Source organism: Centropristis striata, chromosome 8 (assembly GCF_030273125.1).
Source record: "Centropristis striata isolate RG_2023a ecotype Rhode Island chromosome 8, C.striata_1.0, whole genome shotgun sequence".
Taxonomy (NCBI): Eukaryota; Metazoa; Chordata; class Actinopteri; order Perciformes; family Serranidae; genus Centropristis; species Centropristis striata.
This window is the reverse complement of record NC_081524.1, coordinates 7213876-7280731: the sequence shown is the minus strand read 5'-3', so window position 1 is coordinate 7280731 and position 66856 is coordinate 7213876. Positions and strand designations below refer to the sequence as shown.

Sequence of the window (66856 nt, the reverse complement as noted above, 5' to 3'; positions counted from 1 at the left end):
TAATATTCATAATCCATTTATGTTGTGTTATTGCAAAAACTTTGCAATAAATTGATAGCTGACTTTGTATTGAAATGCTGCTTTTAGTACACAGGGTTCATACGGATGCCTGAATTCCTTGAAAATGCCTACATTTTAATGTTGTATTTTCAAGGTTTGAAAAGTGATTTTGGAAAAAGTGCTTCAAAATGCTTGAAATTCTTACTGTATTTCTCTTGCAATCTGAATATAGATAATCACATGTTCAATGAAAAAAAATTGGATATTGAGATTAGCAAACTGTACTTTTGGTTGTTAAAAGTGTAAAACCATCGCTGTCGGTATGGTTGAGTGAAATTACCCCTTTTAGCATGTGAGTACTCATCTAAAACATGCAACTTACAACCGTTGTTGATTCTGGAAAAGCTTGATAATGGACCTTGAAAGTGCTTGAAAAGTGCTTGAATTTGACAACTGAAAAAGTGTATGAACCTTGAGTACACTTTGTGCAGGCCAGCTGACAGTCTTGCCTGGGCCCAGGACGAGATTATCTTAGATGGGCCCCCCGCGCCCAGATCTCTCCTTTTCTCTTGTTGTTCCTCTCCTCTCCTCTCCTCTTTCTTTATAAACCATGACTAAATGTGCAGCTATTTACCCTGCAGATTATGAGTGTATATTTTGAAATAAGGGGCTAATTCCCATCTTTCAAGTATAATATCCCTGATTTACAAAAAGGTTTTTGCAGATAGCCTATTTGTGCAATGAGCTTTATGTATCTATTTTATTCTTTAAAATAAATTAAATATTAATTAAAACATTGCAAGCAAAAACATTCTCTCCTGTTCCTCTCCTCTGCTCTTCCTCTCCTCTCCTTTCCTCTCCTCACATCTCTCTTTGACAAGAGACAATAATGGTTAAGATTAACAAACTACACATGCGCTGTTGCTAAATACACTCTTCATATGTATTGGAATTCTGACACTAGCAGGAAAATAACTGACTAAATAAATAAATAAACTATAAATGACTCTCTCTCTCTCTCCCTCCTCTCCTCCCGCATCACTCTCTCTGTCACCTGACAGCTGCTGGATCTCTCTCCTCTCTGTCTCATCCTCTCTGACGGAGCTACCAAACTTTGTTTCTGTCAAAGATAACGTGTTGTGTCAGGCTTTCATACAAGCTAATGGACGTTAACATTAGAGCGAGCTTGTTAGGTTACGTTACAAGGCTGTAAACATTGGCTGCGCTGTTTCTTACCTTGCTCTACGTTCACTTTACTAGTCCCAGCTTCACCGTCACCACCTTTTTTTTTTTTAATATTTGTTCATAAAATAAGGCCTCCATTTTCTTCTTCTCGTCTTCTCTTTTCTTTCCGTTTCTGAGCACCGGACTTGTGTTTACCGGACATTTTGAGCGAACTTCAAATCAAACGGCAACATCAAAGTTTGATCAGTGGCCAAACCATTTTTGTGTTGGGGGTGGGGGGGTTCTTGCCCACTAGTTCAAGGACAATTAGGAAGAAAATAAATAAAAAGCTTTTAACTCAAATAAATATTACATTTTTTTCCACAAATAGGCCTATTTCATTTTATTTTTTTAATCATTCCATAATTTAATAAGGGCCCAGTTCTGGGCCCCCCCCTACCCTGGGCCCGGGACAGCAGACCCGTTTGTCCCCCCCTATCGGCGGGCGTGCTTTGTGTTAGTTTTAAATGACTATGACAGGCCTTTTGGACTGAAAATCGTGTTCAGTTCAGGTCATGTGTTTAAAAATCAGTCAAATTAGTTACATCTGCAGTCATTTACTGAACATTTTCTTGCTCCCATTTCAACAGCCAAGAAGATGTTCCCAGCGGCTGGCAGTGGTAAGCTCCTTAGAAACGCAATTAATCAATTCGGTATAAAGAGCTGTTTTTATTCCTGTCCTTCCTCTAGAAATTGGTTCCCTTACAGCAGCTTCCTCTGAAGGATTAGCTTTAACCTTGACATTTAAATTAGCATAAACCACAGTCTGCTTTACACTATCAAAATACAATTTCCTTTCTATGATCTTTTGCAATGTTAGCAACAGCATAGATTATTTTTAGAGATATTCTGTGTCACCATCCATTGTATTCCTGTCTGTAATCTGTTCTCACATACCGTTTACATTTCTTGTTTAGCAGGGCAAATTGGGGAAAGTGGCCAAGAAAAAAGATCCACCAAAGGTATAGAACTGCTCTCTCTGTATGTCACATGTGAAACGTATTCATGGCCTTCGGCTGCTGAAGAGAAATTAAGTGTGACCCACTTCTATGGAAAAGACCTTTTGAGCAACAATTGAGATGTTTTGGTACACTTGGTTTTCCCTCATTATTCTGCAACATGTGTTAAGTGCATACAACAAGCAGAAGAGCTCTAAACTGCTATTAATCAATTGTCATGTCCTTTTGTAGAAGGTGGTCAAAGCAGCAAAGAAGGCCAAGCCAGCTGAGAATGGGAACAACAAGACTGAGGTTTGTTTCCTTTTATGAGAACGATCACAAACAGTTTATATATATATATATATTTGTGTGTGTGTGTGTGTGTGTGTGTGTGTGTGTGTGTGTATGTATATATATATATATATATACATATATATAATGTGTGTGTGTGTGTGTCTCTGTGTGTGTGTATATATATATATAAACACACACACACACATGAGTTGTGGCATTCAACTAATAAATTATTCATCTGAGCATATTAATAAAACTTGTGTTAAATGTAACATTATGGATTTCTGAAAAATATTCTCAGTATTTTAAAGTAAAAGTAGAAATACCACAATATAAAAGATAATACTCAAGTATATGTACATACATTACATGTAGAAGCCCTGGATTTAAAATATAAGTTAATTAAAGTACAACATTTTTAAAAGAAAAAGTAGTCACTATGCTCCTATGAGCGTTATAAAATTACATTTCATGTATTATATACATGAGTTGAGCCATTCAGCTAATAAATTCTGAGCAAATGAATAAAACTTGTGTTAAATGTAACATTATGGATTTCTGAACAATTAATGTTTTTACAAGCTTTTCAAGTGTCAAACGGACCAGATTAAATCTGATAAATGTGAAAAGCAAACATTATTAATATGAAGGAATGAATTAAGTATTTGTAGACGTCCCAATACCAAATCACAGCTGCTGTAGTCTATCACAAAACATTCAAGTTTAATTAGTTATTTAATTTGGTGAGCTCAAATGACAAATTCAAGCACTTTTAAGTAATAGTTTCGGGGCACAGAAGTAAAAATAAATAAATAAATCCTAATGTTGAAGTGCAGACATTTTTTAATAATATGCATCTTCAAAGGAGCAAAACCTATAATTGCAAAATCAAAAAAAGCAACTGTCAATCAAAGTAAAGTTTGGGGAAAATCAATCTAACCCTATCTTAAATCTTAACCCTACTGTAAATTTACCTCTAAAGTTCTGGCTGTAAACTCCATGAGGCCAGTTTCAGTTTGATGATGATATACCAAGTAAAACTGGAGACAAGGTCCTTTGTTCACATTTGCAACATTTAAAATTCTTTATTGAGCATTATAGTGTTTTGAAAGTAAAAAAAAGGACTAAAAATGACACAAAATGACCAAAAAAAGACACAAAATGACTAAAAAAAGACACAAAATGACTAAAAAGACACATAATGACCAAAAAAGACACAAAACTACTAAAAAGAAGACACAAAATGACCAAAAAAGACACAAAATGAGAAGACAGAATGACCAAAAACACACACAAAAAGACACAAAATAACTAAAAAAAAAAACACAACAGACACAAAATGACCAAAATCAATCTGAAGTTCTGAAATTTCAAGTCTTCAGACAGATTCGGATTATTATTATGATCAATAAAGTTTTACGAGTCCACAGTTGTGGTTTCTTGGTGCGTGTATGACCTGTCAATCCATCTTTAAAATCAGTTTTATTTGGTATTAAAAGGATCTGAAGTGTGTGTGTGTCTTGATGAAGCCTGCAGGCACCATGCCATATATTAGAATCAGATAAAATGGAGGAGATGGTAACAGAACGGTCCCAGACGGGTGTGTGCTGTCTTAGAGCCAAATCAAGCCGTGCCCATAACGCTCTGCTGTTATCTTGTGTCCCCAGGAGCCAAAGGCCGAAGCCACTGAAGCCAAATGAAGGATCGACGTGCTCACTCTGTGTACTTGGTGATTGTACAGTTTTAAATAAGTATTTTTTACCAAGTTTTATATTACAAATGTCATTTATAGGTTTGTTTTCGGGCTTGCACTTGATGTAACAAAAGTTTGTCGTCACATTCATATCCATTTTATATCCATTTAAAAAAACGATTACCGTCCATATCTTGTAGAAGTGACATTTGTCTAATCTTTTTATTTTATTTAAACTGCTGAGTAATAGATATTTTCCAACAAGTTGGAATTTAAATCTTTAAATTTAAAAACATTATAAGGCAGCTAAAGCATATTGTTAAAATTTGAGGGAGATGGGGAATTTTGCCTTTTATCTCCTTGTATTTTAATGTTAAACTAATAAGAAATTGCTTACCAAATGTTTTTATGATTTTATTTTTTTTTGAAACACTGTATGTTGACACAAGTTCCAGACAGTGAAAATACCACACACGAAAAGAAAAAAAAATACTGTTATTAGTTTAAAAAAAAATTGATACATCCCAAAAACATGTTTGATGTGAACCTGGTCATCTGACGGTCAGTGCTGTGAAGTTATGTTTCTCTTCTGACTGAAGCTTTTCTGACTGAAATGGTTGATTTAAATGTTCTTGAATAAAAATTGTCAAACTGTCTTCTTGGTCTTACTTTGTTGTGACATAAAAAAAATATTTACAGGTTCCTCCATCTTGACAAGGCATCCATTTTAAAATCATTCTCATTCAAGATTTTTTTTTTTTTTTCAATTCTTAATTATCACCATTTAGGGGTAGAGGTTTATTTTGGATATTATATTTTTATATATATATTCATGGTATAAATCAACCAAATAAATGCAAAACCATGTAACACTCCTAAAAAATCAGTATTTTAAACATTGCTTTAATAAAGCCACTGTAGAACAGTAATGAAGCAACAAATTATTTATGGTATTTTTAACTACAAAATTACTGTTAAATCAAGATTTTTATATCTATATATATGCTGTTGTGTAAATTATCTCAATTTATTAATAATTACCTCAAAAGATGACGTGTCGCTGAAGTATAGTGTGGAATAGTGGACTTGATTTACACAAATATACAGTCATGGAAAAAATGATTTGACCACCTTAGTTTTCTTCATGTCCTTGTTCATTTTAATGCCTGGTACAACTAAAGGTACATTTGTTTGGACAAATATAGTGATAACAACAAAAATAGCTAATAAGAGTTTAATATAAGAGCTGATATCTAGACTTTTTCCATGGTGATTTTGGTTATCAAGAAAACCATGGAAAAAGTCTAAAATCTTATCAGCTATTTTTGTTATCATATTTGTCCAAACAAATTAGGTCTTAAAATGATAAAGAAACTAGAGAAAACAAGGGTGGTCGGATAAATGTTTCCGTGGCTGTAAAAGGTATGGAAGGATATAAAATGTTATGTTTTTTTAAATAAATTATACTCAGGTGTAAACTTAACATAAATCAGTACTTGAGTTAACTTTCACCCTATTTACATATTCAACATACCAGAACTATCAACTAGGTAATCCAAAGAATCATCTGTAAGAAATAACTGTCTGGCAAAATCATATGTATGTCTGTTCTAAACATTAATTGTTATGCAATTAATGTAATTTGAATTTAAAAAATATCTAATTCAATTTTAAGAAAGTTACAGATTTGCATATTGTACATGATAAAATTTGTATCTGCTACATTTTTTTCTTTTAAAACAACTGAGCAAGTTCCCATCCCATAGTGTGTGATATTTTAAATCAGAACCCATTGAAAGAAAATTGTATCTGTTTAGTTTTTATCTATTAAAAACTCTGTAGGCTGCAAGTGGGTGTTATTCACTAGGAAACTCCAGTATATTAGCCTATTATATATTTTAAAAGCATTCATTTAAACAGAATAATAATAATAATATTAAATCTTAACCCTACTGTAAATTTACCTCTAAAGTTCTGGCTGTAAACTCCATGAGGCCAGTTTCAGTTTGATGATGATATACCAAGTAAAACTGGAGACAAGCTCAAATATATTTAGTATAAAATGATAGAACTGGATGGAACCCTCTTAGGTGTTATATTTGCAACCTTTGTTCACATTTGCAACATTTAAAATTCTTTATTGAGCATGATAGAGTTTTGAAAGTAAAATAAAAAAGATTCAAAATCACATTTTATGTTGGACTAAAGGGCTAAAAAAAGACACAAAATGACCAAAAAAAGACACAACAACAGAAACAAAATGACAAAAAAAGACACAACAGACACAAAATGACTATAAAAAAGACACAAAATGACTAAAAAATACACAAAATTACAAAAAAGGCACAAATGACAAAAAAAGACACAAAATGAGAAGACAGAATGGCCAAAAAAGACACAAAATGAGAAGACAGGATGACCAAAGACCCCCCACAAAGACACAAAATGACAAAAAAAAAAGACACAAAATAACTTAAAAAGACACAGCAACAGACACAAAATGACAAAAAAAAAGACACAAAATAACTTAAAAAGACACAGCAACAGACACAAAATGACTAAGAAAGACACAAAAAGACATGAAAAGGATTCCAAAATGGACAAAATAGCCCAAGACTCGATAGAGTTAAGAACCAAATTGAATGATAGAAAAAAGTGTATTTGCTCTGTGTCGCCAGTAGAGGGCGCCGTCGCATCGCTGCACACAGGTGGGGCAGCTGTCTCTCCTCCAGCAGGGGGCGCCCTCTGCTTCAACATCTGCCGCCTGCAGAAAGCGGTCAAATATGACGCGCTTTGTTTTGAAAGCTGTCATCTCCACTGTTTGCTGCCATCATGGAGAGTGCTGCTGTTTTATAGTCTAAATGTGTATTCATCAACATGTGAGCAGCCATAAAGATTCAACAGTGGCAGTAATGTTCAAATATGGGACAAATGTAGCTTTTGACAAAAAGACAGCAACACAAAGTACAATGAAAAAAATAAATAAAAACAAGGTTATTGTTTAATTTGGACTTGACCTTCATATCACAAACTATTTGATAAAACATAAAGCTTTTGTAAGAATCTTTCAGAAGTCCTGAAATATTTTATAAAGATTGTCTGAAATATGAAAATTGTAACAAATGGCATGTAAGTCATTTAAAAAAGTATCAGACCACCACTTTTCTTAAATGTCTTAATTATTTATTAGACAGTGTGTTATATTTGATATATTGGCTAGAAATATGTTAAAGTGACGTTACGATCTACGAGTTAGTAGGTGATCAGTAAAGAGGCTGAAGACCCGCCTCTTTGAATGAGAGTACTCATAAAAGGAAAATGGAAATATGAACACAGAGTCCATCTGCTAAAGAAAGACTGTGTGTCACAACCAAAATCTCCAAAAGACTCAGAGTATTTTAACAGGAAACATGTAAATACCAAAGAGAACATGTCAAGGAGACTGTAGCAACACCCTCCATCCTGTTGGGGTCGTTGGGTTCATATGCTCTCCCTCTGCCTCTGTCTAAACCAGGGGTCAAATTACCTGGGGGCCGCTGGAGCCAGTATCAAAATGACCACAAAAAAAAAGACACAAATTACTTTAAAAAGACACAGAATTACCAAAAAGACACAAAATTATTGAAAATGACCAAAAAAGACACAGAATTATTAAAAAAGACACAAAATTACCAAAAAAGACACAGAATTACCAAAAAGACACAACATAATTTAAAAAAGACCAAAAATTATAAAAAAGACAAAAAGTTATTAAAAAGACACAAAATTACTAAGAAAAGACACAAAATTACAAAAAAAAGACATAAAATTATTTAAAAAAGACACAAAATTATTAAAAAGACACAGAATTATCAAAAAAGACACACAATTACCAAAAAAGACATAAAATTATTAAAGAAGACACAGAATTACCAAAAAGACACAAAATTATTGAAAATGACCAAAAAAGACACAGAATTATTAAAAAAGGACACAAAATTACCAAAAAAGACACAGAATTACCAAAAAGACACAACATAATTAAAAAAATTCCAAAAATGTATTAAAAAAAAAGACACAAAGTTATTAAAAAGACACAAAATTACTAAGAAAAGACACAAAATTACAAAAAAAGACATAAAATTATTTAAAAAAGACACAAAATTATTAAAAAGACACAGAATTACCAAAAAAGACACACAATTACCAAAAAAGACATAAAATTATTAAAAAAGACACACAATTACCCAATAAAAGGCACAAAATTACCAAACCTGCGGGTCGCGAGTTTGGGACCCATGGTCTAAGGAGAAAAAGTATGATGCCCAGCACACATGGTGGAGTAAACACTTTTAAATGAATCACCTGTTATGTCAGTGCACACGTAGTAAAGCCAGGAGGGAAGAAGACACCAGGAGAAGCATGCAGGGTGCAGCAGCAGGGACGGCTCCGCTGCAGGTCTGCTGGGTTTATTTATATACAGTCTATGGTTTGCACGTGCTGCACGGTTTTAAAGGTAAAAAATGATTAAGACATCCATCCATAACAATCTCACCAAAAGGTGCATTCAGTAGTTAATGACATCTAACTACTATTTTTCTCAAAAGACTTTTAGCTGTCATGGACAAGAAGTCCTCCTCGAGGTGTGACCTTTCCCCCAGACTCTCCCTCACTGAGGTGTTTACTCTACACGTTGTGTAGTGTCAGTGTTGAGGACACCATCTTTTTTTCCTCCAGGTGAGAAATGCATAAAAGTCCGAAGACCACCAATCAAAACACAAAAACATTTTTTCCCTGTCTGGTTCAAGTTTTATATCAAGAGCTCCAAAGTTTCACTGGTCAATCAATTAGTTAACAACTTATCCCCAAATTGATAATTTAAGAAAATGAAAGATTTAAGATTAAGGTTAATTGATAAGGACAATAATTTTTAAAGTTGATCTGATTCCAGTAAAAGTGATAATAGTTTCTCATCCGTAGTCTTTACATGTCATTAGAAGCTGATCTACAGTATGGGACGCCATTTTCAAAGTGTTAAGTTGAGGCTCCCCATTTTTAGGAAGAAGAGTGTGGATCAACTGCATTCAAACAGTTTTTTTTAATCCAAAATGCTTTTCCTGTTGTCGTTTATTCACACATACAGACTCACACTGATGCAAGGTTCTGGTCTGACCATCTGGAGACATTTGAGGGTTCAGCTGGGGAACCGAACCTGCAACCGAAGTAAATGCTGAGACGCAACCACCCCAGAGTTTTTCACTCATATGTGATTTATCTGTCTGTCTCTCTCTGGAGGATTAATATTAATGTGTGGGTTTTTTTTGCCATCATGGATGAAAAGTCCTGCAAAAAAAAAGGGAAATCTGAGCATCTTTATTCTCATGACATGATGACTTTTTTGTTAAGTTCTCGTCCGACTTGAAAACTGGGGTCAGAATGAATTGTTTTTAAGCCAACATAAACTTAAAGTCCTTAAAGTGCTCAGAGAGAATGGAAGTTTCATTATGCTATTATAATGCTTACTTTCCTTAAAGTTTGAATTTTTAGTCCGGCAGCATATCATAATGAAAAACCAAGCAATGTCAAGCCTGAATGTTTTTATACATGTTTTTTACACCTACTTTGTTGACAAAGTGTAATTTGTCAACTTAATGACAAAAAAAATGAATTTTTAACCATTTTATCTTTACCACAGTGCACACATGACATGCACTATTTGCTGTCATTTAACACTATGAACTGTCAAAGGGGAAAAGACAGACCTTAATGTTTTATACATGTCTTTTTACACCTACTTTGACTATTTAAAGTGTAATTTGTCAACTTAATGACTAAAAAAATGAATTTTTAACCATTTTATCTTTACACACAGTGCACACATGACATGCACTATTTGCTGTCATTTAACACTTTAAACTTGCAGAAGGAAAAGACAAAATGTACCGGCATGCAATTGCACGTGAGTACAAAACGTGGACGAGTCCATCTCTGAGCAGACGTGGGGGTTCATGTGTTCTACATGCACACAGACATGCCTTGTGTGTGCTGCAGGACTCCGGCGGCCCCACCCCCCTCTCCATATAGAACATGTCCCGGCCTCCTATAAAAACTTTACATCACGAACACCCTGTACTACTCACCCCAACGCCTCCTGAACCACACCAAAACCGTCCTAAAACAGCTGCAGCTGCAGGTAAGCACTTTTACAATTTTCACTTTTACACAATTACATTTTAAAATTTAAATAAAGAAGTAAAATAGGTGAAGAAAGCAACCAAAGCCGGTTCTGCCATAGTGGAAAAAAGGAAAAACCTCCCATTGTCTCTTTGTTTTAAGCTATATGTTGCTGTGGTTTGTTTGTTAGCTTTTTTAAATTTTATTTAAAAACTGAAATATGTTTCGTTTTGCAGAGATTAAACCGGTCAAAACTGTTTTATGAGCTGTTTCTGCTTATTAAATAAAAAAGTAAATTGCCGGCTCATGTGGCTCTGTTGAAACTATAGAATTTAAAGGGCTAAACACACCTAAAATTAGCAGCCGCGTTATTCAGAAAACGACATTTTTAATAGTAAAGTGAGTTTATTTTTGCTTTAATTTGAAGCTGACTTGGACCAAATGTACGTTCATGTTGTACTGGATGTGTTTTCTTGGACAAATTGTACTTTTTCTTGTCTTTTGTCACTGGCAGTGTAGTTGGTCCCATTTGGTACCAATATTATGATTTATTTATTTTAAAAATATCCAGTTGACAAAATTGTAATTGTGTGAGTTAATTTTAAGCATCAATGCAGATTTTCATAGTGATTATAGCAAGTGAGAGCTGAACACTTAAAGGAATCTTGCATCTTGTTGCTTTTTGCATCTACAAATCCTGCAAAATATTAAAACTTGGTTAATCTTAAAATGATTTATTTGCATCCAGTGTGTCTATATAGTCAGTTAGTGCTTATCTGACCTTTATGCAGAGTCTTGTACGTGTGGCAAGTCATCTGTACATTTTGTACCTTGGCAGTATAGAGACTAGGGAACACAATGCTCCGCTCATTCTTTTTTTTTTTTAGTGTTTCCTTGGATGTGCAGCCAGATTAAGATTTGAGTGTAGAAATTAAGATTGCATTTTGATTTATAATTGATTTGGATGAAAATGTTTGACTATTTATCAGTTAATATGAAGGAATGCCAAACCTTCAGTAAGATAAATGTTTTTTTGGGTTGTTTTTTTGTTTTTTTTGCAGCTGTTTGCTCATTTGGTACCATCTGCATACCACAGCTTCAGGGATTAACAAACTTATGTTATGTTATATTTTTCCTGCCAGCCACTGTTGCTAGTTGTTTTCCAAAGTTACTGGCCAGTCAGCATTTTTACTTGCCACAATTTTGTTGTTGGGGAAGGTGCGTTTTATTTGATTTAAAGCTGCCTCAATTCTCCTAAACTGGTTTTACAACCCCCTTTAAATGTAAATTACCAATGTAAATGCCCAAATCAACACTACATGGGCTGTATAAGACTACAGTCCTCAATGCATAGCTCTGGTAGGGCCAATCACTCTCCCTTCATGATTACATTTACACTCCTGTGTCAGCCTTTAACAGGGAGGTGTGCAAACAGTTGAGCTTAATGCTAATTCACAAGCTTGAGATCTGCCTCATTTGGCTGACAAAAGCTTTATTCTTCAATCTGGCCACCTCCCAGACTCAACTTTTTTTTTGTTTCTGTGACTCAGCCATGTTTGCTTCACAGCTGGGGCCCAAAATGGAGGCACAGTGTCTCCGGTTTCACCTTGAACAACTCAGCAAGTAAGGGATAAGAAAAGTGAACTCTGACCTCCTGCCCCCAAACTAAATAGAAAAACAATCTGTACACCAACCACCATGTGTTTTTGTTCCAGCCACACTGCTGAAGCTTGTAATTAACTAAATACTTCTTACTGGCTGCATCATAATGGAAACTAGAGCTGCAACAATTATTCGATTAATCGGATGATACTGGATAACTAAATTAATCGTCAACTATTTTGATAATTGAATAGTTGGTTTGAGTTGGTTTTAACGACAATAAGTCCAAATTCTCTGATTTCAGCTTCTTCAATGTGAATATTTCTAGTTTCTTTGTTTTATGACAATAAACTAAATATCTCTTTGGTTTGTGGACAAAACAAGAGATTTGAGGACGTCATCTTGTGGTTTGCGAAACACTGATATTTTTCAACATTTTATTGACCAAACAAATAAGTGATTAATCTTTTAAATAATCAACAGATTAATCAATAATGAAAAGAATCGTTAGTTGCAGCCCAATTGGAAACATGCCCTCTGAATTATTATAGGAGCTGAAATTGATCAAAATAAAGCTATTTTCATGATCCATATAATTCAGGCATGCAGTCAGATGTCACATGAGCTTGAAGTTGCGACCACCGGTCTTTACTATTTTCTGACATTTTATGGCTTGAACAATTAATCGCTAAAATAATCAATTGTTAATACAATGCTTTGCTGCAGAACCTACTTGTCAAGATCTATCAAGTATTAAAGTGTGGATGTGAAAGGTGTGTAGTGACACTGTGGGTGTGTTTATACCCCTTTGACCATATTTGGTATGCCAGGAAAAAAAAATTTGGTATGTCCCAATAGTATGCCAAAATACCAGGATGTGCTGCTGTAAGTGGCTGCATTTTTCGGTACGCAAGGCATAATGACTTTCTGGCTATTCTGTCCCACAATGCCCTGCATGGCTTATGAGTAGGCGGGTCAAAGTTCAAGGCGGACCGTTTTGATGTGAAGTTGTATGTCCCAATTGTAACAGTGCATACGTTGTTAGGGCGTCTGTAAAAAGTGACTTGGAATGCGGTGTAAAGTTGTTGTTTTTTTTTTTTTTTTTCAATGGACTCACGGGCACAATAAGTCTCCACTTGGTTGTTGCCAATGACAGCATTCACCTCACAAGCTTGTGCACATTAGCGCAGCAAAACCAACCCGGTGACCCAGGGAAACCATGGTAACAGCCATGTACATGCCTCAGACATGAATGTGGCGGATGCCCAGACGGTGAAGCAGAGCGATTGCACAACTAGACAGGTTGCTGATGATGTAATCCGGAGCTGCTGTTGCCCTGCAGAAGATTTTATATATTTTTGACGATCGTTGAGCAGCAGCGACTGTTGTCTCTGTGTCTCACACGCTGTCGTCCACACACTCGCAGGAGATCCCCTGCTGCAGGCGGCAGGGCTGCAGAGTGACTATAAGAGACAAGTGAAGGCGGGACTAAGAGGAAGGACAGAGTGCTGCTCGTATCTCATTGGCTCTTTGGTTTTGTACACAATGTACCCAGTTAATGTTTCTGGGCTTGGGGCAGGCTGATTGACATGCTTTTTTTATATATATTTTTTATTTTTAACAATCTCCATGGGAGAGATGGTAGGAAATGAATTCACCTGTCCTCGGTCAGCCTCTCCTGATGGAAAGAGACATTTTTCTGCCATTACAGCATCTTTCCACTTCTGTTTCACTAAAAACTAAGAATCTCTTCCATTTCCAAACAATGATGTCATTTTGAAAGAAAGCAAAAGTCCTAGCTATCCAGGCTGACAGACAATCGCTGCATCCAAAATCACATCTTCTGCACTAAATACCACTGTTCAACACACGTGTGCATACACAGTAGTATGTTTCTTTTCGGTCGCATTCAGCTGTAATTATTACGTCACTTCCTTGCTGCTCGGCGGCGCATAACCTGTGCTAACCTCGGCTCTACCAGCATTTGCAAGACCTGTATGCAAGCATGAAGAACCTCTTGAGTATAATAATGTCTATGTAGGTTTGTTAAAGACTAATGCCATATACAATACATAAAGGACAAAACAAATGTAAAAGACGTATTTTCCGTCAAGTGCACCAAAGAAAATATCCTGAAAAAACAAAATTATATCTTTCACTTAAATGAAAGCATTATTGTTGTTGCAGAGCTGCCCGCCATTGCCTGTGTGGATGTTGTTGTTAGTACCGTGTTGCATTGTGGGATATTCGTGCTGCCGTAGGTTCCAGTGATAGCATTCTGTAATGTTTCACCCAAATAGTTTGCAATTCGACTGTTATAGGTTTCATACTTTTGGACCCTCCCTGACGTGGCCCATGTGTTACTCATTGAGTGTGTCTGCAGCTGGTATTTTGAAATGTGGTCGCAAGTGATGCACATGTGGGAAGGAAACGCCCTGTCGCTTTTATGAATGTCCTCAGGTAAACCTGCATTGTACACAGGTGATTCACCTGGACTCCTGCCGAAGCATGTAGAGAACCACTCCTAAACACGAAGCGACTGAATCAGCTGCCCGTCAGAATTTCCTCAACAGAAGATTAACGTCTTCTTAGTGTGATATGATACAAACATTTGAGAGTCGATGAGTGAGTGGAAATCATGCATAGTTTTACCTTGACCAACCCAGTTTCAGAATCTATGACAAAAGATCCAAGATTTTTACAATAATGACTCTTCAAAATGTATGGAAGGGTTTACGTTTGGTAGGAACCAAGCTTTCGACTTGATCTCAATCATAGTGCTCTGACTTCCAAAAATGATCTAACCTTGTGGTTTATGTAGCTTATTTAATCAGATCAGTCAGATGCCAATCAGTGGATCAGATGCCAACTTGATGCCAAAGTGTGTTGAGTTTGAGCCAAATTCTTGAGAAGAGTTTGTTCAAGGGGTGGCCAAGCCTTCACTGGATAAAGCCCTAGTGTCTTGATGACTTGTTGTGCCAAGCTGTATTTATTTTTTCTTCTTCAGTTGCAGCACTTGAACAAGGAACCAATTGGAGTTGATGCAAGTGAAAACTCTGAAAACTGAAATTGCATGATGTAAACATTGTCTCAGTCGTTCAAGGATCCATGGGGACTGACTGCAACTTTTTGTTCAGTGAAATGGAAACAAATTATGTAACACAGACAGCCACAGTAGCAACTGAAATGCACAAACAAAAATGCATTTTAATAGCAGAACTTATTGTCCCAGGTTTCTAATCTGCAGGTTTATAGTTCCTCATGGGCAGTCCTGAGGTCTGTGACATTTAATTTCTGCTCCAGTTTGAGATTAAATGGACACATGAGGCTGGTTATGTAACCCTACACTTCAACATGCATGCTGCTTAAAGAGCGCACTGTCACGCTGTATTGTTTTTTTTTTTTTTTTTTGCATTATTCTTATTTTACCTCATGTTGGCTGACTGAGCAAATCATATCCGACAGCTCACAAAGGGTTTTTCCTGTTTTGGAAGGGGTGTGTTTGAGGAAAGCGACTCACTGAGAGTAATGCATCTCGACAGTGTGTATGTGTCTGAAAGTGGGCGTGTGCAGCAGGCGAGCCCGCAGATCTCGTTGGGTGAGAGCGGGGCTGTATAAAAAGGCGGAGCACAGCGCAGAAGCTCTCAGTAGTTTGAGTTCGTCACTGTTTGGCATCTGTTGGGATTTTCAGCGTGGCTGCAAAGTAGAAGTTCCCACTGGTGGGTTTCTGTCTTTTATTACCATCAGAGGGTGTCTGGAAGGCGAGGAGTCCCAGCCCTGTTTGGTTTTCACGAATAAGACCAACTTCCCACACAAGGAGCAACTCTAAAAGATTGGATTTCTTTTTCTCGAGGGGTGTAACTCCAACCAGGTTGGCACATTAATGCTTCACATGTTTTACCTGATCCTCACTCCTCCGCCTCACCTTCCCTTGAACCGTTACCACAAATGCAAACCCAAACTTTTCTTAAGACCTTTGGGTTAATGTCTTGTAATCCCAAACCTCTTCATGTAGTCTTCCTGGGATGCCTTTTGAGACGCCTGTATCTCCATCCACTCTCTGGTAGACGATCCAGTTTGCACAGCTTGAAAACGTTAAGTGTTGGCCTCTCACTGTTGGGTACTTTTTGTTCTTTAAGTCATGTTTGGATGAACCTCCATCCCTCCATATGCTTCTCTTTGTCCTCTTCCTCATCAATTAGTGTCCAACAAATTATCAGACACATCGCTTTCTTCATCAATTATACATGGGCTTCTTCATGTATGAATGAATGAAATTGTTCTGTTCTTTGCTGCGTCAGTTTATGGCGCAGCATGAATAAACGCTCTGTTGCTTTGGTTCAAACACGATAATTTAATAACAGAGGGGATTTAAGGGCATTCCAGATGGAAGCGGTTCCGCGTAGAGCAGATCTTAAACAACTTATAAAAGCACTTATATGTTGGGTTTCTCCTCATGGCGATCTCATCGGGTCGCTTCGTGTCATGGCTGCAGGCGGTGGATGTTCTGCCTGCATGGATCAGATGGTTTTCATTTATTTGCAAGTCAATGGCAATGCCAATGGCAATTCTGTTCCTCTTTTGGCAGCAGTACTCCAAAACCCCATTAAAAGTTTGGGACTGTAAGTCAATGCTCTTAGTCATGGAAAAAAATGATTAAAGCACCATTGTTTTCTTCAATTTCTTGTTCATTTTAATGCCTGGTACAACTAAAGGTACATTTGTTTGGACAAATATAATTATAACAAAAATGGCTCATAAGGGTTTCATTTAAGAGCTGATATATTATATTTTTCTATGGTTTTCTTGACTATGATTTTGGTTATTATCAAGAAAACCATGGAAAATGGCTAAATTACTCTTATGAGCTATTTTTGTTATCATTATATTTATCCAAACAAATGTACCTTTAGTTGTCCCAGGCACTAAAATGAACAGGAAACTGTAGAAAACAAGAGTGGTCTAATATATTTTTTTTCTGTGACTGTATGTGATTCTCGTATACAAGTTGAGTAATGTCTGCATGATAGATTTAATTTTGTCAAATGTTTTGGGGACACAACTCCCACTCAGCGTATATTCAAATCTTCTGACTGTATTTGAGTGAGTTGGTCATTTTGATCCTTCGCTACTGTTTTTTCTGTCACATTGTTGCGCAGTTACTTTAATGAATTCTCCATTTTCTCCGCAGGTCTCTAGAGCCGCCCCAGCTCTTCCCTCCACTCCGACCCACCACACACAACAACAGACATGATCATCAGACTGGGCAGACTGACACCTGGATACTTTCGCCTCCTCCAGGTATTTACATCTTTATCATAGAGTTAAAATGATGGCTAAGTTGTGCTTTACATACTCTTATTTGATGCGTTTCTGATGGTTCATGCTGGCATGTAATCTCCACAAAGTAATGTAGAGTAAAATAAATCTTGCTGAAGAGCTTCAAATACTTCATTTTCACTTTTTTTTTTTTTTTGCCGTTTGTATCAACATGTCATGGTCATTACTTTTTCTTATATCGGCTTTAACGCTGGTTCTAATCTGAACTGGGGCGTCATGCTGTTCTGTGACCCACAATCCTTTTATAATTGGGGTTGACACTAATCATTATGATATCATTTCCTCTCCATTCCTTTTGTTCATCCCGCCATCATCATAATCCACTCATCAGTAGTGACCCTCCATATGTCTTGGCCGCTGTGTAAAGTCTTTGTTCGCTTATTTACACTAATTCAGAAACAAAAGCTGTCCCCTCGTATGGCTGTACATGAACTCAAAAGCTCAACAGACCAGAGAAAAGTGACTGGCTCTTACATAAGATTTGACACATTGGCGGGACGGTATTTTCTTCTAGTAACAAAAGCAACTTTACAGTGAATGTTAACGACTAAAGACGGATATCTCTTTAGTTCACAGCAACATTTCCTCTCTCAGTTGAAGTTACACAAATTGGGGATAACTTGCTGTTGACTTAAAATTTTGCATAAAGAGGAAAGGTAGCTGATTTCAACACCCCAGTACGACGTTGTATGTTATAATAATAGTAATACATTTTATTTGTAAAGCACTTTTCATGAAGAAATCTCAAAGTCCTACAGAAACCAGAAACAAAATAGACAAAAGACTAGGAGAAAACTCAGACACATTAAAATCAGCAGTAGATAAAAAAAGACACAGTACATTATTAAGAGATCAAGGTGCAGAGACGATAATAAAAACATCTAGGGAAAACCTTAAAATGCCTTCCTGAACAAAAAAGTTTTAAGCCAATGTTATTGTAAATTTGTGTTTCACATCGTGCTGTTCAGTTCAACAGAGGTGCTTAGTGTAAGAATATGCGTGTTTAAAAAATGTATGAATAAATTTGCTGGACAAAAGTGTCCTTGTTGATGTTATAAAAGAAAACAAATTATAGATATAATCATACTGTTTTTAATTGTTTACAACGCTGCCATTAGCTCTGAAAACATTACTTACTAGCAGTTTGCTAACTGGAGTGTATGTATACATTCTTTAAATGACTGGAGGTGTATTTTGTAGCAGTGGCAAATGTCTCAGATGCCGGAGATTTTAAAACGCTGACATTCTCACCATGGTGCTCCGGCTCTACAGGGGTCATCGGGTGCAAGAAGGAGCTGTACTTTTAGAAACGACACACAGTTGCGCGTTATCCATTGCTGCTGTCTTTCTATACAACACAAGCTGTTTGATTCTGGGAGCATAAATTGTTCTTTGCACTCTGTTTTGTGCACAGAACATTGTGTTCCCCCTCATAAATGTTTAATAGCTGTTGCCAAAGGTTTGCTCACATGGCATAGGGCCGTGTACCTAAAGTTTCAGATGTTTGGTATCTTCAGGGAGAAGCTTCTGAGGACAAAATATGTGGTGAATGTTTGCTTTTCTACTGGTTTGTAACACATCTTGAATGGCTCATTGTTCCCACTGCTGGCTGACCTCTGACCTCTATCCTGTTTGTTTTTTGTCTCTGCAGAGGCAAGTTGCCGGCGAGGTGCAGACGCAGCCACAGGACCGCCACGTCAACCAGATCGCCATGATGCTGGCCATCATGGGCCTGAGTTTGTCCTACTACAGCGCCAAACAGATGACGGAGAAGGTGGCGGCCCGGCCGGCGCCCTGAAGAGACTTGACTACTCTTGATGAACGGAGATAATGGACGAGCCAATGAGAAGTGAAGGAGGCGGAGCGAGGGGGGGCAGACGCAGAGACACAGCAGTGTCTTCCGGGACCGCACTTTTCTCACCTCACAGTCATAGTCACACTCAGACACTGAATCTTTAAGACCCCTCATGCAGAGACTTCAGGGCTGCTGCAAATCGTTTTCCATACTTACCGTTGTCGGGATCCTGACGGGGTTTAAGGGGATGGCTCACTGGGGGTGGTGGAGCAGCCTGGTCTTATGGACTGGTTTGGGCGGGTGGTTAAAACCGGCCGACTGCCAACTGGGTCTGACCATTAGTCGTTAACAAGGTACATGCTTGCAAGATGCTGTCAATACTGTTCTGAGCTAAAAGGGAGAAGAAGCTCCAATATAACTGTGAATTTTGCTTAAATGCTGGACAGTAATGTCTATTTAAGGGAAAGGCGTTCTGTGCTTGAGATGTACCTTGTAACGAAGGGATGGCAGGCCCAGAACTCGGTAAAGGGGATTAAAAGTTGGCTTAAAAGATTTTTGTATTTTTTTTTTTTTTTTCCCCATCATGAGAGAACCTTTCAGAGCCTTGTGAACAGTTTGAGAGCTGTATTCACAAACTGTCAATATATATTCTTGTGAAATGTGTCTGTCAGGTGTCAGATTCAGTAAATATTTGCGCAAAAGTGCAGAAACTTTTTTTTTTTTAAATGCTACAATTGTCTGCAAAGGGACTTTAAACTACTCACTACCTTTTCTTTTTTTTTTATGGTGTTTTTTTCCTGTGAATTCACACTGTTTTAACAAATATATGAAGTCCTGTTAATAAGATGTGTGACTATGTTAATGAGCACCCTGGTTAAGATACCCTTCCTGCAGTATCTACTACATGTTGATGCAGACATTTACTGAACATTGCATGGGTGTGCAGACTTTTAATCCAAGCAAAATTAATGAATCTGTCTTGTTTTTATTGATGAATGAATGTATTACTTTATTTTGTAATGATTTAATAAAGCTGTGAATATTTTCAATGACATGTACAGTGGATATTTAGTGATTTTAACGCTAACTCCCAATTAATCAAAAGCTCAGTTGCTCTACAATCTGAAACAGTCGCTGAGTTGAGTTTGAGCAGTTTCCTGCAGAGAGACCGTATTTTCTGTATCAGAGAATCTGTATTGTGGCGGCTGTACGCAACAGAAAGCGGTCCGGCTGCTTGTGTCTCAGTGAAGTAGCAGTATATGCCCTCTGCACACGCAAGCCCAAATTTATAGTGAATTTGCAAAAATGTGATGGTGTAGGGAAGGCTTTGAGTTTAGGAGTCGGAAGGCCGTGCAATAAAGACGAGAAGAATGAAGATCAAGCTGTCAGGAGAATGTTCTCCGAGTCTTTTTAGTTCTAAGTAGACCTTAAATGTCAAGTTTTCTCTGGAGCTTGGATTACTGCTGGTGTGCTTGGGAGAAGATTTGATCAAGGAGACAATTGATAACCATTTATCGGAGCAATCAAAATGCTCAACACAAACTTTTTAAGAAAGTAATGAAGATGAGATGTTTTGAAACTAGTTTTCTAGGAAGTTTGATGAGGTAAGGGATTCTTTTTGTTGTCTAGCTTGTGATTATGCCTTAATGTGATGCCTTTGGATGGCAAATTAAAGGACAAATGGATCTCTGGTGAGATCCTCAACATGAAGAGTTGATTAGTGGCAGCCTTTTTCGTCACTTGCATAGGAGTTATGTAACGTTAAGGTTTTATAGATTTATTTTCTTAGCAACAGGGTATAAAAACCCCCCTGCGATACAGACAGGTTTGAGGCAGATTGGTGGCTGCTTTTCTGCACGTCCTCCTAACTCTTGCAGGGTGTGGAGTCTAGAAAGTGCGCATGCCTGTTCCCGGTCTGATGTGATGCCCTATGACAGGCTGAGACCTCGTTGGGCGCCACGTGCCCCTCTGCCCACGCCGCAAGCTCCTCCCCGTCCCCTCCCCCCTCGCACATCACTGGGCAAAAAAACCTCAGTTTGCCGTCTGGGTGATGCGAGGCTCAGGATACAACCCCTGACGAAGGGCGCCCATTGGCTGACCGGTGATGCGTCACCAAAATCGGCCTGGTTCTGAGCGACGGAGACAAAAGGATTGGTGGGGAATGTGGGTGAGATGGATCGTTATTAGGGATGGAAGTGGGGGCTGCATTCCCTTTGTTTTATTTAATGTTAACATCTGACCAATTCCCACAAAGAAGGAGCATTAAATTGAATTCAAAGAGGTGGCGGCTTCAACCGTCAAGTGACGTTTCAGTTCTGTAGATGTTTGTGAAGGCCTTTAGAAAGCTTTTGTGAAAAACGATTATTGAAGAATGGCTGGAATTTGGAGCTGCAGGTGTGAACAAGAGACAAACAGGACTGTGAGGCTCATTCTCAGATGACTGACAACTTTGATTTCCTTCAGAAGAGCAATTACCATAAACATGCTCAACTTGTGTGTGCATGATGAATCTGTACAGCAATGGGAGAGTTTGTTGCTCCTGAATGTATCATCTTGTATATTAAATATGAACTTATTATGGAAAGGCTATATAACAATGAAGTTTTTAGATATTTGAACGGACTCAACTTAGCACTTTAGCTTTATTTTTTTGTCAGAAAGTACTGTATGTACCCCTTTTCATTGGGGATAAAGAGTCTGTTTATTTCCCTCCCTCCTGTTAGTGCATTTCATGTTTTGCTGCTGCTTTGATCAATAAAGATATTAAGATATAATATTCGCTCTGTGTATTTTTTAACTGTTGTCTTATCATAAGCATGCTGCTGGGAATTCATAAGAATTAGTCACATTCATTGTATATACAGTCGTGGAAAGAATTATTAGACCACGCTTTTTCTTTAATTTATTGCTCATTTTAATGCCTGGTACAACTAATGGTACATTTGATTGGACAAATATAATGATAACAACAAAAATAGCTCATAAGAGTTTAATTTAAGGGCTGATATCTAGACATTTTCCATGGTTTTTGGTTATTATCAAGAAAACCATGGAAAATGTCTAGATATCATGCTAATGCTACTATTGTGGCATTAGCACTAGCATGGAATCTAATTTTGCTAGTTGCACCTCTGTCTCACCACAGGCAGCTTCAATGGTGTTTTCCTCATCAGTTATCTTGAAATATGTTGCAAATGTGTCTGCCTTCTTGAGTATTTGCTCACTGTTGGCTTTCTTCAGCAGCTGTTTCTTCTACTTCCCCGCCACACTTGTGGGTTTAGCTGCCATAATCTTCATGGCAAGTGTCAACTGTGAGACCCAACAACAAAATCGTGGGAATTAGTCATAAATAGGTGTCTTATACAGGCTTAAAAGAATTTGTCTGTATGATGTGTTGCAGTTTATATATGTGATTAATGGTGCACCTTTTCAAATGTCTCTCCTGGATGGTATTCATAGTGTTGAAAAGGGACAGCAATAGTTGTGTGAAGGACAAAAAAAAAGAGCTAAGAGAAGTTTAAACCTCTGCTCTTTTCTCATCCTTTTTACAAAAATGGTCAATTTCTGTTACTGAAACTGTTCAACCATCTGATAAGCAGCTCAGATGATGGATACTGGCCCTTTAACACAGCCCTGTACACTGTAGATATTGAATGGCAAGCAGACTCCATCTCACCTTCCTATATTATCAACTGTTCAAGGGGTTAAACCTGATATGGTTACATCTTACAAATACCTTGGCATTCCAATGCCTACATACTTGTATTTACACATGTGTACAAACCTCAGCCACTATAGCCTGGTTCCCTGGTTCTCAGGACTTCATACAGATGCAGGTCCCTAGAGTCAGAACTGAGCCTGACAACAAGGCTTTTAAATGTTCTGCCCCGTCTACCTGGAACGATGTGCAGAAGGACTTGAAATTGACACATCTTGTATCTCTGGTGGAATTCAAGTCAATTCTAAAAGACAGAGAAATAAGATCAGTTGGATCTTGTGATTGCTCTGTGTAATCATGTAATCCAAGTCTTGTTTTTCTTGTAGTGTGTGACTGTTTTTTTTATTTGTGTCATGTGTGTTTAGTCTAACAATTTTGCTTTTGTGCTGCCTTCTTGGCCAGGTCACTCATGGAAAAGAGGGTTTTAATCTCAATGAGTTTTTCACCTGGTTAAATAAAGGATATTGATTGATTGATTGATTGAATGTATGACGTGATCTTGGTGGACCTGATGCACAGACAGTTGATGCCCATAAAAAGTGTCCTGGAGTCATAAAGAGGCACACATGAAGAATTGTAGATCACAGTCCTGCAGATAACAGTCCTCAGCCAGCATCCCTGGCAGAGTCAGGCTGAGGAGTCGGCAGTGTGCACGTGCCCGACTGGTGCATGTGCTGGATGGAGGTTCACTCAGGGAAGGCCTCTGCCCGGGGAGTCGCTGTTGTGACTGGCATCCAACGTGCCGACTACAGAGAACACAGTGTCTCTCAGGTCACAGACTCCCCCGACATGCAGCACAATCAGCAGCATCTGCTTTTATCTGCTGCCACAATCAAACAAAACAAAAAGACTTTAAAAGCCCTTTTAAACCCCTGAAGTCCAGGAGATTTTGGTTCAAATTTGTCAACTTCCTATGTATTCATTTCTGTCTCTGTTTAGCATCTTTCAGTCTGTCCTTACATCACATGCATGGCTCCTTTTTCTCCACACAAACTTGGCTATCAGTCAGATTTTTCATTTTATTTTAATTAAAGTATAAAGCTGCTGAAAATACAAACAAAAGACACAGGTGTCTATGGAAATGTACTATTTTTATTTTTTTTATTTTTACCATTTATACACAAAAACAGCAGAAAAAATAATAAATAATAAAACTACAAAACAGTCTATTTGCATGTAAATTAAAAATAGTAAGTTTTCATTGTAGAAAGAAAATTCACATTTTAAAAATTGTCTAGAAACATAAATGGCACACTGTGAAAGCTCCTATGATTGCACTTTCAACTGGCTTTCTCAGCTTGTCTACGTATCACATATAAATAAAGTTATTACTGTAAATAAAAGGTGTATTTTCAATAAATAGATGGACTCCAGAGGGTTAATAACTAAAAGTCTATTTTTCATAGATCAAGAGAACTGTTTTGTTTCTGATAAACTTTTACGGGCCATAGGAAACCTGCCATGCCCCAAATACAAACAAGTGCTATAATATAAGTTAACCTGACAACTGTAAAGTTTTAGTTTATAGGTCTGCTGTAGCTGTTAGTGCGGCTGTATCTCTGCCCTTTAACTTTGCCAGGTCAGAGATGTAGGCCGCCATGTTCTGCTTCCTAATCTCACTCTGATTTTTTTCCTCCCTATCTCCCTACGGCTCCCTTTTCATTAGGATTTACTGAAAAGCAGCTTATCTCATCTGGACTCGAAGGGCTGTTTGTTTCTCTATTTATGGGCTCAAAGGTTTTTTTCCCACTGGGTTTATGATCATTTTGCTTCGTGAGTGTTGTTAATTGATGTCATCCATTCACAGTAAAAGGAAAAAGGAAAGTGCATGGCAATATACAGTCATGGAAAAAAATTGTTGGACCACCCTTGTTTTTTTCAATGTCTTGTTCATTTGTTTGGTAAAATATAATGATAACAACAAAAACAGCTCATGAGAGTTTAATTTAAGAGTTGATATCTAGACATTATCCATGGTTTTCTTGATAATAACCAAAATCATTATCAAGAAAACCATGGAAAATGGCTAGATATAGCTATATTTATGCAAACAAATGTAACTTTTGTTGTGACAGGTATTAAAATGAACAGGAAATTGAAGAAAAAGGGTGGTCTAATTATTTTTTCCATGACTGTACATTAGAAAAAAACGGCCAAAATATGTTGTAATATGTCGATTTTTACACTTTGACTATTTGTCTCAAGTATTTAATACGTAAAAATACAAAACAAAACAAAAAATAGTTTCTGGGAAAAAATAAAATATAGATAAAGGTCACAATATTACGACTACACCACAGTTATCAACAAAATTACATTTCAACAAGTTGACACGAATACTTTAAGATAAATTTGACACAGTACAGTACAGTAGCGAGCAGTGAACGCAACCCCCCATGTATAACTCTCCTCCTCTCTCAACTGTAATCCAAAATTGCAAGTTTTAGTTGCCTTTCCACGGCCTGCTCACATATAGAGTCCAATAACGCTTTTTTGCACTTAAAATTATTTATGATTCTAGTGTATTTCAAGTAGCCATAGGATGTGGGGATGGAAATGTTGGTAAAAGACGAAGTTAACTATTTTCCAGCTGTGTGAAGTGCTACTAAGTAAGTGTTAGCAACAAGCTAAACCGTTAGCATGCTGGAATTAGCATTTAGCTCCACAGAGCCTCCTGCATGGCTGTAGACTGCTGTATCTTAATTTGTATGCTTTTGTATACTTGTGTACTTCATGTAGTGAACATTTGTTTCTTGTGTGCCAAATGATTTGCCAGCTTGTTTGCTTACTTGACAGTTGTATTAAAGCTGTATAAAAATGAATATTGTGGCATTTTGCCATAATTGTCAGTGTTAATTGACTTGTACACACAAATGCAAGGACAGAAAGAATTGAGACACAGCATTAGTCTTGTTTAAACCCTCAGGCCTGTTCAAATTTGATGCACACTTGTACTGCTTAGCGCATAAAATGTGCTCCTAAAAAGCAAAAATATTATACATTATTATATTCTACTTTCATTGTACTGATTTTTTCCCCCGCCTACATCTGACCTAATTTTTTATATCAAACACTAAATTCATTTTTGAATACTTTAACCCTTTATCTGTAGGTTTGTGTCATGATGCCACCATTTTTATAGACCTGGCTGCAGTCACAGCTGTGTAAATAATCGTTTTTTGTCACGAGTTTGTCATTTCTCTTTAGATGGATTCATTTTCGATTTTCGATTCATGCTTTTGTGTATGGATTGTGTGTATAAATCGCTTTTTTCCCCTCTATATGCTGAATCAAAATGACACAATCTGGTGGAAAGTAGTAACAATGATCAACTCCAAGGCCAAAGCCCAGCTTGACACCAAGATTTAATCAAATGCATGTATTATGCTTTTACGTTTTTGAATGGGTTTCAATGGCTCAACCTGAAGAGTGTAACTATTGTTTGTACACAGTGTATTTTAGCTTTACTGCAGGAGCTGAGCTGGAAATAACAAGATCAAATATATTGAATATACAAATATACAAATACACAATCTTGCCAAAATTCATGCCAAATGCATGAACACATCCAAAACTATTAACAAATGAAGAATGAAAAGTGTGTAAAATGTCCTCAACCTGCCCTGAGGATTTAAACAGAGAGTTTATTTTAAAGTGTTATAACTCTTTATGCTCTGTCACACCAACTAAAACTACCATCTGTCCGTCTTCCCCCATGTCATCAGGAAACACATTGAGGGAACCATTCGCACACAACATGTTGCAAAACTTAAATGTAAATCAGCAGAGGAGGAAGTCGTGAGATGGTAAACCACAAATATTTGGCACCGTCACGCAAGTTTGTGCCTGCAGTGTCAATAGAAAATATGATGCAACAATGCAGATGTTGAGTATTTTAAATGTTTGATGTCATCCTTCCGCCTTGCTGACTCAGGATGAAACATTTTTTTTTCCTACAAGTTGACAAACTTGATTTCTTATGACAGTTCTTATGAATAGATTTTTTTTTTCTTATTTGAAGAATGTGCATATGGCTCAATGACGTGATCTAATCCAGTGTCAGTTGGTGTAACCAAGTACTTTTTTTCCCATACAAATGTGATTATATACAGGAAAATAAATGTGAACTAAAATGAGAAAAAAAAAATACAATCCACGTTTACTTTGCAACATTTTGGTATATAACAAATTTTACATAATTTGTCAAAACTTTAGAAAAAAATGTTTTAGAATATGTTCTGCTCAATATTGACGAAATGTGTAAATGTAGAAATACTAAATAAAAAAAATGTATAAGTCCACTTAAATACACTGTAGGTGGATAAAGTATTTAATATTTATCATTCTTTTGTGGTTACACCATTTGACATCTTGCCAACCCTTATTTGTCACTGACCCATTATATCAAGTGAGGACTTTGGCTGTTTTAGTGGTACAGCAGTAGAAACATGAGTCAAAACTGTCTCAGTATTTCCAGTCTTCAGTTATCTCTTTTTAAAATCACTCAACCAGTTCAGACCAGTCTTTATTTCTAATGAAAGCCTGAGACTGTTGTTTCAACACCCCACATGGTTTTCATGGGCACATTGTTTTGCTGAGCTGCTGCATGAGAGGAGCAGCGACAGTAAGCTGCTGATTTCCTGTCTCTATTGGAGGGGAATGTTTGTAAGAATACCGGCGGCTGTGAGAGCCAGAGCTGGGAATAGACGGTGGTTTGGAAATTATAGACTCTCAGTCTTATTTTTGTCATGAGCAGATACAGAGACTGTTCTGTAATAAGAATGTTTTCTACTACTTTTTCGCTCCTCAAACACTTGGCCTCGTTCTCCACAGCAGTTCAGTACACTGCAAATTATTTGTTTCTTACCAAGATAAAAAAAACTTTAGATTTAGAAGTGTTTGATAATTTATCTTGTTTTAAGAGTTAATTTCTTATTTTAAGTGCTTATTTAACATGCTTATTTCTAGATTTAATAATCTTAATTCAAGAAATCTTGTCAAGTGAAATTATCTGTCCATGCAGCAAGATAATTTCCCTCAGATTTAGTGTTTTTATCTTTTTTTGCAGTGTACTTAGACGAGATAATTTCCAAAGAAAGTTTGAGTGTACTTGACTCTGGCCTGTGACTCCCACCAATACATTATTGACTGTCTGTCTGTGTCTCTCTGTCTGTGAGAGAGAATGATAAAATGGCTGACATTCAAACTGTATTATTGACAGTCATTGTTCTTATACAAGGAGTTCAATAAAGTTTGACTCCACTGAGAGAAAGAGAAGAACAGCTGAAAGTGCACCTCGAACTGAAAGCATTTTTAGCCAAACCATAGCTCCTATCATTGAACCGACTTCACTTTGAGCATCCTGAGGTCTTCCTGAACGTCTACATATGTGTTTTGTGTAGAAAAATGAAGAAATTGTTTTTTTAGAGCTATCGTAAGAAACTGGTACCTCTGCTTTTCCTTCAGAAATTTTCCCGCCTTTTTAACATGGCGGTCTATGAGGCTGTGGGTGCGTGTTGCTGGCGCATCTGTGCGTCCTACGCCCAAACTATAACTCTGACAGCTTTACCAGACCAATGTGAGTGAGAAGACAAATTTTCCTACGTTTCTATGTATTAATTATTACTGTAGAGTGGCATCTGCGGCCTCGAGCTCAGTTTCCAAATTAATTTTTTGACACATTTTTCTCTCTCTCTCACCTCTCCATAGGGTAACATTGGGGGGATTTTTGGTGTGTTTTTGCCGAATAATTTGATACATTTTTAGGGTTTGTGCGACCAAAACTCGGGGAGCAGTAGTTGACAAAAAAAACACAGGGAAGAATAATAAAATTAAGCCCGGTGGATAGTATATACAGTGCTCTTTAAAGCACACTCACTCATTAGCTCAGTTAGAAGATGTCTGCCCCAAATGTCTGTCATTCTGAGGAAACAAGTTGCTTTCTAGAAATAGATCACCTTTCCAAGCATCATGTTATCATCAGGCATTGACATACATATCACTTGACGTATAGCTTCGGGCCTCTTGACCTACTATTCAAGTAAAAACAGGATCCTATAGAAGTTGTGACTTGCACTTAACTGTGTAAGCACTTTCCATTACAACCCTGACTCCTAATAAAATGTTCCCATACAATCAAACTGCATCTTTAGAAGACCAGGGTTCCATTATGTATTATTTGACTTAAAATAACTCAGTCTGTATTCAATATTTATGAAATGAACATCTTATTTTAGAAAAATAAGTAAGTCAAAGTGCCCTGACCAGGTCATGTTTCTTGGGTGAAAACTAGAACGAACTAAGATATCTTATCAACACACTCCCTGGTGGTTAAGATACACTAACACCTGGCCCTTGTCTGTAGTGAGAGACGTTACAATCTGCAATCATTTCTGGGACAAATGGTGTGATTGGCAGTGGTGGAAGCATGACTCTCAAGCTAGTTATCAACTCTTTTCCAGGGCAATGTCGACTGTGAAAACCCAGATAAAGGCATAGTTGTATCCTGGTAACAGGAACGGAGTCTATTGCGTATTTTTATGTTACTTGCTGTGATCTTTGATAAGTTTTAGTGCTTCATACTTCATATCGATTTTCACTGATTTCTTAGAGTCCCACTGCTGGGCTTGTACCAGGTGAAAACTCAGGACTCACTTTTCCCTGTGTCAGCATGTTGGCCTGCTTATACCTGCATCTTTATGGGTGTTTTTTAATCTGTTTGCATGCTTGAGTGTTTATTTAGTGTTAATAGTAAATTCAAAAAGGTGTTGTAACTGGGCTTACATTAAACAGATGTCTTGTTTGCTCATCACACCTCGCTCATGTCCGAATGAAACACCCACTGCTCTTTTTAACTGCTCCTCCTATCTAAACCCCTTTCTCCGTTTCCTCTTCTGTCACTGCTGTATCTGTAACTCATCTGGCACTTGGTAAAGTTACACTCAAACCAGTAGCTGTTCCAGAGCTTCATACCAAAGGCTGCTATAAAGGGCGTGCAGAGCTGAATGATAGCTGTTACTTTCTAATCTTCTCATTTTGTCCCTCCGTCCCACTGAATCCCTCCATCTAATCTATATAAACAAGTTTCCATGTCCAATTTAGTGTGTCAACTCTTTTTCAGCAAAAGTTAAAATCACCACAACCAAGTGTAACATGATATTACTTTTTTTTGCAGAGATTTTTCAGATTTTGCAGTGTGCGTTTCAACATTTTCATGCAATATTTTTTGTTTACTGTTTTTTTTTTTTTGTGATTTTGGGCTATTTTTTGTGTGTTTATATCTGTGTTTTTTGTGTGTGTTCTGTTTTTTTTTTTGTGTGTGTGTTTTTGTGTTTTTCTTGTGTGTCTTTTGTTAAAAACATTTTTTGTGTTTTTTGTAATTTTGTGTGCGTTTTTGCTTTTTTGTGTGTGTTTTTGTATTTTTTTTGTGTTTTTCAAAATGTTGATCCAGTAAGTCAAAATGACAAAATAATAATGAGGTGAGGTGTGCTGAAAAAGATGATACCAGCATGGAATGATGATCATTATTTAAGTTGCATATACAGGCAGAATGAAAAAGAGTCAAAAACCAACAAAATTGCCCCAAACTCCAGAGGGTTAATGCATAGGAAGTTGACAAATTTGAACTGAAATCTTCTGGACTTCAGAGGTTTAATTTCAGAGGGAGGTGTGCATAGATATCTGAGAGACTTGTGGCATGAGGGACAGATTGGAAACTGTGTGACTGCATCCAGCTGGAACCACCAGGATATTTACAGCCACTCTCGTAAACTTTGTTTTGCACCATGTGGCACCTCATTGGTTAAAAGAACTGCCCGTTAATTTATCTATTAGGCTGAAAGCTCGAGGATTGGTAAGGATGAGAGGAGTGAATTGAACCTGCTCCATCATGGCAGCAACACTTGATGCTATAAAGTTTGATGGGTGGTTGTGATTGGGTGCCACTGAGGTCATTTCGCTCTGTTGCATAACAGGGTCACAGGTCTGTCATGCACCCTTGTATGCTAACATGCTCACGTATGCATGCACACAAGTACAGATACAGTACATATACATGTCTCACACCACCACACAGAGTGTTGAAGCAGCACTTCACATGCAAAATGATTATTTGTATATCAGTTACTCATCCCGTGTGACTTAAATTTCATAGAGATTCTTTTTGCAGAACTCAGAAACAGAAAAATTTGATGAAATTTTAAATTAAAAACTCTCATGAGACCGTCCTCCCTCCAGAAAAAACCACCACATACAGTCATGGAAGAAATTATTAGACCATTGTTTTCTTCAATTTCTTGTTCATTGTACATTTGTTTGGACAAATGACACAACAAAAATAGCTCATAAGAGTTTAATTTAAGAGCTGATATCTAGACATTTTCTATGGTTTTCTTGATAGTAACCAAAATCATTATCAAGAAAACCATGGAAAATGTCCAGATATCAATCCACAATATTGATTAAACTGACGAATCAACGGTTCGAGAGGGACGCACCTTCTGGAGAGATTCTACCGAGATTATCAGTAAACATTGTTAGGTTATAAAAAAGCGTTTCAGGGACAGAAGGGTGGTCCAACCTCCATGACCTGACCAGCCTAATCTGATGTCAGGGACGTGTAGATTGACCCCAGAGACTCTGTAACTGCACATTCCTTGACGTATTGTAATGAAATGTAAAAAATAAGAACTTGGACATTTCCTGCTCATCATTCCCCATCAAACGGATCAGAGAAAATGGTGAGAGGTTACTGTTGGAGTCAGACAATTTAATTTTTAAGTTTTCCTCAATGCATTTCTCTAAGTTAGGCTTTGTAAGGCAGAGTGGGTCTTTAGAAAGTCAGAGTCAAAGTCAACTTATAAACTTCTTGTGTTGTGTATGAAATAAACAACCTACAGGTTGTTTGGTTATTTTTCTGTAAAGTAGTCGATCAGTGGTAATGTGTTCTGCTCTGGTAACTTTTTAGTGCATATACAATGAAATGTAATTGTTTGCAGACTGGGTTTCTGTGTGCTCTTCTCAATTATTTAATGATCGGTGTATATGTGAATGCTTGAGTCCATCACATCTGTACATTTAAAGGTCTTCACTGTGAGCGTGTATGTGTGTTTTCTTCCTAGTCGTGAACTTTAAAATTCCTGTTGAGCGAAACAGCAGGACTCCTGTTGAAGAACTGCCTCCAGCGGCCTCCAGTAAAAACCTGCTTGTAACCATCTCACAGCCGGTTTGAACAGGTTAAATCCTGACAGAAAGAAAAAATCCTTAAGAGTGCACAGAGCAGCAAACATGCTCAGGGGGTGGGGGTTGGGATCTGAAGGGGCGCCTCCTTCAAAAGAGCTCCTGGAGTGTCCTCAGGGTGCTCTGCCACTGTGTCTACAAACCCAAGACATTCAAACACACATGAGCACACAAACAAACATGTTAATGCAAAGTTTTATGTTTACCTGTAAACCTGTGTGACCCCTAATCCTCCTTACCAAAAGTTCTGTGTCATGTTAGATAGATAGATAGATAGATAGATAGATAGATAGATAGATAGATAGATAGATAGATAGATAGATAGATAGATAGATAGATAGATAGATAGATAGATTTTTTTTTCATCCTGACTTACTGGATCAACAGTTTGAACCTAAAAGAAACAAAGAAAAAACAACATAAAATCCACTTTGAGTGGTCGCAAAGTGACTAGAAAAGCAATATATAAGTGCAGGTCCATCCATCCATTTATCATAAGAGGGTTACATCCATTTCTATCATTTTATAGAAAATATATTTGAGCTTGTCTTGTGTCTTCTGTGGGGGCATTTTTGGTCATTCTGTTTTCTCATTTTGTGTCTTTTTGTGTCTATTTTGGTAATTTTGTGTCTTTTTTTGGTAATTTTGTGTCTTTTTTGGGTCATTTTGTGTCTATTTTGGTAATTTTGTGTCTTTTTTGGCCATTTTGTGTATTTTTTAGTCCTTTAGTCAAACAGAAAATGTGATTTTAAATCTTTTTCTTACTTTCAAAACACTATCATGCTCAATAAAACATTTTAAATGTTGCAAATGTGAACAAAGGTGTCAAATATAATATATAAGAGGGTTACATCCAGTTCTATCATTTTATAGAAAATATATTTGAGCTTGTCTCCAGTTTTACTTGGTATATCATCATCAAACTGAAACTGGCCTCATGGAGTTTACAGCCAGAACTTTAGAGGTAAAGGGCGCTTTTGGAGACTCCACAGGGTTAAATATGGTAGCAATGTTTAACCGGAGAGCTTCATCTCTCATACAGAAAGTCATCTGAGTTCACCAGCTCACAATAACAGCAGGTCTGTATATATTTATACCACCCTCACCCTATATCACCCTGTGTAAACCACCGGTTCACCTGCTGTGCCCTGAGACCCGACAAACTTCTTGTGTTTTACTTTATTTCACTTAATTCACATATCAAGTTATTATGATGTAAATGTTTTTTCAGTTAGTTTGAGTTTTCCATCTCTTATGAAGAGCAGCTGCTTCCCTAAGCTTAGTCTCATCCAGAGACTCCTAAACGTGGTTTTATGTCAGTCACACAATCTAAATAGCGACATGCACAGCAGATGTGCATATGTAGTCATGGAAAAAAATTATTAAGTCACCTTTGTTTTCTTCAGTTTCTTGTTCAGTTTTATGTCTGGTATAACTAAAGGTACATTTGTTCGGACAAATATAATGAAAACAATGAAAATAGCTCATGGGAGTTTAATTTAAGAGCTGATATCTAGACATTTTCAATGGTTTTCTTGAAAAAGATTTTGGTTATTATCAAGAAAACCATGGAAAATGTCCCAAAATGACCAAAAAAAAAGACACAAAATGACCAAAAAAGATGACAGAATGACCAAAAAAACCCCACAGAAGACAAAGAAATGACAAAAAAGACACAACAACACACACAAAATGACCAAAAAACACACACAAAAAGACACGAAAAGACATGAAAAGGATTAAAAAATGGACAAAATAGCCCAAGACTCCATGGAGTTAAGAAAGGTTAGACATTTCTGCAGCAAAACTACATTGGTGTGCTCATTGGTAGGAATGTGTAAAAACTGTAATATCAACAGTAATCAAGAAAGAAATCTTGCATTAATCAATTTTTACTTTCCTGGGCAGGTTTTCGGTTAGTTGATGCTGATAAGTTAAAATGCCATCGAGGGAGAGGAGTTGGCAGCTGCTCTGAGGCGGCAGATTTCATTCCTTTGGTGATGTTTTGCTTCAGGCTAATGCAGCTTTATTAAATTTCTCTGTTTCCATTTTTGGCCTTAGTTTCAGTACAATGTTTTAGAAGATTCATGCTAATAAAATGCCACTTTTTTTGCATCTTCTTCTGCTAATCGGTTCTTCAACATCCCTTTAAAAAAAAAAAAAGTTATCCAGTGCCAAACAACCTCATGTTCATTTTATACACTCCTGAACGAAATATTAAGACTGATGGAAAAATTACAAGTATTCGCATTGGTGGAACATAACCAGGTTGTAAGCAGAGCTTCGAAATGCTTGATTGTGCAGCTCAACAATCCTGCCACGTTCAAAGAATAAAAGTAATTTTGCCTTTGCTATCAGGGAGTCATGACAGCATGAATGTCTGATAGAAAAAATGACGTGAAAGCCAGATTTTTGCACAGATTTAGACTTTTTAAGGCTATGGTCCTAAACTTTTGATCAGCTAATGAACAGCCTGTTTGAGTTTAAATGCAGTTTTCAATAAATTGCCTACTCTATTTTTTCTGTCTCTTGCTCCTGTTTATTATTTTTGCATTTCAAAGCTCTACTTCTGGTTATGTTTTACCAACGCCGAATGCAAATACTTCCAATTTTTCCCACGGCCTTAAAAAATTTTGACAGCTGTGTGTTTTCTGTTCAGAATGCTCATAAATAGTCTCCAAAGAGAATCAATAAAAGAAGAATGCTACCTGTAAAAAAAATAAAATCTTGTTCTACTGTCAACATTGACTAACACAAGCGAGATTGTTGAATAAATTCCAGGGTTTAATCATGTGATCTAATCACAACAGGTTTGCTTAACCCTCTATTATTCGTAGAGCATGATTGTGTTTTTAAAGAATAATTTTAAAAAAAGTATTTCAAGTTTTTTATACTCAAAATCCTATTGTATGGTTCAAAATGTTGATCCAGTAAGGCAGAATGAAAAGTATTTTTTAATAAACGAACTCCAGAAGGTCAGATTAACTCAGATTTTTTTCATTTTTAGATTTCAGCCCCATTTTACCCTCACTCAAATAACATTACATCGTGAATTTAGACAATTTATCAGACTGTGCAGCTCCTTCTGGAGACACACAAGACTTTAGAGACTTAAGCTGATTGGAACTGGTAGGTGCACTCGCCCATCATTTCTCTGCAGGTAAAAGGCTGATTTATTATTTGTTTTAGCCCCCGGGGTCTCCAGTCAGTCACTGGAATGCTTCGTTCTTCAACCTTTGCTGTGTTTAGAAGGATAACACGTGTGTGAGGAGAGGTTTTGTTTGTGTGTGTTTGCAAAGAAAGCACAGAGGTCGGGACTTAAGAAACTCTGTGAACCCGAGGCTCCTATCAAAGACCTGAGGCTGATGGATGGGCTGTGTTGATCTTGTGCTTCATAGTAAATGTTTGCATGTAGCAGTGAAATGACAGCTTGGTTTGTTTACTGTCATGGGGCAGGAACACTCCCAGCTGTGGGTACATAGGACTAACCTTGAGAATTCTTTTGTAAAACCAGATTCTGAAGCCAAGATGCTGACGGAAACATAACGACAATCCTGTAAAATCCTGTTTTGGGAGTTGAGACCAGCTCTAAATGGGCATTTTATTGAGCGTTATGCAACAGTTGGCACAACTGACGAAACTCACACGTCTGCAGGGCCTCGTAAAACTTGACAAGAACACAGAAGGATGCGTGCAAGTATAGTTATGTTTGTGCAACGTGCACGGCCTTGCATTGTCTAATGTTTGCTTTTTAACATGCATGTGTGCTACTATTATCTGTTAAAGTTGGTGCAGATCACCACACCCACACAACAACCCATGTGACATGTTACATTTACATTGCAGGACTTGTTTTTATTTGCATATACAAATTGCACATGGTTGAAGTTCCCCCTGCCTCCTCATGAGATAATGTACACTTGGTTATGTCTCTTATATAGACCTTTAATTTGAAAGTAGAAGACAAAAAGTTGGAGTTGCTCTGAAAGAAAAAAAACAAAAAAACCTCACTGGGTGCAGCGTTTTCTTTCTAGACGGATTAAAGGAACAATTGAAGAAGATGCTTGTGCTTAATATAAAACTCTAAATGGACATTTAGCCCAAGGTTAAGTGTTTTGCACTTCATCAACAACAAGTAAAACTTATTGTTAAGTATTGTTACGTATTGTTCTGTAACACTACTTGTCTTTGCACTTCTTTTACGCCCTTTTTACCAGTTTTCATCTTGTGAGTCTGTGTGTGTGTGTGTGTGTACTTGTACTTCGCACGAGAGTGCGTTTTTATCCAACAGAGTGAGGACATTTTTGGGGAAGTGAGGACATTTCAGCCGGTCCTCACTTCGTCAAAGGCCTGTTTGAGGGTTAAGACTTGGTTTTAAAGGTAGAAGTTAGAAAGGTTAAGGGTTGGGGTGAGGCATTTAGAAATGATAGTTAAGGTTAAGTAAAGGGAAAGGGGTTAATGTATTACTGTATGTCAATGAAGGGTCCTCACAAAGATAGAAGTACAGGAATGTGTGTGTGTGTGTGTGTGTGTGTGTGTGTGTGTAAGAAATTAATTTTGGAGACACGTACTGTAGCGGGAACTATCACAGAAGTGGTTTTTGGACTAGTTTTTGGTGTTTCTTTTCCAGGTGTTTCTCTGTGGATAGATTTTGTCGATTATCACAACCGTGCAAGATGAAACTTTACAGGCGTGTAGTTAAGATAAGAGTGAATGCATAGTTAGAAGATAGGTGTGGTCCAAGCAAGTAGGCGTATAGAAAGTATTGTTGTTATTCTCATTGTGTAAACTAAGCTGTTTCTCCCTGTTTCCAGTCTTTATGCTAAGCTACGGTAACTGGATTCTGGCTGTAGTTTTACATTTAGTGTACAGATATCTCATTAAACTCTTGGCAAGAACTTGCATCAGTGTATTTCTTAAAATGTCAATCTTTTACTCGTCCGTGTTGCATAAGACATAAACATGTTGAGCAGCTGTCCTGCATGTGGCCTACTGACCTGCTTACTGACATTCCAGCCCGTCAACAAACTGATCATCCCAGTTTTAGCTGAAAGTAGATGTCAGATGTTTCTAACCTGAAATGAGTCACATTCCCTTTGACCTTCAACACTACAATATTTCACTCAGGGTTTTTTTCTGCCACAACGCAGAGCAGAATAAATGGAGCAAAGTTCAGCAGGCCCTGTACTAACTCAACACATGGCTCCATACTGAGACCAGCCAGTTTTCTTCTGTCCATGGCTCCGTCTTTACATTCAGGTCTATTTAAGGGAGGTAACATTCTGTCCGCTGAGCATTAACCCCTGTATCAGCTTTATAGAGTCCAGGCACACACACACACACACACACACACACACAAGCATATGCACACACACACACCGGTGGAATTTCTCTGTCCAATCCAAGTCACTGCGGGAGTTCATAAAAACAGGTTCTGGCTGGGTGGTCGGAGGGTGACCAGATACTGGAAAGAGAAGAAGGACGAGCACAGATGTGACTTAGTCCTCAACTCCAAATTAGCAGAGTGTGACGTGTTGGATCGCCTGGTTCACCTGCACTGACCTCTCACTGTTTAGAGCTCCTGTAATGCACTTTACAGTTTACACTTTACACTTTACAGGTAAGAAAGTTTTAAGTTACGCCGCCCCTTTATCATGGAACAATTTGCAAAAGCAATTGAAATTGTCTGAGTTGATCACAATCGGTGAATGGTCAGTGTGACTGCTCCATATAAGTCTCTACTGAGACTCCTTCAGTGTTGTTGTGATAGCTGTATTTGTATTTAATTGTTATGATAACTGTGTTTAAATGTTGTAACTGTAATGTTGACTCTTTTTATGCTGCTTTCTTCATCATGCCAGCAATTCATCACAACAGGCCAGAGACAGCTGACATGAAGGATAAACACTTTACTATCATTCTTGGTGTGTTGTGATGAGTTGCTGGTGTGGTTAGCACTTCAGGGCCACCGTACCAAAGGGTTTCGTTTGAGGAAAAAAAACTGCTGATGTCATCCCAAATCTCAGCTCAATGAATGATAACTTGTCTGTTTAACTTGTGTAATAATGGGTTTGTCTGATGACATTCCTCTGGTTACATTCCTGCTGCTGGTCTAGATTTATTGGACCTCCACCCTCTCCCCTCCATGCATAACCTCCCCCAACGTCCTGCACCCCTCGGCGCTGTGCTCCTACAAAAGAATTGATTTTCTCCAGCTGCCTTTTCTTTTGTCGACAGGATTAGTTTTCCCTAAACCTTCATCTTCATTATTTGTGTCAGGAGAGATCTCACGCAGCTCATGCTCCTTTACATCCAAATAAATAACCTTATATAGTGTGAGAGGTAACGCTGCTGCTCCTCAGCAGTTGTTGGTCTCATAGGTGACTTTGAGCAGGCCTGTGTGTTGACACTGTGACACGTGTTTGCATGTATATGATAAACACGATGCATCTGCACACTATGTTCTGTACATCATGTTCCATTTCTCTGGAGCAGAGGACTGTTTCATCCCTGTCACCCCCTAGTGGGCAGAAACGGGACGCAAGGCTAATAAAACAACTCCAAAAAAGGATGCAGCGCGTGCATATACAGTACACATGTCATGTAGATATGGAGCCTGGCAAACAGGCTGAGGCATGAACTCTGCATGGCTCATAGTCATGTTGGAAAGAACAAGTGTTTGTTCAGCTGCACAAGCACCAAATCCCTCTTAGGGGTCATGAAATCATCCCCAATATTATAATAATAATAATTATTATTATTATCATTAATAGAAGTATATTGATAATTATTATTATTGTAATAATAATTATTATTATCATTGTTATTATTTTTATTATTAATTTTATTATTATGATTAATAGTAATAATAATAATAATAATAATAATAATGATAATAATATTATAATTGTTATCATTATACTGCTACTTGTATTATTACTATTATTATTATTATTATTATTATTATTATTATTATCATATTAGCATTATCATTATTGTTACTACTATTAATATTAATAATAATAATAATAATAATAATAGTAGTAGAAATATATTGATAGTTGTATTATTATTATTATTATTATTGTTATTATTATTATCATCATCATCATCATCATCATCATCATTATTATTATTATTATTATTATTATCAGCATTATTATATTTTTTATTATTTTGTGTCACTTTGGTGCCCTGTGGAGGAAATAAAAGAAAAATATGGCATTGCTTAAGGCAATATTAAACTATAAATAATTTTCTCATGAGCTGCTGTTAGAAACAAAAATATTGATTTCATTATTATTAATAATATTAATATTAATAAAACTAAACTAAAACAGATGCCTGACAGAAAACAGCACATTAATCACAATGAAAATATGTATAATTAGCTTTGATAAACAGGAAACATCAAATTAAATCCAACTTAAAATACTTGTATGAAATATGTTTTCAAACTTCAATGAAATTAGTTTATATTCTCAGTAAAACACTAAAAGCCTGCTGTTTTTTTTTTCTTCCTTTAAAGATATGTTTGTCCCATTAATAAGTTGAATTCTGAGCTGCTTTATATCAGTATCAGCAGATTGTTACACGATAATAAAGTCATGTGAATAATCACAAGACTTTAGAAATATGAGAAGCTGTTGCCTCCTCCCAACGATCATAAACCAGATGTTCAACAGTGTAACGGACTCTTGCGGCCCCTGGTGGTCATCTAACGCTATCACATCTAACTGTCAATGTGGTGTGTTTCTCTTTAGTATTTGCTGTTTATCTGGAAAAACAATAAATAAAAAAATAATGCATTGGAATAGATCAAATTATCTAAGTATATATATATATATATATATATATATATATATATATATATGCATTACGTCAGTAATAATGATATAAATAAAAACAATGACAACAATAAAATAATACTAAAGCAATAAAACAATAAAATAGTAATAAATACTCAATTTAAAAACAGAGTTAGAGGTAAAAAGGAAATAAAAGTATAAAAATGCAATTGTAATATATCAAATTATCTAACTTACTTATATATATAAAGTAAAAAATTAGCTCCACTTTATCTAGTAAAAGCATGTTCCAGACATGCATTATGTCAATCATAATAAAATAATAATGCAAAATATGCATTAATACAGCACTCTTAAAGAAGACATTCTGCTGTAGTTCATCTGATGACTACTTCCAGCATTGTTTCTAAATTGACTTGTGCCCTCTGTAGTGAAAGGTGTGATCTTAATATGCAAATACATCAATGCACTTTCCATACAGAGTCAGTGTGACCATGTAATGTATTGTCTTTCCATGCAAAAGTCCTGCTTTTGTGCTCTGAACCTTCATGTTACCTTCAGTCCTCACTGGTGTCCATCTTCTATTATTTACCAGCTGTATTATATAATAATCCTTTTTGTATTTATAACAACACATACAGTATGTAGGTCAGCCCCGTGACAATCCCTCTGGTGTGTTAACTCGGCTAAATTCTTTGGGTGTGTCCTTTCCACTCTGAAACATGAGCTGCTGCAGGGCCACAACCGACCTGGCTGCTCTTCAGATAACAGACATCCATCAGTCTGTGTGCTTAGACGCGTCGTCCATAGAGCTGCATTCATAATTCACGTCAAGCTTATGGATCTGCTTCACCTTATAGCTCTGTTACTGCCTGACTGTATGGTAATCAAACCCAGGAGCTGGAGAGCTATAGGACAAGTTAGTTATCACATTTCTCTGCTTAATCAAGATTAGCATCAACGCTGCTCTGGATAGCTTTACATAAATGCACCACAAGTGCTATATTACTGTTGTTATAGCCAGTATAGAGACTTTTGCAATGCTTCAATCATTACTGCAGTAAAGTGATGATTAACCCTCCGGAGTCCATCTATTTATTGAAAATACACGTTTTAATTACTGTAATAACTTTATTTATATATGATATGTAGACAAGCTGAAAAAGCCAGTTGGAAGTTCAATCAGAGGAGCTTTCACAGTGTGCCATTTATGTTTCAAGATCATTTTTAAAATGTGAATTTTCTTTCTACAATGAAAACTATTACTATTTTTTAATTTACATGCAAATAGACATTTGCATTTGCAATTTTATTATTTATAATTTTTTCTGCTGTTTTTGTGTGTATAAATGGTAAAAAATGCAATAAAAAAAGGTACATTTCCATAGAAACCCATGTCTTTTGTTTGTATTTTGGGTTCCTGGCAGCTTTATACTTTGTTAATTAAAATAAAATGAAAAATCTGACTGATAGCCAAGTTTGTGTGGAGAAAAAGGAGCCATGCATGTGATGTAAGGACAGACTGAAAGATGCTAAACAGAGACAGAAATTAATGCATAGGAAGTTGACAAATTTGAACCAAAATCTCCTGGACTTCAGAGGTTTAAGATGTGCCAAATTAACATTCAATTTTGTTGTTTCTTATGCAAAACTAAGCATACAAGAGGGAAAAAAAAGTGTATTTCTGCACCGTCTATTGTTTTGAGCTGCTGCTGGTGAAACCTAATCAGTCATCAAAGCTTTATACATCTCTCTTTATCTACACGACACTCGCCGGCCCTCTCAGGTTGCCAAGCAAGAAAAAAACCCTGTGGTGTACCTGAAACTGATTGGTGAGCTGCTCATGTGCTGCAGCGACCAATGAGAGCAGAGGAAGAGGACGACATGCAAGGAAGTGGCTTGCAGATAGCAGCGAGGCTGTGTGGTGAGGTGAGATGGTATAAAACTTGAACTTATGAACTTGAATGTGTCGAATGAGACGAGAAGCAATCAGTGCATGTGTCTAAAAAGGGCTTAATGCTTTGAAATGGTGGAATATAACAAAGTACATTTCCTTCATTTTAAGGCAAATGTTGAACTTTTTACTCCACTACATTTAGCTGCCAACTTTAGTTACATTTCAGGTTGAGATTTAACATGAAAAAATGCGATCAAGTTACACATGTTTATAAATTCAACCACATGAAAGTATATTAAGTTATTAACCTTTACTTAACCCTCGATGGTATCCATTTTTGGCCTGTCAAATTTGTACAATGCATGTTTTTGAGTGATGTGACACTTTAAAAAAGAGGGAAGACCATAGGGAACCAATAGCAATGCTTTAATTAGTCACATGACCTCCAGGAGGCCATATTGAAACCCTGTTTTACAGACTTTTCCAAAAGAAAACAGTTTTGCCAATTTGTGCCACAAAAAAAACCCACTCAAAATGTCTTTTCCTGGCCCTTTTCCATCTGGAAAAAAATAAATTCCTACATATAGGTGAGTAAATCTTCATTTTTTATAGTTTCATTAACTTCCAGACATTCATTTCAATGGGTCGTTGGTTCAATGGTACAATGTTTCCTACAGGCAACATTCAGACAAGAAACCGGTTTAAAAAGTTCCTTTTACGATGTTTTTAAATTTAAAATGTTATGTATTGTACCCTGTTGAAGCTACTGAATGTTTTACACATGTTTATTAAATAAATGATGTTAAAATTAATTTAAAAAACGTTCTTTTCACTTGTGCATCGTTATGGTACAATGTTGCTACGGGCAACAAACCCCAAAAACTTCCAAAAAAAATAAAAAATTCTTCAGATTATGTTTATTTAGTCTATTTTAAGACAAAAAACACTCCAAACATTTTTTAGAGGGTTAAGTAAGTTTTCATTGCAGCAACTAAGGGATCTGAATACTTCTGCCCCCACTGAGGTTTTATCTTAAAATTTGAGAATAAAATTAACTTTCTAAAGCCACAGGGCTGCTGTAGCATAAAAATCACCCTTTTTTATCTGAGCATAAACGTGTCAATAATGTGCATTTGTGTGCATCAGGGTTACAGGAGCCAGTCTCCCAACACTGGCTGACAATGGACCTCTGGCTCTGGGAAAGAGACCCTCTGAAATATGCATGAGGAAATCCACACCTGTTTCCAGGTAACCAAGGCAGGGATTCTGAACCGTGACGCTGAATTTACTGTGTGTGTGTGTGTGTGTGTGTGCACCTGCATGCACGAAGAACAGCACAGCTTCCTCGCTTTTTACCTGTTCAGACACTCTGGGGGGACGAAAGCAGCTGTCAACTCCATCGGTTTTGACGAGACGAGACATAATCTGAGCAGGAGGAACGTTATGAACCAGTGCAGGCCTCGGTGCTGAACTCGTCCCCCTACTGAGCTGCAGAGAACCTTCTAACGCATGGAAACCAGGCTAAGTTGGTCCAAGTGAGTCGAGCTGAAGCTGGGAGCGGAGAGACTTGGTGGAGGCATTAAGAGGTCTTCACAGGTCTTTGCCCTGAGTGTTGAGCATCTATTTGTGCAAGCATGAATCCCGTGTGGAAAGTTTATAAGAGCAAAGTGCTGAAGACTCTGAACCCTGAGTATGAGGAGGACGCTGCGGAAGAGGTACAGAATTTTCTCTCAAAATCTTCATATTCAAATGGTTAGACAGTTGACGTACTGGTTGACATCCGAGTCAGAAAGTCACCAGGTTTTTGTTTGCTCATCATTTTTTATTCATCACAGGGTTCGAATGAGCTTTCCAGGCTGTTTTTTGTTTTCTGTGCAAAGAGAACTTTGGTGCAGAAGTTCGGCCTGCAAGACTCTTCCTCTTGTGTGTTTCTGGTGAATTATTAACTGATTAAACTGTTAATGCTGGCATGCAGATCTTCTTTCCCAGTGTCAAAGGTGAAATCCAATACCAGATACAATCACAGGACCAATAAACCAGCTTTTAACTGCAATACTGTACATGAAGGCAACATTACAAGGCCCATATCCAGTGGTGGAAAGTAATAAACTATTGCATTTATGATACAGTTTTAAGGAAGCATTTCCATTTAATGCCACCATATATTCCTGCGTGACTGCATTTTAGAGGCACCTATTGCACTTTTTACTCAGTTACTTTTATTTAAACACAAAAAACCACTAGATTTTATGTTGAGAAGCTTATAAAACACAATGCATTATTGATTTATCACAATCTTTTTGGCTAGGTACCCCTAATTCACATTTCCTCTTCTCAGATGGCTTCATTTAAATAATTATTCAAGGCCTAAAGTGGTAAAATTGTCCAATATTTCACCAAAAGAGAGAAAATATTGAGAAAAAGTCCAATAAACGTACACAACTTTTTCTTTTTTTTTGCACCACTTAGATTGATAACCTCTGGAATTAGCTACCAAATTGCATATAAAATGACTGAAATGAGCTCCTTACACATCAGTTTTTACCTTCACACAGGAAGGTTTTGTTGTTTGCTCATCATTTTTTATTCATCACAGGGTTCGAATGAGCTTTCCAGGCTAATTTGTTTTCTGTGCAAAGACAACTTTGGTGCAGAAGTTCGGCCTGCAAGACTCTTCCTCTTGTGTGTTTTGAGACTCTACCAGCTGAATTATTAACTGATTAAACTGTTAATGCTGGCATGCAGATCTTCTTTCCCAGTGTCAAAGGTGAAATCCAATACCAGATACAATCACAGGACCAATAAACCAGCTTTAAACTACAATACTGTACATGATGCAACATTACAAGGCCCGTAACCAGTGGTGGACAGTAATAAACTATTGCATTTAATTAAGCACCTTTACAGTTTTAAGGGAGCATTTCCTTTTAATGCCACATTATATTCCTGCGCGACTGCATTTTAGAAGCAACTATTGCACTTTTCATTCCATTACTTTTATTTAAACACAAAATAACACTAGATTTTATGTCGATAAGCTTATAAAACACAACGCATTATTGATTTATCACAATCTTTTTGGCTGGTGACCCCTAATGCACATTTCCTCTTCTCAAATGGCTTCATTTAAATAATTATTCAAAGCCTAAAGTGGTAAAACGTTCAACAAACATACACAAACTAAACTAAACCAAACTGACTTTGTGTAGCAGAACATTGTTTTTCTTCTTTCCTGCTTTTCTTCTTTCTTTCCTTTATTCTTTTCCTTCTTTCCATTAATCATCTTTTTTTTTGCACCACTTAGATTGATAACCTCTCAATTTAGCTCCTTCTCGGATGGCTTCATTTAAATAACTATTCAAGGCCTAATGTGGTGAAATTGGTAAATTTGGAAAAAAGTACAACAAACATACACAAGCTAAACTAAACTAAACTAAACTAAACTAAACTAAACTAAACTAAACTAAACTAAACCAAACTAAACTAAACTAAACTAAACTAAACTAAACTAAACTAAACTAAACTAAACTAAACTAGACTTTGTGCAGCAGAACATTGTTTTTCTTCTTTCTTTCTTTATTATTATTGATTATTTCTTCTCACAATTAATCATCTTTTTTCCATCTAATATTTCACCAAAAGAGAGAAAATATTGAGGAAAAAGTCCAATAAACATACACAACTCTGTGTAGCAGAACATTGTTGTTCTTTTTTTTTTTTTTGCACCACTTGGATTGATAACCACTGGATTTAGCTACCAAATTGTATAGAAAAAAAGCTGAAAAGAACTCCATCTCCACCAGATACAACAGTAAAGATGCTTCTTACACATCAGAAATAGGACTTTTATTTGACATTGTTTTACTTGTACTATAACTCCAGTATGTGGCTCCTTCTTCCACCACTGGTTTTAAACACCTGTGCTCCATCCAGAGTTTGGTACCAACGAAACAGTTGACCCAGATCTCTGGAGGATTCAGAAACTCGATCCTGCACAGGAGCTGAACAAACGGATTAGTTGGCATTCCTCTGACTGACTGACTGACTGACATGGGTGAAGGAGACAGTTACCGGGCCTCGGCTGTTCTCAGACCAGCCGGCTGACTGCTTCAAACAGAGCTGTGTCTCACAGCGCCGGAGCGTCTACAGGGACGACTGGGAACACTGTGTGTGTTTGCACAGATAGTTTCCGTTTGGAGGGATGTGCAGAACTGATATTTGAGTTGCTCCACTTGTGAAATATGAGACATCTAAAGTGTATCACTGTGACCTCTTGTCAAAACATACATAGACGGGGAAATACTATTCTGAAACAATCAGACAAATCCCAAAGCTGCTGTAACTCCAGCCGTCTATGTCTTCTATAGTCTTACTGTAAAGAACATTTCCTTTTGTGCTCTGGGTTTTCTATGTGTAATATCCACTTTATGCACTAGATGGCGACATCTGCATTAACATCAGAGGGTTTGGTATAAATAAATTTAGGACATTGAAGTGCACAGGGAAGGGACATCCATGTTGTTCCATTTTTTAATTCTTTCAAATGTTATTTTATTGTTAAGCAAAATTTCCAAAGAAACAAAACATTATTTGTATGCTATGTTTTTTCATAAAAACAAATATGATGCCAAAAAGACATAGGAAGAACACAATTTGGAGAGGAAAAAAATGTGGATCCTTCTGCAAGACATTGCAAAGTTTTCTCAACCATTTTGTCTTTTCTTCTTCTGCTGCTGCTGCAGGTCACAGAGGTGGAGAATGACATGAGCCCAGTGCAGGAGGATGAAGGACCCAACGCTGTTTCACAGCTGGCCAAGAAAGTATGTGAGCATTGACGACTCTTACTTAATGTTTGGGACATTTTATATTTTAAAAAAAGTATTTAAGTTTACCCTAGAAGACGAATGGAGTTCTAAATGTGCATATACAGGTGCATCTCAATAAATATGAATATCATAGAAAAGTTTATTTATGTCAGTAATTCAATTCAAAAAGTGGAAATAACACATTATATAGATCCATTACACACAGAATGAAACATTTCATGTCTTCATTTATTTAATTTATTCTAATAGTAATGATTGTGGCTTACATTTAATGAAGACCTAAAATTCAGTGTCTCAAAACAATTTTAATATTACAAAATAACAATTTAAAAAGTAGGTTTAATCTGTAAATGTTTGCCTTGACTTGAACTACTGGAAATTTACTTTTCCATCATATTCTAATGTATTAAGATGCATCTGTATATTAAATATACCCCCACATCTTCAGTAGGGAGAAATATCATAATATTGTGGTTGTAAAATCATTTCTTTTACGTTTTTAGAAGACCATTGTTTAGCTGATCCTCTGAAACCACCTCAATGTAAACCTCTGACCTTTGACCCTGTTTGTGTATTGTATCCTTTGGATCCCCATTAGTCTTCATAGAGATGAAGACTATTCTTCCTGGGGTCCACATTAAATCAAACAATTATTACACAATTATATCATTACAGCATTTATACAGAGAATAACATGAAGTCATTCATCCTAACATGATTATAATGTATATTAACATGATTTTAATATATATTAAGTAGTACAAGAAATGTTAAATGATTATAGAAGAGTATATGAGGTAAGCATAAAATGTACCATGATGTTCACTGCAGATGTATTAACATGCTTGAGTTCAACTTTGTCCAGATGCAGGGGGCCGGGACTAAAAGCTGGAACAGACTATCAACTCTCTTCAACAAAGACGATGAACACCAGCTCCTAGAGGAGACTGAGAGCCCGCCGGTCGCTGACCAGTGAGTGAAAATCTCTCTTTTTTTGTTAACATCTGTCCTCTTTCTGCTCCGTTTGATGTCTTTCTCACACCTCGGTCCGTCTGTGGGCTCTTCAGGGAAGCCCAAATAATGTCTAATCAAAATATAAACTCTTAACCCTATAAAGCCAGATGTATCATATTTGATACACACGTTTTTGAGACCTCTACTTTATCAATGTGCTCATTTTTCCCCTGAAAAACCTGATGTATATGATCAGATACATGCAGTACCTGGATAATCCACTAGGGATCAGTAATTAATGCACTGGAAGGCCTCCAGTCAATCAGTGACCCACATGTCATTTTTCAAGAACATTTTTGTCAATTTTTAAAAAGTTAAGATAAGAAAAATGTTCAAATTGTTACTGATACATTTAATGGACTGATGTAATGCAACTAAATGTACATAGTTATTCTATAAAGGTAATTAAATAAAGGACAACAACATGTTTATTAACAAATTGATTAAAGTACCAAACAAAATAATAATAATGAAAATAAAAAGATATTTTGTATGTTTGAGGAAAATGTTAAAAGGAAAGTTTTAATTGGCTAAAAATATGAGGTTTTATATGTTTTTGATGGTTCAAGAAAAACAAACTGTGAGCAACAAATTGCACCAAAAGTCCTGATGTATCAAATATGATATGATATGACAGAATTCATATATGAAAATTTATATTTATTCATTTATTTATTTTAAATGTGTCAGTAGGTTCAATAAACACTCCAGTTTAATTTTTTTTTTTTTTTAATTTTCTGGCAATTATTTCGTGGTTCAGGCTTTAATGTTTCTCTGAATCCTCAGTCCACTTGCAGTGAAGCCGGAGGAGCCTCCACGACCCGCCAAGCGCACTGCATTCTGGGATAGCTTTGCAGCCAACTGGGCTGCTAAGAAACAGGCGGAAGCTGCAGCCGCCGCCGCCGCTGCAGGAAACGAGGGAGCAGCAGGTCAGTGTGAGGAGGTGGTGACCGAGGCTGCAGGGGAGGAGAGCCAGGATGGGCAGATCCCTCAGGGAGAGGAGAGCGAAGGAGGAGGAGGAGGAAGGAGCAGCAACAACAGCTTCTCCAAATACGTCTCTCTGGGAGGAGGAGGAGGAGGAGGAGGAGCAGGAGGAGGAGGAGCAGACGCGTCCTTCAAGTGGAACTTTGTCACCAGCAAGCTGGCAGAGCTGAAGACCAAAAGCAACTAGCTGCTCGTGATGAAGGAACCTGGAGAACATAAACAATATGATGGTAGATGAAGGAGGAAGTTTAGGAGGATATACAGTTAAAAATTATTAGACCAGCCTAATTTTCTCAAGTTTCTTGTTCATTTTAATAACTGGTACAACTAAAGGTGCATTTGTTTGGACAAATATAATGATAGCAACAAAAACAGCTCATAAGAGTTTAATTTAAGAGCTGATATCCATGGTTTTCTTGATAATAACCAACATCATTATCAAGAAAACCATGGAAAATGTTCTCATTTTATGTGTCCAAACAAATGTACCTTTAGTTGTACCAGGTATTAAAATGAACAAGAAGAAATGGTCTAATCATTTTTCCATGACTGTATTTTAAACAGGGAGTCCTGTAACTAAACTGTGCAGCTATTGTAGAAGTCCCTTTTTATCTGAACAAATGAACTCATGCACAATTTCATATTAATGTCCCTTAATAACAACAACACCAATGGTTTTTGTTTAACCATATTTGAGGCCCACATACTTACAGGACACACACAGAGAGAATAGTCAGCAGTTTATTTTTTCATATCAATTACATTTTAAGAGCAAGGAAGCATTATATTATGAATACTGATATATTTCAAACCTGAACATTAAATCTTGCTGGCAGACAAACACAAAGTTAGATCTTGGAGATACTCTGGAATATATCAGAATTATTGTGGCCATAAGAATTCACCATTATTAGAAAAACAAATGTTTTCGGTCAAATTTATCTTTCTCTTAGTGTGCATTTTGTCTGTTTTTGTCAAATGAATTGAACTCAAAATAAGTGTAAGGAGGTGGAGAGAGTCTGTATTTGTTTTGTTATTTTAATTGAAAATCCTCCACTACAAGTAAAAGTCATGCGTTCAATATACATGTTATGATAAGACTATGTTAATGCGGGGTAAGTCAAATATAGCAGTAAAAAATAGTAAAAACTCTATTTTTTTCTCACTTTTCCATTTAACACATACATTCCAACAAAGAAAACAATAAAGAGCATGTATGTTATGCAGTAAACCTGCAATTTATTAACTTTATGCAAAAAGCAATAAGTGTTTAATAAAAAACAACAACTAATACATACTTCTAGTATAAAATGGGTTAAAGGGGGACTTCTAAAATAGCTTGTACTTGTAAAGTTATGCTCATTGATGAAATTATTGAATATTTTGTCAGTGCATTTCTGCCTACAGAGCCAATCTCTGTCTCTCTAGAGGTGAATACACTTTATCTGGTTTATAGGCTGCACAATACAGCCTCTTTCTTGGAGTTTTACGGTGATATCTACTTTCCCAAAAGTGCTTTTCAAACCACAAAAAGAGGCCTTCATACCTGTCAGCAAACTTGATCTAATCTGTAGTTTAGCAAAAACCAGATTAAGAGATTAAAGGCAGTGATAGCTGGATTAGTGGAGGATTATCTCACTTAACCTGTGCAGAGGGCAGGGGATTTAACGGGACAGATCTGGCACTGCGACATAAACTATTACATAATATTATAAGCATTTATAAACCACTTTTTCTCTGGAAAGGGGGAAATGTGCTGCAGAATTATCTGAAATGTGTGAAATATGAATGTGTGTGTGGCGAGGTAACGTCAGGTGTACTGACATGATGATTTAACTGACTTTAGTTTCCTGATCGTGACTGAGGCTGTGCAAAATGTGAGTTTTTAACATTCCTTATTTTGTGACATGAAAGGCTTTGAATATTATTTTATCTCAGATTTTTTGGTTTTTGTCTTTGTTGTCTTTGTTTTATTCTGTTATTTTGTTTTTCTGCTATGCTATAATAAAGCATTAAAAGTTCTGACAAAGCATGAATCAGTAAATGTAGTTTCATTTGTTCTGTTAAATGATGAAAATTTTAAAATATGTAAATGAATGAGGTTGCAAAGGCGGAAGTGATGCATTTATTTGCATGCATGCATTTATTTTAAGTAAAGTTAACTTAAGTGCGTCATGTTATTATATGCAACCAACATATCTACATCACCACCGGTATTAACGTTGGCCTCATTACTACTTCATTTTTGGCATTTATGTGCATTTAGAGAAGTAGTTTTGTAGACTAAACTGAACAAATCGGCTGCCATTTTTGAAGCCCAAACTTAAAGAAATCCATTGAATGGACAGGTAAACCTATTCTACATACAGGTGCATCTCAATAAATTAGAATATGATGGAAAAGTCCATTTTCAGTAGTTGAAGTCAAACAGCTCCAACCAAGTATTGAGTCATATAGATGGACATACTTTTCAGAGGCCAACATTTCCATATTAAACATACTTTTTAAAGTTTTTTTTTGTAATATTACATATTTTTTAAGACACTAAATTTCAGGTCTTCATTAAATGTAAGCCATAATCATTATAATTAGAAGAAATGAAATAAATTAAGACATGAAATGTTTCATTCTCTGTGTAATGGATCTATATAATGTGTTATTTCCACTTCTTGAATTGAATTACTGACATAAATAAACTTTTCTGTGATATTCTAATTTATTGAGATGCACCTGTATTCCAATAGACTGATAAATGTACTAGAAGGTAGAATAGGGCCCTCAAATCGGGTGCTAGTTGAGAGACTGTAAATAGGACATTTTTTAACTCTTTACTTTCTTTTACTAGACACAACGGCAATGAAGACGAGCTGAAACAGCTCCTGAATAGTCAATTAAATAAATAACAGCCAAGAATTCCACATAGATGCACTTACAATTAATGTAACAGTAATACAGACTAATAGACCGTTGAGTTAAAACCCTGATCAGTGACTCTGTTCTACAATATGTTGAACAAGCTCCTCAGGCAGGTGTTATGTTCTTAAAGAGAGTTGATTTTGGTTGATTGTTTTCTCAAATGTATCAAAAGAAGAGAGAGAAAAAAAGAAATAATATTGACCAAACCAGAAAAAAGCTTATCTAATCATTCTCATATTTAATACTTACACATTAAGTAACACAGATCATGTTAAAACAATACAAATTAAACAGGGAACCAATTAAATATAGAACATATTTAATAATATGTGTAATAATAAATCTAAAGTGCCCTTTTGTAAAGTTGATTTGATTTGATTTTTTATTTTTGTGAAGGCCAGCCATTGGCACTTATCAAGATAACAAAACATTAAATGATTACGAACAATTAAGGATTTTTTCTATCATTTTTTAAAATTTTTAATTTATTGTTATAATAGTGACAACGGAAGCTCTTAAATAAAAAGGAACACAGAAAGAGAAAGGAAATAAAACAAATATATGCAGCAAATTAACATTGTATGCACCACAGATCGCCAAATAATTGGCAGGTGCAAACAAAAAATTGTGTACGTCACATGGTGACCTGCGGCAGGTGAAAGGTCATCATGTGACGTGACCTCCGTTTTGCTCACGTGCAGCTGTGACGCAGGACGCTGCAGACGCACAGCGGAACGTTTAGATGGTGAGTTTTGTTTGATTAACTATCGCATCGTTTCATTTACAGTCAGAGCGTCACACAGCGTCATTACGCTACATAATATCGGTCCTGGCAGCAGTGGCGGTTCTAGACCAGTTTTACTGTGGGGGCCAAGCAGGGGCCAGTGTTTAATCAGAGGGGCACATTAAAAAACGGCAAAGATGATATTTAAGCATTCAAACCCTTTATTTTAGCTTATTTAAAAATCTCATTTAATTATATTTGGAAGATACAAATACATTGATTGAAACAATGAGACTTACCAACAATAACAACTATTTTTGTACGACAATGACATTGAAAGCGCAGTACAGTGAGAATTATTTATTTAATTTATTTATTTAATTATTATTTTTTTTATTTACATAAGCTTTTATTGCACAATTAAACTATTTAATGTACACATTCTGGGTTCCTTTTGTGTACAATGAGATATTGTTTGAACAAAAAATATGAAAGAATTGTTCCATCTCTCATCTTTACAAATTGATCATTTTATTATTACATTAATTTGACACAGGGGCCACAGCAGGGGCCAAGGGCTTCTTCACAGGGGCAGTGGCCTCTGCAGGCCCCTGTGTAGAACCGCCACTGAACCTAGGCAGAATGAATGAACAGTTAGCGCAAGTTAGCTTTATAACTCTGCTGTGCGGCGGTTGATGTTATGATGTTATCGCCTGAACAAACAACTGTTATTGTTGATAGAGCCTCCAGAGCTTTGGACCATTAGCACTTAATTCCTTTTTGCTTTTCGTGTTTGTTCAGCCAGCTGTTGGTGTGTGAGCTGAATGAGTCTGTGCAGGTCTGAGGCTTTAAGTGAGGTTTTCCAACACTATTAGTCATTAGCTGCAGTAAGACCAACTGTTTGATACATGCATTGAAACTTTATGATGTGGACTGAAGTTAAAATCTGCATATGATTTTCAGATCTGACCTCTGAGCTTTGTAGAACTTAATGATTTTTTGTATGCTGAGAAGTAAGTCATGTGTCTATGACATGTGCATCTAATTTATGTGTTTTGGTGTTTTTTCACAACTTCATTTTCATAATTAATATGTTTTTATACAAATAAAAAAATATTAGACTTGTTAGACTGATTAGACTTCCCTTGTTTTCTTTATTTTTTGTTCATTTTAATGCCTGCTACAACTAAAGCTTGATATCTAGACATTTTCTGTTGTTTTATTGATAATTATTATGTTATTATCAAGAAAACCATGGAAAATGTCTAGATATCAGCTCTTGTCAGCTGTTTTGTTGTTATCATTACATTTGTCCAAAAATGTACCTTTAGTTGTACCAGGCATTAAAATGAACAAGAAATTGAAGAAAACAAGGGTGGTCTAATATTTTTTTCTATGAATATATATTTTATTTTAATCTGGATCCATGCTTCCTCTCACCAGCAGGGGGAGCGCTTTACCTTCTGGCTGCTAAACTCTCCTCCTGTCTTCTCCTATCTTGTTTTACAGTGATGCCATCTTTTATAATAGAGCCAAAAATATGATGATATTCTCTAGTCTGTATCATTCTCATCTTTATTTCTCTTCTCCTTTTATGTCCTGTTTTCTTTTGCTCCCCACATCTACACCCATTTCCCCTCTCACTGTGCCATGCTTCCTCTCATACAACACCGCTTCCTTTTCACTCCAGCGGCCTTTGTTGACGTTTCCATTTGAATTTGACAGTACACCCTTAATAAAAGTCGAAGATTACGTGAGCAAATGCACCCAAAGCTCGGGTTCGTGCTTTTTATAGCTGACCGGCCTCCATTATTTCCATGTGCTCCCAGTGTCAGTCAGATTTCAGGGCTGTCACCGTGGATACCGTGAAGCTCTGCGAGTCTCAGTAGTTCTGTCCAGACTTCCACAGTTGTCAGTCTCAGTTTGAGTCAGAGCAGATCTTTCCCCCCTACTCACAACTCAGCGACATGTTCTGCCTTTTTTTGGGATATATTTACGTAACCCACCCAGTTTCTGTGTCAGAGACCATTAAACAAGCCCGGGGAGGTAAATCTATTCCACAAAAGCTGATTGTCATCGTTAGAGTGGCTTGTTTGGGTGAAAGCTGATGAGTACCTCTGAGTATCTGATGCTTGTGTGCAGAGCTGAGGTCCATATTGCAGTTTTTTTTTTTTTTATGGCACCAAGTGAGCAACGCTCAGTGGGAAATGGGGTTTGTAGAGCATGAAAGCATCAGAAAGTGAACAGTTCTGGTTGGCAGTTGTTGCAGGGAGAGAGTGTGGATGAGAAGCCTGTCAGATCCTGAGTCACATTCAAATCTGTCTCAGAGGCGCTGAAATAATTTATTATCAACCCGGCAAAAAAAAAATAGATTTTTGCTTGGTTTATAAGCTGGGATAAAATAAAACTATATGCAAGTACTCAGCAGCTTTGCATTTACTTGTACTATTTTTTGGTATATGGTGTAATAGGAGTCCTTAGAGTCAGGTGATAATTCTCTGTGGGAGGCAAACCAGGAAGTGCCTTAAGCTTCATTCTACCAAAAATTCCAGCAAAGGGGGCTGACGGCTGCTGCAGAAGCATTTCGGTCCATTCATTTCAATACAAAATGAGAAAACTTCTCACTTGATTTATTACCTCAGAATTTTTTTTTAGGACAACACTATGATATCAATCGTTAGTAAAAAATCTTCAAGACAATTTGATGTTAATAGTGTAAATAATGGCCCCATTTAGAAGAAAATAGAAGATAAAGAATCGTATGATATGGGGGGCGTGGCTACCTTTGATTGACAGGTCACTAACAAGGCGAGCCGTCATCAGGAGAGAAGCAGAACAATGTGTATCCATGGCAATGTATCAATAAAGTTACATAATAAGGAGAGGCGGAGTACATCCTGGACAGGTTGCCAGTCTATTCTCTCATTCACTCATATGGGAGAGTCACCAATTAAAGCTAAGCTGCATGTTTTTGGACTGCACGCTGACACGAGGACAGCATGCAAACCTTCCTGTGAGGCTGTTTACCAGAATAAAAGCCCTAAATGGGTTCAACTCTCTCCTGCTGCTCACACTACCAATCATTTGTCTTTTCAAACAGGTGTGCATGTCACCCCGTCTCTGTGTCCTTTGCCATTTGTCCCACTTTTGGCTCTCGGTGCTGCCCCAACATTTCCCCGCCCCTCCTCCTCCTCCTACACGGAAAAACACTCAGACACGGGACTTTCTTTTTTCCTGTTGATGAACAGCGATGACTAAAGTGCTTCACACCTTGCCCTGGGCTCTGTTCCACACACACTGTAATTACTTCAAACAAAAGCGGCCCACAAACGCTGTGTGAGCCTGCGTTAATTGTTGCACATAGCCCACAATGCTTTTCTTTCTCTCTGCCGGCTCATCTGGACAGGAGATGGTTAGGGAAGATAACAAAGTTAAACCTGTTTACATCCATGACTGTCTTTTGTGGTGCGATTACCTTTCTCATTATGATGATTTACAGCCATTATAAGCAGTAATTAAGGCAACAGGTTAATGCTACAAAGGTGTAGTGGATCTTAATGGAGGTTTTCTCTGACATGTTTTGGTGTTCGGACATAAGAATGTTAAAATTAGATTTATGTTGTGCACAGATGCTTTCCTAATCTACAAAAAGAAGAGTCAGCAGTTTATTTTTTCATATCAATTACATTTTAAGAGCAAGGAAGCATTATATTATGAATATTTTATGATATATTTCAAACCTGAACATTAAATCTTGCTGGCAGACTGTAAGCAGCATTTTACTGTAGTCAACGTAGGGTTAATTTTGACTACTTGACGTACTGTTATGTGGTTTAATTCATAAGAATGCATAATAATTCTAAATTTATCATGTTGTCCATGTTGCATTTTTTTACCTGAAAGTAACTAAAACTGGCAGCTACATGTAAAAAAAAAAAAAAAAAAAAAAGTACAATATTTGCCTCTTAAATCTAGTGGAGTAGAAATATGAAGCTGCATAAATGGAAATACTCAATTAAAGTACCTCTAAATTGCACAAAAATGTACTTAGTAACACACTCCACCACTGACTATAGCTGCTCCAAATGTCCCACAGTGCCATTCAGGGACATTTAAACACAGAACTCAATTCTTTGTTGCTGAAAAAACATCTCATGAGGTCAGTGGGACTATTTTAGAGGCATAATACAGAAATATGATGTCGGGTCAAACCACTATGTGATTATGTTGTAAGTTGAAGTTGTATTTTCAGCGTCCGTGCCTTTGTGACTCCTCTTTGCCAACTCCAGACGTGAATAATGCAGCCAGAGTGACCGGACTGCACCCGGTTTGAGAAAGTTTGTCTTCTAGATTACAGCTCACAGCCCTGAGTTTGTGAAGCTTGTGAAATGTGGCCCCCGAGGTGTTGTCTTTTCATCTTGTTTTGTCTGTATAATCTGAGATCAGAAGTGAGTCTGGGGTGAAATTTACAGGTGGAGTTATGGAAAACAGGGACACACACACACATTTCTTAACATAATAGCCCTCACAGACAGACAGACATGTCTGGTAGCACTCAGGTATGACGACTGCGTCTCCACAGACGCGGTGAGTCACACACTTACAGCAGCGGCCCCATCTGGAAACCGACCTGCGGGTGCAAAGATGTACACAAAAACACTCTGTCTGAGGAGTTCCTACCTACGACTGCCACACCTGCTTGAGGCAAGAATGTGGCAACTAGTCTGTGGAAGCTTGTGAGCCCACAAACACACAGCACAGTCTGAAAATATCAGTAAATAACATACTTCAACATTGCCTTGTCTCCCCTGCAGCACATTTGATTGGATGTGAAAAGTCTATGAGGGTGGAAAGACCCAACCTTAGGGAGGTAGAAGCTCAAGTTATCCACTAGCCTCCCATTTATGAGACAAGACACAATGATTTTAGAAATACAAATTAATCAACTAAGGAGTTTTCAACCTAACTGGGTAAATTAGTCTGCTGACACCAGTTCTGAACCGAAGAACTGACTGGAGCAGGACAAAATAATAATAATAATACATCTTATTTATAGAGAGCTTTACAAGATACTCAAAGACGCTTTACAGGTAAAACAGTGAAAATGCATTTACAAATAAAAACAAGCAATTGAAATCAACAACATTGATCATACATTAAAAGTAGGGATGCATGATATTGGATTTTTTGCCTATATCCCAAATGCCGATTTTTTACAACTCGTTTAGCCGATTACCGATTTTTTTTCCCCGCACAACTAATACCCACAATCAGAGCAAATTTGGCCAATTTCCCAATTGACATAATAAGTAAACATAACCTGTGTTCACTGGGAACATGTGAAAAGTACAACTGTACAGCAATTAAACCCAAATTGAATAAAACTACATGTATCTTAAAGACTGCTGCTCAAATTCAAATTTAACTTAAAACGGGAGCAAACAAAATCTGCAAACAAAATCACAAAAAGTACAAAAAATATAAGCAGCCTCAGTCGTTAATCAGAACATAAATAAATAGGTGGGCTCAGACTACACTGCACAATTCTATGAGCTACAAACAAGGTGCAACAGAGAGGTGATGTGCACCCCATTATTTAATCACTTTATTATATTGGCGGATATCGGCGTGTTGGCCAATGTCCGATAGTTCATTTTCAAGCCAATATCGGCCGATGCCTATAATATCGAGCATCCCTAATTAAAAGCAGTTTTGAACAGGTGGTTTTGACAAGTTTTTTGAAGGTTTGAAAAGTCGTTTTAAGTATGTTTTTTGGGAGAGAGTTCCAGAGGGATGGGGCGGCTATTGAGGAGGCTCTGTCTCCCCAGGTTCGTGTTGGTCCTGATGGGAGGGGTGAGGAGATTGGCTTCGGAGGAATGGAGGCTGTGGGAAGGGGTGTGGTGATGGAGGAGGTCAGTGAGGTAGGAGGGGCCTGGTGATGGAGCGCTTCGTGGGTGAGGAGCAGGATTTTGAAGTGGATAGGTTGTTGGATTGGATACCAGTGGAGGTTCTGGAGCATAGGGGTATGTGGTCACGGAAGAAGGCGAGCAGCAGAGTTCTGAATGAACTGGAGTTTGTTGAGTAGTTTGGAGGGAGTGCTGTACAGGATGCTAGTGCAGTAATCTAGTCTGGAGGTGACAAAGGCTTGTATCATTGTTTCAGCAGCAGGGAAGGAGAGTGATGGACTGACAACAATGTTTTTCAGGTGAAAAAAGGCAGTTTGGGTGATATGGGATATGTGGTGCTCAAAAGAAAGGTTGCTGTCAAAAATTACGGATGTGGGGGGCAGAGACGGAGTGGAGTGTCGATGGTGATGCTGAAGTTGTCAGTGGTTTTGGTGCAGGATTTTGGGCCGATGAGTGTTAGGTCTGATTTGTCAAAAAGACTGAAGATAGCAGCAGTTCAGGACCAGAATAGCATCCCCATGGAAGTATGACATGAAATATTAAACAATTCAAGCTTTATTATATTCCTAAAAATACATTGAAAGCCAGGCAGGATCTCTGACCTAAATGAGAAAATAGGTTGTTTGTCAATACCACCCATAGTGACACAAATGAGCCTTTCACGATTTACAGTACAGAGCGCAGAGTTAAAAAAATAGTGCACAAATCATTATAAAGACATGTATAACGGTTTGCAGTTGTAAAAAAAAGGCTGCGGTTTTGCTGAATTGTCGTAAGACGAAATATACGTTCAGATCTGCACTCGTTTCTACACTGGTTTGATGAATGAGGGCCAGTATCTTTATTAGGGCTCAGGGATGCAGACAGTCTGTTTCAGAAAGTAGCAGTGAACGTGAAAAAAACTGCAAAAAAAATCTTGCAACAATTTTATCTTTAATTCCATTCAACATCATTAACAGTGCTCCATGTAGCATTTTAAAGCAACTTCTATTTGTGCTGTAAACCATAATTTCAAGTAGATTTAACTTTAAATTGGACCACACAATATGACATATATCTCCAGAGGCTGCTACTCTCTTCTGTGATGGTTCTTTTCGTTTACAGTAAATATTTTAATGTCCTGAAAGTAATGAGTTGATATTAAACTGACTGGACGTGTCAGCTGCTGCACAGAGGTTGTGTTTACAGGCGGAGGAGTTTGTGGGAGATTAGCTGTAACTTTGCACCAGACGACACTCTGATAGTTTTATCAGCTAAAAGCAGGAGATCACCCAAACAAACATGTAGCCAAAGCAGTCGTCACTGTTAATCTGCACTGTTTGCCGTCTGCACAGATAAGAAGGAGGCAACTTGATTTTTTTTAAACTCTCTACCAGGTTATTATGACCTCTGTCTCGATACCTGTAGCCTTGTTAATCCTCCAGAGATAACGCCTCGATCCCCTGTGAGAGTGAAGTTTATTTAATGAAACGTTTGTCACATAATCCTCAAAAATGTTGCTATTTTGAAGATGCAGAACTTAATCTTTTAACACCTTTTTTCACATTTGGGCTTTTTTTTGGGCCTATTTTTCATACCCACTTGAGAAAGCTTATAACAGAAGAACTGCAATACCAAAATACATATATAAGGCTTTATTTAAAAGCTTAAATCTTCTAGTATCTGAAAATATGATTGTTTAGCATGTTGCTAAAACACAACCTACAACCTAACAAACTACATCAGTTCAGACATGGTTCAATAAAGTTTGTTGGCCCTTACCTATTTTAATAAATTATATCAAAATAACAATAACTAGGACATGCTTTATGTCAGAACCATGCCCATCACCACATAACTTCTACAGATTGTTAACAACACCTGAATTAAATTTAAGACCTCTAGGCCTAACTTTATGGGAGCTTGGGAGTTTTTAGTTTGCAGTGACACAAGTGTCCCTAAAACTCTCGAAAAACAATAGAATTTGTACAAAAAGATTGATAAAAATATACATATAATAAAAATATATATATATAATATATAAATATATAAATAAATGTAAAAAACTAACAAATATAAATAAACAAATTGTTTATTATAAAAAAAATAATAGTGTACAAATAAATGAATATATAAATAAAAACACAAATAATTATATATATGAAAAAAAGTCTCTGACAGGTATTTAAAAACATATATTTATAGTTGCTCATTATGACAATATTATGATGCTAAATTGTGGATGTCTCATTTGGAAGTCAAAGTAAAAAAACAAAACAATTTTATTTTCATTTATTTTACAAAAGATTATAAAAATATACATATAACGAATATAAATAAATAAAACATTTAATTATAAAACATATTAGAATATAAAGAAATTAATATATAAATAGAAACACAAATAATTATATATACATATGGAAAAAAGGTCTTTGACAGGTATTAAAAATAAATACATAAAATATAATATTGATCATTATGACAATGTAACGATGTTAAATTGTGGATGTCTCATTTGGAAGTTATTTCTTTTTTTTTTTTACAGTGCTTTTTAAAGACAACACTGTTGGTAATTATTTGACTTTCTCTCTCAGAGGTTTATATATATATATATATATACACATATGTGTGTTTTAGAGGAGAATAGATGCAGGGAGATGAATTATTTAAAGACCCACAATCCTATAACAAGCCTCTCACCGTTGAGGAGTTTCTCACAGGACGTTTCATCCCGCTAATCTACAGACTCAATCTCAGTGTTTGTAATCTCGCGGCTCTTTAGGAACAGATTTGGGACCCCCTTTGAAAAGAAAACCTGCCTCCTTTACCCCCGTGTATTTCCCAGCCGAGGGGTAATCTCTCTGCAAAGCCAACCCCCCCTTCTGACCACAACCCAGCAAAAACACAAATACACACACACACACACACACACACACACACTGCCACCCATCATCTATCTCCATCTCTGTTGAAATCTGATCAGCCGTCTCTAAATGTAGGTCTGTCTGCTGTAAATAGATTGATTTTTCTACGGATATTGGCGCTCGGGGCTTAACGGATTGTCCCATGACCACAAGTCAATAAATTTTCTGTCAATTAATGTGTATTTGTTGTTTCTGTATCGATCATTTCCATATAACAGAGGCCACCTACGGAGAGAGGAGCGCTGAGCCTGTAGAACATGAGCCTCGGCATTTCCGTACATGACACAGAAAATATAACTGAGCAGCTGAGATGTTTCTGCCTCCAAAATTATAGTTTGTAGAGTTATTTTTAAGAGAGCGATATGCCAGAGGGTTACAGTTCTTCATCAATCATTCTGCTTCTCAAAGCTGGCTGCTGCTATAGACTCTCAGACAATAAAAATGCTGCCGTGTGTGTGTGAGTGTGTGTGATATCTTTATGTTGTATATTTTGGTATTGTGGCTGCTGGAATGCTAATCGATTCTTTAGCCTTCCACACAGTCGCTGTCAGGCTCATGTTACTGTTGCTACAGCTGTTAAGGGTCGTTGTTCTTTGCTTTTGCTCCCGACCTGCAGCTACAACCTCTAAGCCTAAACACACACACACATAGATGCACACACACACACATACACACGCAGAGCTCACCGTGAGAACTCCAGCAAGACACTGAGGAGGTATTCAGAAAATGTATGTGAAAAAAACACATTTTTGAGGCTGATGGAGATGAAAACTTTCTGTAATGCACTGTAATTATACTTTAACAAGTTCCAAAATCTATAAAAAGTTCCTGAAGATTCTCTGTTACCCACTAGGCTGACGTAGTACTAAAGTAGAAGTGAAAGGTAACTGGCTTTGCTTTTTTAATTCTTAAAGACGCCTATGCCATCTGAGATACATCTGAAAGGATTTTGTAACTTCCCTAAAGGCAGCAGTCAGTTAAATGTGCAGAGGTGTTGGGGGATTAGGACACTTTGGGAAATGTGCAATTCCTTGTTCTTGCTGATTGTTAGATGAGAAGATTGATATGTTTAATATCAATCTTTGTAGCTTAGCTTAGCTTAGTTTAGCTTAGCATAAAGGCTGGATAAGGAAGAAACAGACGGCCTTGCTCTGTGTAAAGGTAAATAAATCAGAGGTATTGATCTTCTCATCTAACTCCTGGAAAGATACCAAAGAACGGTTAATAGCAAAATGTCAAACAATTCCTTTAATAATTTGATCTTTTCTCTCTTTTGCCATTGTTTTTGTGTACAATCGAGTGTGCAACTTGTGTACAATCGAGTGTGCAACTCGATAAAAGTTTTCAAGAAGAGACTGTCTGGGTCCTTATCAAAAGATTTACCCCAGTACATGTGGACAAGTACACTGGTATTTTCAAAATTGGGTTTTTTCCTCCTTTGGTCTCAATCAAAACAACAAAAATCCCATCCACACAAGTACTGTTTCCATATGAAAACACAAAAAAATCTATTGAAATGCAGCCAAAGGAATGCCAACCACATGCTGACAATATATTGGCGGCAGGGTCTCTGTTGTGTGGCTTTTAGATTAAGTAGCGATGACCTCCGTAGCACATTCTCATGCCTCGGTGCCCCAATATAATAGAAGAGAAACTGTACATTTGTGTAAACATGTCAAAAGTGTTTGTTCACAACTGCCATTGCAGAGATTTGTGTCAGGAGATAACAGTCCAAACGAGTGTTACAAGTCAAAAACTTTCACTTTAGCTGCGTTTCCACTGAAACGCCTCTCATTTGAAATGTGAGCCGTCCCTAGCAGCCGTTTGACCAGTCGTTTTTTGGCCCTGTCAAAGAGCAGGACTGTTTTTCTCCCCTGAAAAAAGCCTAGTTGCTATTTGGAGAGAACGCTAAGCGGGATGTGACGAAGTACTCGACGCATCAACAACATGCGCCATTTCTAAAAGCCGGCGAAGTAGCGATTAGTCACAAGCGACAACAAACATAAGCCCCTTTCATAGTGCAGTCCCGCTAATGTCCCGCTATATTGCTGGAAAGATCTGTGCCGGCTTTTCGCCTTAGGGTGTTCATAGTGATCCTGCGAAGGCAAAGTGATATTTAGCCCTTTCATAGTGCAGTCCGGCGTCACGTAAAGAGGTGCACAGTAGCACAGTGCTAATAGGCTAACAGTTAGCTCTGTAGTAGTACAGTGTATGAGCTGCAGCAGTATGTGTTCACTAAGCGATCTCTGTTTTACAACAAGCACCAGACACTCTGTGCACAGTTATCGATGCAGGGTTGTTTACAATAAGCGGCGGACGCTGTGCACAGTCAGCGACAGCGGCCGCCGTTGTTGTGCAGCTGTTACAGCAGCTCTGCTCCGTCCATCTCAGTGTCTCCTTCCTAATTGTTTACGTTTGGTGCGTCTCTCGCATAGACATATATATATATATGTGTGTTCTTATGTCTATGGTCTCCCATGTTAAATCCTTCGCGTGTGTGACGTCATGGTCGAAACTGTCGCTAAGCGATTACGCGACGACCGAAAACCATACGTCACCTCCGGAGTCTCGTAAATTCCTCTGGGGCCTGTTTTTGTAATGGAGACACGCCAAATGAGCGGCCATTTGAGAGGGCGTGGCCTGAGGCTTTCCTATTGGCCACTTTTTACCCAAATGGAAACACGCCTTTTGTAGTTTTGAAGTTTTACAAACGGTTTGTTTTCACACATTTTGATTGAAGGCAAATGGCAAAAACACGTAGAAAAAGCTACTTTTTTAAAACTGCTTAGGGCGCCCAGGTAGATTCCCTCTCTTTCTTGTCAACCCCATGCTGTCCTATCAAATAAAGGCAAAAAAATCCTGAACAGAAAAAAAATTAAACAACCATGTATGTGTGGACTAGACCTGATAGAGTTTACTTTTATCTTCTTTACAACATATCTTATTTTCACCTCAAGTATTTCAGATCAGGGAGGCAGAATGAAGCAGATCTAGTTTGTTTGGAGCATCGTCAACCCTTTACAGTTGTATTTACCAGTTTTAGTCCAAGAAAGAAAAAAGAAGATATGACATTTGCAGTTTTTTTCCACCACACAGCCCTCATACACCACACTCCGATCATGCATGCATGCCCAGCAAATCGAGCCTGGAGGAATCAGTGGCCCGTAACACAACGAGCCAAGTCGGAAATTACACATTGATGCACAGCTGGAGACTTCTCTGCTCCTGTTTCTCATCATGTATGAGCAGCGCAGGTATGGAGACATGCGGGGTAACAGCACACATCTATTCACAGCTACACAACCCCAATGGCTCGTCTTACACTCCTCTCTTCCTGCGCTCCTGCAGGAGCCACGCATGCCTCCATCCAGCCTGTCATCAACATGTCATTAAAGCCCCTCCGTCTCTCCTTCGGCTGGTCATTCTTTTGCTTTTCTCTCCCGACACAAATTCCTCCGTTCCCTTCGCATGCTGCTTCTCTGTGGAGTCGCTGTCCTCCTGTCCATCTCTATTTCTGACACGGGAATCTGTGCCGTCACAGCCCGTCTGGCCGGAGAGAGGAGGCACGAGAGACAGTGTCACTTGATGAGGAGCTGATGGAGGCTGTCAGGAGGCCGAGCTATTGTGGGACGAGACTATTGTGGGGAGTTGGCATTTATGAGGACTTAATTGTGTGGACGTAAAACAGCTCAAAGCAAAACGACAAGCGCATACGGAGTAAAAGATCTGTACACCTCCATGTCTATACATTCATATTTTCCCAGAGAGAAGAGGTAAAAACAGATAAAAATAACATTTCTGAATGAAAAAATTGAATTAACCCCCCCTGAAGTATAAAGAAAATGTGCTGCAAAGACCAAAACACAACACAATAAGAAAATGCACTGCAAACAGACCACAACGCAACAGAAGTGTTTCAAGAGGACACTTAAAAGGGATGCACACGTCTGGACACGCTGTGATATTATCATGTTATTTCAAGATAATGATCATTTCATGTTATAACGTGATATATAACGTTAGCCCGCTAGCCCGTATCAATCACATTGCGGTTAAACAAATCAAATAAATGAATGATACACATTTTAATTTGTCTCTCTCATTAGCACCGAGTTGGTCTTGGTCTTCCTAGCCCGCTAATGTTAGCATGCTATCGATCGGCTGCTAACGTTAGCATGCTATGATCGTTGAAACTTGAAATTATTATTATATTATTTTGAAATAACGTGATAATATCACAAGTGTGTCCAGACGTGTGCATCACTTTTAAGTGTCCTCTGGAAACACTTTTGGTGTGTTGTAGTCTTTGCAGCGCGTTTTCTAAATGCTGCGCTTGTGTTGTCAAATTGATGAAGATGTTTTGTCAATTTGCTTGTGTTTTGTGTATTTGCATGTGTTTTCTTAAGTTGCAGCGCTCTGAGCTCTCAGGGCCACCGTAGTCCAAACTATATTGAAGTAGCACGAAAGAAGCAACAACAAGGATAAATTTAATATTTGTAATATCTATCCATTCTATTCCATCCATTTTCATCTTCTTATCCGGGGCTGGGTTGCAGGGGCAGCAGCAGAGTGTCCCAGACGTCCCTCTCCCTAGCCACAACCTCCTCCAGCTCCTCCTGGGGGACCCCGAGGTGTCCCAGTCCACGGCAGAGATATAATCCCTCTGGCGTGTTCTTCCCCCGGGCCTCCTACCAGGTATTTATGTTATATTATACCTCCTCACTATAGGTTTTAACCGTTCAGCTGTCTGGCGTCACGTCTGGTGTCTCTGCTCAGGTGGAGAAACCTTCTTAAGACTCACAGGAGATTACAGAAGGCCTAATCCTTTTCATTCAACTGCTGATCTTTCTTTAACAGGGTGACTAATTGTTCCGCTACACCTGTGTGAGTGACACACTAATTGGGCAGTTAGACACCTGGATCCCTCGCGCTCCAAACCCCCTCCAGGACACAACATCACTGTCATACAGGGCATGACCCGGCCCTGGACCCCTGTGTGTCAAGATAAAAGCACCGGATCATGTTTTTAGAAAATTCAATTCACACCCAGCTGTGGCCTTCACTCAAGATGTGACAGAGCTTCATGTATCTCCTGAGGCAGATTAGAGCAAAAATACTTAACAAACGGATCGCTCCTTCATGTGTTTCTTTGAAAACAACCTCTGTTTCTTCTCAGGCTAAAGGTTAAACAAGAGAACAAAGTGTAATTGTGACCACTACTTCTATGATTCACACTTTTGATGACTAACTTTGCTTCAGCACAGAATAAACACAGCTTATCCACAGATCTACTGTACTAAGCCTGTGGGTTTTTTTCTGCATACAGTGAATAATAAATTGCAAAAATGTAAATCGGTCTTTACATAACATAAATGCTCTGCAGTATGTTACGTCATGCAGCTGCATTCCTCGCTGGACTTGGCAATAAGTCCTGCGAGCTCCTGCTGACGGACTGAAGAATGTAATTAGAGGAAACAAACTGTATTAGACCACATTAGACTTCACTGGGTTCACATGTCATATGTTGACAGATAATTTGTTTTCACGTTTCTTATCCGTCACTTGTGATCAGCTTTGTGGATAGTTACCTTCAGATATAATTACTCCAGTGACTTTATTTTTTTATTTAATATTCATAATTTATTTCCCACTTAGTAAAACATCGTAGATTGTTGCTTTTGATTTGCTTTTGCATCAAGTTGATATTACTTGTATAACAATCTTTGTTCCAGTCTGTGAGAGGTAATGCTGTTTAGATATTCTTGTGCATAATTAATCAAAACCAATAGACAGCGGTGGAATGTAACTAAGTACATTTACTTAAGTACAATTTTAAGATACTTGTACTTAAATTGAGTAATTCCATTTTATCTGACTTTAT

At 37.3% G+C, this 66856-nt stretch overlaps 1 protein-coding gene and 1 long non-coding RNA gene across 2 annotated transcripts; both read left to right on the top strand.

The window, feature by feature from the left end:
• Positions 1-10259: 10259 nt before the first annotated feature.
• LOC131975614 (uncharacterized) lies at positions 10260-20093 on the top strand. Its single transcript, XR_009394743.1, has 3 exons — positions 10260-10321; positions 17096-17205; positions 18896-20093. It is a non-coding gene; the product is annotated as an uncharacterized LOC131975614 (long non-coding RNA).
• A 22169-nt stretch (positions 20094-42262) lies between these two features.
• LOC131975612 (uncharacterized protein C1orf232) lies at positions 42263-48758 on the top strand. The gene is made up of 5 exons (XM_059338291.1): positions 42263-42286; positions 42846-43414; positions 46442-46519; positions 47391-47497; positions 48326-48758. The coding sequence occupies exons 2-5, from the start codon at positions 43334-43336 to the stop codon at positions 48708-48710; spliced, it is 651 nt and encodes a 216-aa protein (XP_059194274.1). The 5' UTR covers positions 42263-42286; positions 42846-43333; the 3' UTR covers positions 48711-48758.
• Positions 48759-66856: the final 18098 nt, after the last annotated feature.

Excerpts from the sequence above, each read along its gene's own strand:
- LOC131975612 (XM_059338291.1), top strand. The coding sequence starts at position 43,334 with ATGAATCCCGTGTGGAAAGTTTATAAGAGCAAAGTGCTGAAGACTCTG. Across the intron at positions 43,415-46,441 it reads AGGAGGACGCTGCGGAAGAG|GTCACAGAGGTGGAGAATGA; the intron begins GTACAGAATTTT and ends CTGCTGCTGCAG. Across the intron at positions 47,498-48,325 it reads AGCCCGCCGGTCGCTGACCA|TCCACTTGCAGTGAAGCCGG; the intron begins GTGAGTGAAAAT and ends CTGAATCCTCAG.